The 72089-nt window shown below is 42.8% G+C and overlaps 1 protein-coding gene across 2 annotated transcripts; it reads left to right on the top strand.

The window, feature by feature from the left end:
- Positions 1 to 19536: 19536 nt before the first annotated feature.
- LOC147435990 (ABC transporter F family member 2-like) lies at positions 19537 to 52214 on the top strand. 2 transcript variants are annotated; one of them, XM_086488892.1, is made up of 10 exons: positions 19537 to 20096; positions 21149 to 21747; positions 21900 to 22241; positions 22327 to 22467; positions 22548 to 22727; positions 50071 to 50226; positions 50836 to 50937; positions 51042 to 51170; positions 51424 to 51528; positions 51866 to 52214. In XM_086488892.1, the coding sequence occupies exons 1-10, from the start codon at positions 19799 to 19801 to the stop codon at positions 51959 to 51961; spliced, it is 2148 nt and encodes a 715-aa protein (XP_086345018.1). In that variant the 5' UTR covers positions 19537 to 19798; the 3' UTR covers positions 51962 to 52214. The 2 variants fall into 2 exon arrangements, with proteins under 2 accessions (XP_086345018.1, XP_086345019.1); XM_086488893.1 differs by having other exon boundaries at positions 19540 to 20090.
- Positions 52215 to 72089: the final 19875 nt, after the last annotated feature.

Raw genomic sequence — 72089 nt, forward strand, 5'->3', positions numbered from 1 at the left:
AAGTAAGCTATGAAAACACATTGTTGAACTTGTTCAAGTGAGAACTAACATTACTGCCTTCTTTCATATTCATGCACATCAATTTCTTCATCAAGAAAACCTTGTTCAAGGCGTTGTTGCCATCCCAAGCCTGACATAGAGCATCCCACAAATCTTTGGCATTGGTCTTATCCATTATGGTAAAGTAAATGGATTCACCAAGGTGCAGGCAAATGGTCGTCATAGCATGCTCATTCAAGTCATCCCACTCATCATTAGTGTAGGCATTCTCTCTTCTTTCATGCAAGGGTGTGATCAAGACTTTGTTGATCAAAACATCTTGCATACGCTGCCGCCAAAGGACAAAGTTTGAGCCATCAAACTTTTTGATGTAGTACTCTTCTCTTTTGGAAGCACTACTAATAGCCATGATTAAGAGAATGTAGCCATAAAACTTTATGGCGAATTGCTGAGACAATTTTAGGAGAGTTTTCCCTAGGATAAGAGCAAAAACTCAACCAAAATTTAGTACAATCACTATGTAAGAACAGTTAGAAGTGCCAAGAACGCATAAAATGAAACAAAATTTGGCAAAATCTCCTTTGCCAGAAAAACATTGTGTACCCAATGTAAATAGAATTCAATGTACTCAAGTAGACACCTAAGAGGAAGATCCTTCCATTAGCTCTATGATATGAAGAGAGGGGAATATCCACAGCAAATATCAAATTAGCATCAACCAAAAGATTTTCCACCCAATTTTTCTTAATTATCAAACACGTTCCTCACCCTCTCATACTTTCTTTCTTTTCAGACAAGTGTGAAGACATCACAAGGCTAAGTGAGGGATAGAATTCCCTTACCTTTATATAGGAAGGGGACAGAAATCCAAGACAATATTCCATCTTCCAATTCTCTTATGTAGCATGCTAGGTGATAGGAGTAATCCATTCCATTTCACAAGGTACCTGCAGGTAGACATAGATAGCAATAGCCATGGACAGACAAAGGACTTTTTGTGATGCAATCAAATAGAGCAAAGAGACTCATGTGTACATACCAATATCAATGTAGATGTTGTGAAGATCCAATTGCTTTTAAAGCCTAAGGGACCCTTTGTAGAGGAGAAAGTTGTAAGTGATCCGTACAAGAGTCCCCATCAGCAACTACAGAGGGGAAAGATTACGCAAGCGAGTGCCAATGGAAGGATAAGGGAGGAGGGATCTCCTAGATTCAAATAAGAACGTTGCTCTACTATAGTTTGAGGCAGAGGGGAGAAATTGAATGTGGTAGCTTGATGAGAGTGATAGAAAATGGGACGAATGAGGAGAAGCCTGAGCAAGGCACCGTGTCAAAGAATGTAATAATCACTACCATCCTAAACCCAAAGAAAGTTAGGTGAGATAGTTTTTAGAGGTAGTTCCTACCACAAGCCAACATATCCTCTACACGTTTAGAGAGATTTGATGCCTAGAGTAGGGGCACATCCCACCCAATCCAAAGAAACACAAAAATATCCCATAGGAACTCTACAAAGTTATGGAACAAACCATCAAAAAAAGCATAGCATCAAGCTTAGAGACATCACCCTTTGAAAAAAACTCAATCAAATCTATTAAAATTTGGCATCAATAACCTGCTAGGCATGGGAGTATGCATGAGATGACTTTGTAGCTAGATTAGCAGGTAGAAGAAGCTTCTTAAGAGAGCACAACAAGTAACCCAAGTCTATGTGTGTGAGTGTCAAAACTTCAAGTTGATCCAAGCCAAAGGTAGAAAAAAGATTATTATTGAGCTATGGGCACTATTAGTAGCAGTGTGTGTGTGTGTGTGAGAGAGAGAGAGAGAGAGATAGAGAGAGAGAGAGAGAGCGAGTGAAAATTGAGGTCCCACAGGTCAGAAAACCAAAGAACAATTAAAGAATTGTAGATTCAACTCAAGGGCAAGCTTGTGTAGCAACTCTATTGCAACACTTCAATATTTCATTGAGGGAAGAAGTGATAAAATCACAAGGCCTGTTGCCTCTAAAGCTCCAAATTGATAAAAAGATAATCAATATCATTATCATTTTAATATGTTATAATTTCAAGCTATTGCATCTTTTTTGTCAGTAGCCCTTGAAGAAGGGTTCTCCATTGTGACGTTAAGAACAATTGCAATTTTTTGTTGGCCTATTTTTTGCAATGAAAATGTGGAAGCATGGCAATCACCACATACAAATGTTGTCTAATATTATATAACGGACAATATGTAATTTTCATGAAGGCCAAAATTAACTCTATTGCAAGTAGTGAAACTTTAAGCTTAGATTTTGTGGTAGAAAGCACGCCCTTGGTGCAATGACAAGTGGTCACAATCTACCCTCAACGAGTAAGGCTATTGTATGTTTGAGTATGGCAACCAATTTCCCTTGGTCCAATCAAGAAACTCACAAATTCCTAGACACTCAATACAATTAGGAAACTCGCAAATATTGTGGCTCACTACCTTTCACATTGTCACCACTTCTCTAGATACCTCGATACCTATAGCAAATTTGGACATACCACGCACCCCTCAATGAATGCTTGGGGTCATTCTTGTTGATGTTTGGGCTTATTGTGGAGAGGCTAATGATGGAGGCAAATAAGTAATAAATGCATTGAAAGCCAATCCCAATTCCACCGCACATAAGTTATTTGTTAGTACCACAAAAAGTTTGTATGTTATCATTGAGGGCTTCGGCTTCATGCCAATAGGGCTGCTCCTCACTATTATTCTTTTGGCTACTATAGCCACAAGGCTTGGCCCATCTCACCAGCTCTAAGATGAGTGTCCACATCCACAGGCTTTGTGCAACATGCGCTCATCTTGGCCGATGACATTGTTCCACCTCACTCTTTCCTATCTTTCCTTGGACTCAATTGAATCCAACCTCATGTGAGCTTGCATATTGTTCTCCTCCAATTTTTGGCTTGCATTGGTAAATCTTACCATTCATGGGGTACACGAACTCTCTCTGTGCAGTCAATGAGGCCACAAGATCTTTATTCAACGCCATGCAAAACCTTGATTTCAATGCACATCCAACCGAAGGGATATCAATCAAGTTGTGGCATGTGCGTGTATGTTGCACGTGTCAATGCAAGGAACTTGCCAATACACTCTGTACGAGCCACAAATGGCTCCAAGCATGCAACTAGCCTAAACTGGTAAGCTCAAAGATGGCGATGGTGTGTCACTCACCGCTCTACGCTTGCTGTCGTGGAGGATTCCTCGCCGCAAAGAAGAAGGAGCCGCCGCTGCGCTTCGCTCTACCGCTTCGCCACCGCCGTGCCATCGTCGCAATGCTCGATTGCACTCTCTCTCTCTCTCTCTCTCTCTCTCTCTCTCTCTCTCTCTCTCTCTCTCTCTCTCTCTCTCTCTCTCTCTCTCTCTCTCATACGCACACACAAGGAGATGAAGAAGAAGAAGACGGAGATGGAGCAAGAGCACTCTTCAATTGCACAAATGAGAGAATGAGTGAATTTTAGGTTTAGTTGACTTTTATATGAGCTCGCCCCATTCACACTTGGGTGCCCATGCTTAGCCAATTAATCCCTTGAATGTTCCAGTTAGAGTGCGCCTCTCATCGGTGATCACTCTTACCCTTTTCCTATTGGACCGACAAGCCCGGTACCTGACTCTACCAAATAAATAATACGGCGTCCATCTTAGGTGATAGGAATGTGCGTGAGGGTTAACATGCCCCCCTTCCTGATGTAGATTCCGTCCTCAAAAGCTATTAAGCTGAAACTTGTTCGTTGAGGTGGAAGAGCATTTGAGATGAATGTCCTTAGACTTCTTCAATCACTGCAAAATCAAACAACATTGGCACAGTAATTGCATTCTCATATACAATTCGAAAGCATATGCAGTTGTAGGCAGACAATTTGATTGGGAACAGAATTTAAACCATTTGTCAGCAATAAACGTTAAATTGCAATACAATCAAACGCATAAACAGTTGTAAGGTAAAAAAATTAAACAAGTCTGGGGTCGCTAATTTAACGGTCGAAAGGCACTAAAGATCGATTATTAAGACCATGGGCAAGTTTCTCAATTTTCTTTGGTTAATTAAGTTGTTTAATCGCGAGAGCCAAGTATTTCATGTCCGAGGGCTGACTAGAGGCTATACCTAGAAGACCTTGTAGTTAGCCACGATAAAAGGAATTTCTCATGAAATCATTGCCTGACTGATTACCTTTTCTTTGACCCCCCAAAGTCTTTTCACGGTGATTCAATTTTGATGTGTGTGCTTATTTTGTATGCCTTGGGTTTTTTGCTTTTCAAGGAAAAGCGCCCACACTGGGAATGTCTAGGGCTCTAGTACTATAGGTGATACATGTGAGTGAAGTACCCAATCAAGCTGAGATTTCTCTTCCAGCTTAAGATTTTACGTTGTGGCACTTTGATTTTATTTATTTTGTTCATTTTCAGCATTTTAATTTTGTAACTTTGGGGGGTCATATAACACTGTTATACCTCCCCAAGCTCATCACACTAGTAAACTCCCTTTATAATACTTAAGCTAAAGGTCAATAGGGACTAAGCCCACTAGAAAGCCCTAGTACATTTCACACAATGCTGCCTAAATCGGATTAAGAACCTAAGTAACCATTGATTATTAGGAAGGCATTCCCCGTGGTATTAAGAGAAGATCTCTAACACCTAGCTTGGTCGAACTAGCTTAGTCGGACTGCTTGATTTTTAAACCTAGACAAGTGATTATGACAAAAATTACATTGAATTTAATGTTTGATACTAAGCAAATGCATTGAAGATTATGCTACCAATCACAATTAAAGCAGACAAACATGGATGCAAAAAGATAAGGGGCAATGCTAATGGACAAGAAACACGTGTTTGCGTTGATAATTGCACTTGATTTGAAGAGTGAGTCGAGATAAAGATTCCATGAAGGTCCAAATCCTAACAACAGCAACACGTTCCTATACACACTAGGAAACACAAAGAATACCTCTAGGAGGCACATCAGTGCGAAAAGGTACCAACACTTATTGAACACAAAAAAAAAAACATAAAGAACCCTAACCTAATTATTTGCACTCCCCCTAGAGAGTCAAGGGAATATGATGTTGTAGAGATTGGGGGGAAACCCTAGGGCTAAATCCCTATCCTCGTCGACGAGAAAAACAAAGTCATCATCCGTTAGACCATATGTGCCATCCATATAATCATGTAAATCTTCTTCATCATCAGAGGCACCAATGTTTACTAAGAAGGTCACTAGACGCCTATATCATCTTGGTCAAAGGATAGGCTTGTGCAATGGGAGATACATTTTCTACTAAGTATGGATCAGTCGTGGTCAAGAGACGTATCAACCATTCTAACTCCTCGAAATTCCTCTCACATGCTAGCGTACCTACAAAATCCCATTCACAGGCAAGCACTGGAAAGACCATGTGAAACATTTGCGAAAAGTAACGAGGGTACCTCTCACCCAAGGCAGGAGTGGATGAGTCTAGCGTACTAACCATATCTGTACACGCAAATAGATGATGGTTAGAGTGCAAATATTACAAGGGTTGTGTTCTTGTGCATAATGTGTTTTTATGATTTTATGTTATGGCTCTTTCTCTTTTACTTTTTTAACTTGTTTTTGTGAGTATAAGGCTATATACATTCCCTAAGATTGAAGATTGAGAGGTCAGGGAGGAAGGTTGAGAGGGAAGCAAGTGAATGATGGATGTCAGCAAACACTCCCCCCTTCCTTGGGTAGATCATACCTTTTGAAATGTGCTTGTCACCCTTTGAAACCAATTGTTCCAGTTGGTAATAGGTGAGGATTTTTGCCATTAGTTTTCTATTACCTTAGGTGCCTCGTCGAGTTGCAAGGGTGGTAAGGTACTCTCCCAGCATCGAACTTGAAGTAGTTCATCAGGTGATTCTTGAACACTGGGAGCTGTGGATTCCTTTGTAGCTTCATGGAGTTCCACTATTATAGGTGGAGGTTGTGGAGAAGCTTTTACCTCTATGGATGCATTACATGAGGAGCTAGAAGATTCATGGGACTTCCCCCTTCCTGAGCTAGGTGAAACAAATCGTTCTTTCTTCAGTACCCAAACTAGCTCTGGAATGGGTGTGTAGCATTCTGTGATTTTTTTCTTTTCACGATCGTCAATTCGTTTTGGGGCTACAGGATTGGGCGCACATGGGTCAAGTGACAGGTAAGAACACAATCTATGTTTTGACACCCAGATTTGATCATTTCCTTCATAGTAGCTTGGGCTTCCAATAGATTTTTAGGAATCCAACGCAACTTTTCTTTACATTTCTTGGGGCGATTAGGACACTTCTTACAAGGCTTCTATTTTTTAGCACTAGCTATGGTAGCTAAAGAAGCTTTAGAGACCCACTTGTATGTTTTCTTCGTTATATTGGGATGCGTCTTGTGAGAAGCTATATGCATTTGCTTCTAGCATATTTAAGGGTACGAGTGGTGGCATTTCATCCCCCTCAGGTGTTACCTAGGTCGTCCCCCTGTTTCCCCAAGTGTCTATGGTTGCTGCTAGGTGGACCCAATCCACATTGTCCGACTCAGTCATCCCAGGTAGTACATCCATATAAGGAGAATCTTCCCCAGCATCAGTGTCCGCTTTACACGTGTAACAATACCGCAATGGGGCCGAGTGAACTGTGGTGTCAGATCTATGATCAATTATAAACCTGTTTCTTAGAGGATGTGCTCGACCAGTCACAAGATCCACTCGAATGACAGAATCTTGGAACTGCAAGTAGACATGGTTTTTAGACCAATCATGCACCATTTTTGCTTCCCTCATGAAAGGACGTCCTAAGATCATCTCCGATGCCATAGTGTGTTTAGAGGAATCCATAACAATGAAGGTAATCATTATTTTATGTCCAAAGACCTTGATCTTGAGATCTTCTAGCATCCCAATAGGTTTAACGATAGACCCATTGGCCATCTTCACTACAATGGTTGTGGTCGCAAGGTGAGGTCTTCCCATAGTTTCCCATCAATTTTTAGTCACAGTGCTAATCCTAGCGCCACCATCAAGGATTCCCTTCACATTTAATCCCTTAGTAGTGATTGGTATGGTCGCGTGGGATTCATCACCCTCAAAGTATTGTCCCAGCTTGTTAACAGGTATTTCTATAACAAGGTTCTCATCTAGGTTGGGTTGTGGATCTAAGTGCTCCTCCTCTATTGGCATCTCCCCAGCTCCATCCATCTGTGCAAATTGTGGTAGCCTAAACTTTAGTTCTCCATTGAGGAAGGCTCGAAGAGCTGAGACTAGCTCAGGGTCTTTATATAGTTTGGACATGATGGTGGTTCTAACTTCTGAAGACATGAAATCCATCAATTTGGCAATGTTTAACGACACCTTTTGGGATTTAGTCCCTTGACGTGGAGAAGATGGGATCTCCATTTCTTCGATAGGATCAAGTAGTCCCTCTGTAAACATTCTTTCCATCAAGAAGTGAGTACGCCCACTTTCCCATGACTTTAAGTCACTTTCTTCTTGGATGACACTAGGTATGGCTAAGGGTCTATGGACTTGGTGAGGTTGTTGTTGCGTAGTGAACACGGTGTCTGTAATCTGGATCTACCTAGGTGCTGGTTCTAGATCCCTTTGGGTATCTCCTACCAAACTCCTTAATTGCTTGACTCGCTCAATCTCCCCTGTAGGGTTTGGATAAGTTCCTATCTTCTTCTTGGATCCTGGCCATTGTGGCTCATGAAGATCTTCCTTGTTGGTTTCTATCTTAGTGGTCGTTTTGGTCTCCATGGTTTCACCTGAATCCGAATCCTCTTCAGCGTCGTTCATATATACAGGGTCATCACTAGTCCCTATGTTGGTCTTTGAACTGGGGTCTGACTTCGCTGCTTTTTGCAATCTCTTCCTTCGTGTTTTCTTCTTTTTTTGAGATTGGGCAATTGATGCCATGTCTCTTTCCTCAAGAATTATAATTTTGTTTTTGGAGCATCGATCGTGTGAGTACGTTTACTGGTACCACAGGTGTACTTTGTGATGGCTCCTCTATAACTTCAATCAAGTTTAATGGTGTGATCTTTGGTGCATTTGGATTTTGGACATTGGGCAATCGAATGATCTATGCCACATCGATTACACATGAGTATCGGCATTAGTGTGGCGTTCTTTTGTAGCCTAATAGGACACTCGGCTACACGATGTGGACCTCCACACTCATAGCATTGAAGAGGTGGTCTCTTATCATTGTAATTGATATTTTGGCCTCTTGCCACAAGAGCAGCTACTTGATATACATGTTTGACTTGTCCCCAATAGTCCTCCATGTAGTATTGTGGACTTTCTTCAAGCACATCCATCCCATAGGCAATATTAGGATCTATATCTTCCTCACAGCCTTCCAAACAAGCAACAGATGACTCACAACCTACTTGATTCACAGAAGTGATTCTCGGATGTGGTGGTTGCGGTCCTAGCACTGGAGGTGGTAAGGGTGTTGTTTGAACAACATTTTGGGCCCTAAGGACCATGTGTTGTGCTGTTTGTTCAAGAGGTGGGGCTGACATCAATGCAGGCACTCGAGGTGTGTCTGTCCATGCTAAGGTTGGTCTATTGGCCATCGCGCCCTTAAATACTATGCAATCCTTAGCTTGATGACCATACCTTCCACAGGCATTGCAACTCCCATTGAATTTTACTCTAAAAGAAGGGAATTCATTGGTACTATGCGGTCCATGGCATACTGAGCACCATTGTTGCTCCCTTCTTGGATACATATGAGTGTTTTGCGGAGCACGATTGTCTCTAAGACTCTCTTGAATAGCCTTGGTGAGATATGCTAAAGTCATCTCATATATCTTTGGCTCCTTAGCAATAGGCTTTAGGGTCATTGGCTGATGCCCTGATGCTTGCGAGCTAATAGATTTAGTCTCAACAGACACTCTTTCTCCTTGAATCATTAAATTATCCTCCAATTGGATCGTATTGGTGGTGATTGCTTCCCAAGTGGTGATACCTCTAATGACTAGGCCATTGTAGATATCCTCATGTCGTAATCCCCTAATGAATCTATCAAGCAATTGATTATTATTGAAGCGTTCATTTGGATTACAACGAGAATTCAAATGCTTCAAGCAACTAATAAAGTCTCTCACCGACTCTCCTTCCTCACGTTGGGCTTTCTGGAGCTGAGAGGCTACACCCCAAAGCACTTCCTCTCGTATTTATTCTTTCAGAACAGTCTCCTAAGAGTAGGGTAAATCATTTTTTCTTCCACCCTTAGGGTTCTATACCAATCCCCTGCCTTCCCACTTAAGGTTAGGCTTAAAGCATTACTCTTATGTAGGTCATTGTTCTCCTAGAGAATCGCATATTTGTTCAAACACTTCGATATGCTTTCTCACATCCCCGTCTCCACTAAATTTTTTTGTGAGCTTGGCTATTTGTATTGCCTTACCTCTAGGCTCTCTATCAGGCGTGTTACGCATATTCTCAGCAATAGATCGACCAATAGCTTGAGCAAATGTTGCCAAGTCACCTAAGTGAGCAGGCACCGTGGGTGAAGGTGCTCCAGAGACTACATGTGGAGTAGGTATTGGCATTGGGCTTGGCACATAGGAAGCCCTTGGGTTCCACATTTGATACGGTGTTGTGCCATGTGGCGGTCCAAAGTTCATATGTGTGGCCCTAGGCATAGCAGACGTCGGATATGACATGCTAATGCTAGCCGGTATGGTCCCATGGAAATAAGAGCTTGGGTGTTGGGGTTGTGGAGAATAGGTAGTTGAAATAATGGGAGGGGTAGGGACTACATGACTGCGATGACCCATAGGTGCATACGATTGGTACACACTTGTAGGTACTGTTGCAGGCATTGAGCTACCATTTAGCGGTGCTTTACTAACAAATGAGGTCCATGGTGTGTTTCTTGGCATGCCCATCATTGGGGTAGGCATGGTAGCCATGGTGTCGTCAAGGGAAAGATGAGGTAGACTTGGAAAGGTAAAGCTATCACTTGTGGGCTCAGATTGCACTCAGACCCCTGGCGAAACAACATATGGAGGATTTATCGGACTTACTAAGGGAGTCTCCATTTGTGATAAGGTCGGTTGTTTAGCCTTTCCTGTATCCAAGAATCTCATGAGACCCGTTGAAGGCATGTTGATCCCCTTGTTATGTCTCTTTAACTCAATGACCCTATGGATGACCTCACAAACTCTTTGTTGTTGATCCTCCACACTAGTAGCACCCATTGTGGATTGTAGGACATCTAACCAACCCATGTGATAGGTGTGACAAGTGTATAGGTCGGTTAGAGTTTCCGTTTGTAGTTCATACTCCCAGTTCTCATTTAGGAACGCTCCATCTAGGATTGAGGTGCTAGGGGTGTCCTTTGAGCTAGATGCAATGTTGCTTTCTAGGGGTTGGCCCTTAGAGGTTGCTAAGTCAGGAGCACTCAATTGTTCTCTTAGCAAGGATATTGACATAGGGGCTTTCGCTTTTACCTCTCTTCGTTGATCCGCCTTGCGTAAGCTCTCAATTTCCTTTTCCCTTGCTGCAAGGATATACCGCTCGACCTCTTGCACTTCGCCAAGGCTTCTACCATCAGGTAATATAACCTCATAGGGGAATAGCTCTCAAGAGTCAGGAGGTGTAGTGAATGAAGTATTCATGTGCACATTCTCTAAGGGCATAGGGTCTACGTTGGTCATGAATGGAGAATTTACTTCCCCACCCCCCTCATTTACATCATTAGCTCCATGTTCGGAGCGAGTGGCTCTACTAAAGGTTTCCTTCAAGCGGCTAAGCACGCTCGGCTCGGACCGCGGGCCCATGGCATGCATGTATAATCTTGAGCTGTCGGGATTAGGCATTGGGAAAACCTCCATGACATCGTAGTCAGAGGAAGATCACTAGCCGCTATGTTCGGGTCTTGGTTTGTACTACCTTGGATCCCTGCCGAGGGCCCGGAACCTAAGGTAGATGGATAATGAGAACTCGCGTAAGTCGAAATTCTCTCTAGTTGCTCCGTCTCTAGCACATGACTAGAGCGCAGATGCATGTGCCTGTGACACCCTACACGCGTCGGCGAATAACCTCGAAGGTTAACCGCTTACTTTTTTAGGCGTTCATTTTTACTCGTTTTTTAATGTTTTTTAATGATCGGTTTTTTGATTAAAATGTGTGATAGCTCAAAATAAGCGTATCACTTAGAGAGTCGCGGTGTGCTTTACAGCACAACGTTCGGTCACCTGAAGCTCCGTTGGTCCTCAAAAAAGTCGATTTTTAGCTACGTGTGAAGCTAAAGTACGTAATTTTAAAGGGTGACTGAGGCTTGAGCATGAGCTTGAGCTTGGGCTTGGGTATGGGAGATATTCCCAATCCCGGTCCTACCTCATTTATTTTTTTTATTTTTTTATTTTTGGGATAAGGTCGCCGCGGCCTGTGCGCGAGCACACACACACTCTACCTACCTGCTTACAATTAATACACCCACTGTTACACACTAACACACTTCATTAGCTCTCATAGATCTACTTCCTACTTACTGTACTTTGCATTACACATAACTAACAACCTTAATACTAAGACCTTATCATAGAGAAAACACGGTAACCTTTCAAAACTTCATTAACAGAGAAATACACAGTAGTAACACAAAATCCTTCTTCTCAACGCACACCCCTTCCTTCCCTACCTTTCCTACAATTGAAATTGCACCACAAAAGAAGCACAGAGAGTGCCAGTCAAGCTTGGTGTATGGCATTCCCCGGCAGCGATGCCAAAAATGTGCACGTATGTTGCACGTGTCAATGCAAGGAACTTGCCGATACACTGTGTACGAGCCACAAATGGCTCCAAGCACGCAACTAGCCTAAACTAGTAAGCTTAAAGATGGCGATGGTGTGTCACTCACCGCTCTACGCTTGCTGTTGTGGAGGATTCCTCGTCGCTAAGAAGAAGGAGCCACAGCTACGCCGCGCTCAACCGCTTCGTTGTCGCCGTGCCGTCGTCGCAATGCTCAATCGCTCTCTCTCTCTCTCTCACGCATACACACACACACACAAGGAGATGAAGAAGAAGAAGATGGAGATGGAGCAAGAGCACTCTTTAATTGCACAAATGAGAGAATGAGTGAATTTTAGGTTTAGTTGACTTTTATATGAGCTCGCCCTATTCACACTTGGGCACCCATGCTTAGCCAACTAATCCCTTAAATGTTCAAGTTAGAGTGCGCCTCTCATCGGCGATCACTCTTACCCTTTTCCTATTGGACCGACAAGCCCGGTACCTGACTCTACCAAATAAATAATACGATGTCCGTCTTAGGTGATAGGAATGTGCGTGAAGGTTAACATGGCACTAGCCAACAATGCAAATATGGTTTGGGGGGAACATGGTTTTCGCACCCCACAAGAGTGTGCATCCTTCAAACGACACGTGAAGGCTTGGATAGAAGTGCGGATGTCATACATTGCTGGGCATGGAATAGCCAATGGAGCCAACAATAACAACAACAACAACAACTAGATCTCACCTTTACTTGCTAATATTGGAGAAATAAGGGCTTGACACCATATTAGCATATTGTACTATTGTTTTTCTCCATATCTATCTTATTATAGTTGTTGTTTTAAGTTGTGTACTCTAAACCCTTTTAATAACAGTCTGTGGTGTTTTTATTGCAATCCTTAAATGTTGTTCAAAATTGATTTCCATTATTATGAAGTGTAAACCGTTGAAAATAATTTTTTGCATGTGTACGAGTGCTCGCAAGTGTGGCACTTGTCACGTTGCATGTGTACGAGTGCGTACGCGTGCTCGCAAGGACACTTGTCACGTTGGTGGTTTATCTTGTTGCCCAACATATGTCACAACATTTGAGAAGACAAGTCGCATGTTTGAGTAACAGGATATTGAGACAGAGAGAATTATAAATTATGAATGTTTGATCGAATGAGAGAGAGAGAGAGAGAGAGAGAGAGAGAGAGAGAGGAAGATGACGATGGAGAAGAAGAAGCTTGGGTGGTATAGTGATAGAACCATTTACCAAATTTTTTGTAACACACATACAACCATCGTCAAAGCACACACACGTGTGTGTGTGTGTGTGTGTGTGTGTGTGTGTGTGTGTGTGTGTGTGAGAGAGAGAGAGAGAGAGAGAGAGAGAGAGAGAGAGAGAGGAAGATGACGATGGAGAAGAAGAAGCTTAGGTGGTATAGTGATAGAACCATTTACCACTTTTTTTTAAACACACATACAACCATCGTCAAAGCACACACATATCTGAGAGAGAGAGAGAGAGAGAGAGGAAGGTGACGATGGAGAAGAAGAAGCTTGGGTGGTATAATGATAGAACCATTTATCACTTTTTTTTTAGCACACATACAACATCGTCAAAGCACACACATATCTGAGAGAGAGAGAGAGAGAGAGAGAGAGAGAGAGAGAGAGAGAGAGAGAGAGAGAGAGAGATTGAATTATCGTCCATGGAGGTCAAATATGACCTATGGGACCAAAAACAAACATTACAACGGGTGCATTTTGTGGCAAATCACACTTATACATATCAGTTAAGGACTGAGGGTCCATGGGAAGATGGAAAAGAAAAAAGGGGGAAAACAAAAACCTAGGGGGAGCCGATTTGGGATTTTGAAACTCTGGATGATAGCTTTATCACCTCGGTAGACTGCCCGTTTACCTTGTTTGCGGGCTTTGTGTACCTTCTTGAGCTCTTCACTTTTGCGTTTGAGTTGTATCGGAGTGAGTTCTTCTGCAATCCAAAACTTGGTACCTTTGAGAAGACGTGATTGTCGGAGAAGCTTGAGCCGACCTTCCCTACTTCTGAATTCCAAGATGGCATGCCCATGTGGTATAGGCTTGTCAGGGCCTCTCGAGGTGGTACAATCTATTGCATTGTAGTCGAGCTTGATCAGCGTGAGATTCTCGTTGAGGAAATTCGTGCGCTCCGAGAAGTCATTCTTGGTTGTTTCCCATGCTTGGGGTAGCTCGCCAATGCGGATCTTGAGGTTTTTTTTTTTTTGAAGTCATTGTTCTCGAAGCTCTACTGTCACACATGTCTTCATCTTCGCAAGTGTTTCCGAGTGGGTTTCAATGGCCTTGGCTTCGACTTCTTTCACTTTGTTGGTTGCAAGATCGGCCATGGACTCAAATCGTGCCTCAAAATTGCTAAGGCGAGCTTTGAGATCGCGATTCTCTTCAATGACCCAATCGAGATCTGCTTGGAGGCGCTTGATTTGATCGGATTTTATGGTGCCGCTAAGACGGAAGCAAAGCTTGGTCGTGTTCACCCAACGGTCTTCCAGGTTTCTTCTCTGGTCGTCATGCTTCCAAAGGGAAGCTTCTTTTCGTTGAGTGCCCACACAAAACTGAGATTTTATTGAAATGTGGGAACCTCTTGTGGGAACTCCTGCTTATGTTAGGGTTTTATGATGAGGTGTGAAACGAGCTTACTCGGGCGCGGCTGTAGGGGGAGACGCGGGCGTTGAGAGTGCCGACAGCAAGGAGGCGGCTGCTGCAGGGGCCGACAGTCGACGAGCTGGCAGTGAGCACGACGAACCGACAGCGCTGAGCATCGTACAATGAGTAAGCTTGCGGGGGAGGACGAAGTTGAGCCCTAACACCCCCCATAGGGCTGCCCTCGCCTGGGGGGGCTGTCGAAGCACAGAGAAAGTCTAAAGCTAGGGCTATCGAGAAAGCGAGAGAGAGAGAGAGAGAGAGAGAGAGAGAGAGAGAGAGAGAGAGAGAGAGAGAGAGAGAGAGGCTGAGAAGGGAGAAAGAATCTTTTTGGAATCTACTCATCGGATTCCAAAAAGCGCTCGTTGAAAAATGCTCGCCAAAAAATTACGTCCCATGTGGCCAGTTAGGCCAGGTGCCCACCCAGTATACTTATTCATTATGTACATAATAGAATAAGGGGGCTCACATGTTGAGAGTGAGTTTTAGCTGTTGGGTTTCAGGCCCGTGGCCCATTATGGCCAGGCGGGCGACCGCCCACGTTTTATCTTGTGTATAATGAACAATAAGGAGGTGAGAGGATTACTCTCACAAGCTCCACCAAAGACCTCTGCGTACTGTTCTTCCCTTCCCCTATTCTCATTCACTCCCGTGCACTCATCGCCTCTGCTCCATCAAGTGGTATCAGAGCACATCCGCTCTCTCGGGCCCGACGACGACGTGTGCACAAGATCTGAAACAAGCTAAGGCTTTGAGCATTATAGTAGTATGCATAGAATTCAGGAGCTCGACGTTTTGTGGCTGCAAGCACAACGTTAAAAGCTTCTGAAGGTTTTTTGAAGAAAATCAAGCAGAGCTTGCGAACTCGAAAAAACAGTGCAGTAGCATTTAAATTTCAAACGCTGTGGCAGCTTGACAGGTTGTGCTACACAAGCAAATACAGTAGCTTTTTTTAAATCTCTGGAGTAGCTAAATATTCAACGCTGGAGGACCTCTTACAATGGTAGCACTACAGTAAAAGAATTTGCATAGTGAACTTTCTCTACGAGTGCTACAGAGAACAAAGCACCAAATAACGTTATTTTAAACTCTGGTGTTGGCTCTATTGAAGGCAAAGTATTGCGTTAATCTTTCAGAAATGCTAAGGTAGCTTCATGAAGTTTTCGTCCGGCGAGACGGAAGGCGACATCAACATTGTCATCACCATCACTCTTCGAGAGAGAGAGAGAGAGAGAGAGAGAGAGAGAGAGAGAGAGAGAGAGAGAGAGAGAGAGAGAGAGAGAGAGAGCTCCGGCCCCGACATCGGCACCACTTCCTCGACATCAGTGACACCATTCTCCAATATTGAGAGAGAGAGAGAGAGAGAGAGAGAGAGAGAGCATCAACGGCGGCTTTGAGCATCGACGACCTCGACCCCGACCTCGGCGCGTCTACAGCTATTCGGCTAGCCACTCTTGTTTGGCGGCGGGACACAACATTGACATCCGCGATTAGAGCTGTTTCAATACCGACTCTCACATTTTGGCATCGGCTCGACATTACTCCCATTACAGAGGATTTTCAACATCCAACACGACACTGGTTTCACGTAGATGACATTTTTCCGTGATTGACATCTGTACTTGCCACACGCACGGGTGAGGTGCCTCTACCATAGAGGAGTGACACCCGACATTGGTATTGAGCGCACCCATCGCGCTCTACAGCATGGTTTTCGGCTACGAAACATTTGGCAGCTATTCGACTAACACATTTTTGCCCGACTATAGAAATCGGCACATAGCAACACCGACATGCAGGTTACAGGTTACAAGGGGCTTTTTAGCCGGTTTACACACAGATTCTCTAGGTTTCCAGACACAACGCTTTTATATGCGATTTGGAAGTCATTTCGACAACAATTTCTCTGCGGACAGATGCATTTTTGTGTGAGCACACCTAGTGCTACTGAGCTCTTTTGAGAGCAGATATCCCCGCAGGGATTACTTTCACTGCATGCAGCAGTCCTTGGCGCATGTTTGAGCGCGGTTTACTCATGTACGTTGAGTTGCGGACACAACCCACTGTATGACATGTGGAGCCATTTTTTGCTAGTTTCCCAGTTTTTTCCGACCGTTTTTGAGACTCGGATCAAAAGAGCCCTTTCTGAGACTATGGCTAGTCCACTTGTGTTTGCATTAGCCTTTGGAGGTTCAATAGCATGAGGTTTTCTTTGAGTTGGGGTATTCTCGAATGTTGAGATACCTTCAGTGATACAGGTAGCTGGAGTTCCCCTTTACAGTACCCTCGCCATAGGACATGTATCTGGATGCACCGAGTTGGCGGTCACACAGCAGTGATTTTTGTGCACTATATGCCCAATGATTGTTCGTTTGAGTAGTTTATGTGTGTTTTGAGTTGAGTTCTAACTCCTCATACAAAGGAGACTCTGCCAAATTTTTCTCCCGAGTCCGTCTTATGTGTTCTAGTTGTTCTTACATAGTGATTGTATTACTTTTTGGTTTGAGTTTTCGCTCCTATTCTAGGGGAAACTCTGTTGAAATTACCCCAGGCAACTCGCCATTAGTTTTTGGCTACTTTCTCTTAATCATGGCTATGAGTAGTGCTTCCAAAAGAGAAGAATACTACATCAAAAAGTTTGATGGCTCAAACTTTGTCACTTGGTGGTAGCGTATGCAATATGTTTTGATCAACAAAGGCTTGATCGCACCCTTGCGTGAAAGAAGAGAAAATGTCTACACTAATGATGAGTGGGATGATTTGAATGAGCGTGCTATAGCGACCATTCGCCTGCACCTTGGTGAATCCATTTACTTTACCATAATGGATAAGACCAACGCCAAAGATTTGTGGGATGCTTTATGTCAGGGTTGGGATGGCAACAATGCTTCGAACAAGGTTTTCTTGATGAAGAAATTGATGCGCATGAACATGAAAGAAGGCAGTAATGTTAGTTCTCATTTGAATGAGTTCAACAACGTGTTTTCACAGCTTATTTCAAAAGGCCTCAATTTCGATGATGAAATGAGGCTATTTTCTTGCTATGTTCGCTACCATCGTTATAGGATAGTTTCAACACAGCCATACGTAATCTGCACCCAGTGGCAAGCTAGATTTCAGTAGTGTTCCTGATGTGTTGCTCACTAAGGAGATTCGACGTCAATCTCTTGATGCAAGTGGGCATGGTGATGCATATGTGGCTATTGGAAATCGTGACAAAAGGGAATTTCAAAGGCAGTGTGGTCGTAGCCGCGGTTGTTCACAGGATCGTAGACAAGGTGGTAGCAAGAGTCGCGGCAAAGACATGCAAAATGTAGAGTGTTACCACTGCCATAAAAAGGGACATTTGAAGAAAGATTTCCGCACAATGCAGCGTGATAAGGACAAAGAGAAAGCAAAGTTTGACAAACCTAAAAGCAACGTGAAAATTGAAGAGCACATCTTGAGATATGTAAAGGGCTCAGCTGGCAAGTGCTTATGCCTTGGGAACAGTGATGCATCTATAGATGGATACACTGATTCGGATTATGAGAGTTGTGTGGAAACTAGGCGATCCACATCTAGCTACATTTTTCTTGTTCGCTGGACCTGCATTTCTTGGAGGTCATGTATCTAGAATTGCACTTCGTCTTCCACCACCAAGACAGAGTATGTTGCAGTTTCTAGTTCTAAGGAAGCTATGTGGTTATCTCGTCTATTGGGAGATTTTGGTATCCACCAAACTCCAGTGCTACATTGCGACAATCAGAGTGCGATTGTGTTAGCAAAGAACCCCATGTTTCACTCCAAGTCGAAACACATAGAGGTCATGTATCATATGGTATGGGATATTTTGGCTAACAAACGCATTGAGTTAGTCAAAGTTCACATGGATGAAAACCCAACGGATGTTCTAACAAAGAGCCTAGCCTCAGAGCAGTTCACACATTGCATAGAGATGATGAGCGTATGGTGAAGCTATAGTCACGCTTCACGATTTTGTACATTTGTACATAGTAGCCACTACATTCTTTAGCCACTTGGGCCACGATGGCCTTCAAGTGGGAGATTGTTGGGTTTTAGGCCCGTAGCCCATTATGGCTGCGGGCCGCCCACTTATTGTCTCGTGTGTAACGAACAATAAGGAGGTGAGAGGATTACTCTCACAAGCTCCACCAAAGAACTTTGCGTACTGTTCTTCCCTTCCCCTATTCTCATGCCTTCCCTTGCACTCACGCCTCCACTCTATCACTAGCCCCTGCAAACACAAGGTCTCCTCTTCTCCTCTCTTCTCCATTGCTACACACACTATACTAGCACCACGAACGCTCTCACCCTTTGAACTTGAGCGTGCTATGTTGTGTAGCCTTGACGTTCAATCAAGCTCCCATAGGCTCCTATGGGCTTGCATCCTTATAGGATACAAGACAAGTTTTGCATGACGTAACGTGGAATTTGACCCTTAGGGTAGCTTCCTTGGAACTACCCCATTGGTATTGCATAATGTCTAGTGCATCATGAGCTAAATTGTGTGAGGCATTTTTGATTACTGTAGTGCCTTTAGCAGAAGGGAGTGTAGAAGACTTGGGAAGAACATGGTAATAACTATGTCGTACCTAAGGTTCATGCCTAACAAACTTCCCATTACTTCAAGGCCTTCAGAGCCACTTTTACCCCTATTAGTACCGCTTGCCGACTACGACATCCTCTCTCTCTCTCTCTCTTCGCATACGGACACCCTGTGTGTGTGTGTGTGTGACGCTCGAGCTGCAACCACACTAACTGGATTGGCCTGGTGTTGACACATGTTTGGGGGGGAGCGGGTGGAATCCCTTCCCCCATTATAATAGTATAGATATAGAGATATAGATAGATGAATGGCCAATTTTTGGAGGCTTTGGGGCCACCTTTTACACTTGGGGGAAGAGTGAAAATATCACCCTTTCACATACAAGCCTTGTTCCTCACCCAATTTTATAGTGAGGAACTTGATCCAATCAAATTGCTTGATGGAAAAAGGCAATGTGGGATATTTTTGAGCCTCAACACTCAAAGCTCCCTTTAAAATATTTTTTTTGTGGTGGAGAAGGGTTGCCTTATAAGCTGCCCTCCGCAAGCAGCTGTCTGCGAACAACACTCTTATTCGCAACTGGGAAGCTCCATCTATTCAGACTCGACCTTCCAAAGAGCTCACTCTGACGCAGGCCGCCCACCTGGCTTACAAAGCCCGTGGGGTTTTCTCATCGTGCAGCTCCTCGTCGCACAACCTGTTTGGGGTGGGTTGCATGCGCTTGGAGTGAAATTTCGCTTCGTTGCTCGTCCCCTTTGCTTTCCTTTCTTCCTTGAAGCTACCCCTCAAAATGGACCTGGGGTCATTGAGCTTCTCTCACTCAGCTTTTCGAGGTCAACAGGTTTCTCCATGCCATCGAAGGCAGGAGGCTGCCTTTCATGTGCCCAAAAAACTCAGCAGAAGGCCCCTCTTCAAGCAGCTGTTTTGGGTGTTGGCATCCCATTCCAATAGTACAAGGAGGAACCTCAGCTCTTGTGTCTTTCAATCTGGTGATCCGGCCACGCTAAGATCAAAGAAGAACAGATGGACCTGTGCTTTTGCTGTTGCTCTTGAAACTAAAGTGGACACTGTGGTGTCTACAGGTGAAGGTATTTTCCGCGACGCTTTAGATGATTTAGTGGCGTTTGAGAACGCATATTTTGCAATTAATTGTGGTTGTTCTAGGTCTAATGGCCAAAGCCCAGTCACCCTTTGATGCGTGATGCAAGGCAGGTTAATAGGCTATGCCCTTCACCGGTTTCCATGCCCATGTTGAAGAATCAAGGAGGTTTTTGAATTACCTAGGTGAGCCTGATGTTGGCAGTTCACAGATTTCTAGTTGATGACATCAAAATGACAAGGCACACTTCCTGCTCTAATTTACTTTTACATGCTGGACATTGACTGCCTTGGGAAGAGGTGATGTGGGTTCATTCTCACTCTCTGCCTAGCTCGACGTATAGACTAGGGGCGAACTCACAGACTGACAGTTTATGGTAGTGTTGCAGGCTGTAGCACTAGAGATGGTGTATGGAAACATATACAAGCCCCTTGGGTTCTTGCTATTTCAGTTGTGCATGTTCAATATATAAATAAATTACCACCCAAATGTGCTCAATTGGAAGGTTTCAGTAAATGGTCATTATATTGGGAGAAGTATACTTGTGGCAGATGCTGTCAACAGTCAAATCTTTTGATCAGCTTGGCATGTTATGATTTTCATCTATTAACTTTGGGACCATGGTTCTCTCGCGCTGGTTATGCTTCTCTTGCGGAGCCAAGGTTTTGGCTTATTTGGGAGTGCCTTGTTATAATTCATGCATGAGCAACCTCTGCTAAGCACATCAAGATCCACAACTTGTGGGAAGTTCTTTCATAGTGAACTAGTGTCAAGACTATATAGGAATAGGTCTCGATCCTCTATTTTTCAGTGAATTGACTTTGTTAGATGTTGTCTGGCATTCTGTTTTCTTTGTAGCTTCAGTTTTTTCCCAGCTCCCTTTGTTGATTCATCCTTATCAGCATGCCTCACCTTGCAATTTTCTTGTACCTAAGATTCTTGTATGCTGCACGAGATGGCGTTTGCTTGCGCTTTTGAATTATGCATAAATTTTGGCCTGTCTATTCTGAGTTGTCTGATAAATGTGATTTTTGTCCAAAGGTGTAAGCCAAGAAAAAACATCGAAGAGGAGTTCCAGTGGAGCCTCAAGTATCTCATCTGGTGTCAAGTTGGAACATATCAGCAAGTCCTTCAAAGGGGCAACTATTCTCAAAGATGTAAGCTGGGAAGTCAAAAAAGGTGAAAGAGTAGGTCTAGTGGGTGTAAATGGTGCTGGAAAGACCACACAGCTAAAGATTATTGTTGGTGAGGAAGAAGCAGACTCTGGGAATCTAATAAAGGCCAGGGACAATATGAAGATTGCATTTCTTACCCAGGAATTTGAGGTTGTACCCAGCCGTACTGTAAGAGAAGAATTTATGAGTGCTTTTGCTGAGCAAATGATTGTTGCTCAAAGACTTGAGGAAGTGCAGAAAGCCTTGGAGTCTTCGACAGAAGACCTGAAATTGATGGGCAAGCTTCTTGATGACTTGGATGAATTGCAGAAAAAAGCACAATCTTTAGATTTGTATGACATTGATATTAAGATTAACAAGATGATGCCTGAGCTTGGATTTACACAAGAAGATGGCGAACGGCTCGTGGCTTCCTTCAGTGGTGGATGGCAGATGAGAATGTCTCTAGGCAAAATTCTCCTCCAGGTTGTTAATTGGTTTACATTGGTTTTACACTTTGCCTTGACACGTTTTTGATGTACATGCACATGTCTGCCTGCACCGCTAGACTGCTAGGTTACAGTAGCATGAATGCTGGAAGGGCTTTCTAAATTCTCACCTTGTCATTGCTTGACTAGGAGCCGGATCTGTTATTACTGGATGAGCCTACAAACCACTTAGACCTTGCTACCATTGAGTGGCTTGAAGGCTATCTCAGGTCACAAGATGTACCAATGGTGATTGTTTCACACGATCGAGCCTTTTTGGATCAGCTATGCACCAAAATAGTAGAAACCGACCTTGGAGTTTCACAGACATATGAAGGAAATTACAGCGCTTATGTCCTGGCGAAGGCAGAAAGAGCAGAGGCACAGCGTATGGCTTGGGAGAAGCAACAGAAAGAAATTGCAAGAACAAAGGATATTATTCAACGTCTCAGTGGTGGAGCCAATACTGGGCGTGCAGCTACAGCTGGAAAGGTTTTTTTTGTGATCTTATGTTATTATGAGCCTGTGAGGCAATTGCCCAACTCTTACCACATCTGGCTGGTCCTTGGTATTTTAGCAACTGGAGAAGATCCAAAATGAGGATCAAATTGAAAGACCTTTTGAACATAAATCTATCAAGTTTCGCTTCCCCGAGATGGAGCGCAGTGGCCTTATTGTGGCCGAAATAAAGAAGCTGCGGATGGAGTATGATGAAATGGTATTCAGCTCTGATTCAAGCAGCATCATGGTTGTTTATTGTGGCACAGTTGGTGATACAGGATATTGGTTGTGCAACAGGTTTTGTTTGATGCTGCGGATCTTTTGATTGAAAGAGGTGAGAAACTAGCAATTATTGGACCAAATGGTTGTGGTAAAAGTACCCTACTTCGTTTATTGATGGGCATGGAAGAGCCTACATCTGGTGAAGTCCAGCTTGGTGAGCATCGTGTCGTTCCCAACTATTTTGAGCAGAATCAGGTGTGTCATTCTGCAGCGTGCTATTCATGTTGAGATTCTGGTTTGTGGATAAATTTGAGTTGTTCGAGCTGGGTGTTCATCTAAAAGGATATACATGTTATAGATAGAAATAGTTCAGCACTTGGTCCACGTAGGGGTTCCAAGACCTTACTGTCGACGGGTATCAGAGACAATGCATTATTTAGGGTGAATTAGAGGAGTTGAATCTTGAGAAGTTGATATAAATGCTCCAGACTGATAGTTTGAGTTGCTCTGTTGGGCTGAGAAGTATTAGTTGAAATTATGGAATGAAGCGTAGTTGAGTTGAGTATATGTGGAAGACAGCAATTGCATTTAAGGTCTTGGGGTCTATGTTCCATGTCAATAGAGTCTGTTGCGAAGAAGTTGCCACTATCTATCACCTTCTGATTTTTAAGACTCGCGTTTTGCGAGCTTCTCAAATGAAGTAAGAACAAATGTTACTCTCTTCGTTACTCAGAGGCTTGATCTGGGTTCTCTCTCTGCCCACTTTTTGCAGATGCTCGGTTCAACTGTGAGCTGCAGAGCTGGAGGCCAAGACTGCAGTGTATTTAGACTGCACGCACTAGGGCGGTATCAATCTACTTATGGGCAGTTTGTGCCACCGTCGTTGCGAACTGCATGGAGGTTGCCATCCCTATCTACGAGTGAGGGCTGGCACAAGGCCTTAACTAGCATAGGTGCTCCCCCCATCTTTGCTCCAATGATTTCTTGTGGAACTGGGGCCTTTGCCCTTTTCGTAGGTCATATTGTCATGATCAATGGTCTCTCCATCTATACTCATTGATCATATATTGACATACTTGGTGGCCTATCATGCTTTACTAGCATCATAGGTATGATCAATGGTCTCTCCATCTATATTCATTGATCATATACTGACATACTTGGTGGCCTATCATGCTTTACTAGCAGCTCTCCTTTCTTATGGTGAAGGCATCCTCAAATGGGGTGGTGCGGGTAATTAATTTTAGTATAAGAAAACCAGAGTATGATGTGGCCATAGAGCTATACGCACACAGTCTCTCCGCTGCACCCAGTGCTGCATATGCTATACGAGTGGAATCTTTGATGTCTCTGCTAAAGAGGACTAATTCATTCAATGGTAATCCTTAGTTCTTGCCAAGGAACATTCTAGGCAGATAAAAGACACAAGCCAGACACATGCATAAACAATGGAAGGGACAGATATCCCATGCACCTCCTAGCCGTAAAGCCTAACTGGCTTACCGAGTGCCTAGGAGCCTACAGGGATGCATCTACTTCGGCCATATGCATCCTCTCAAGGACTGGCATTCTATACTGCTAGCCTACACCCTAGCTTGAGCCTTGGGTGTCTAAGCAATCACTACCAAGCGTCGTTTGGTGATTCCACGAGACAGCTCACAAATGAGGCAAGGTCCTATTTATAAGGCTTCATAATCGCCCTAACCTAAGGCCTTAGTTTATACTTGCGGGACATGGCTCAAGCGCCAACTTGATGTCTAGGTACATAACACTTTGCCCCTTATATCTAATCGCTATCTTTGGCATTTACCTTGATAATGACTTTGGAGAACCGACTCTTTAACAACCTCAATGGATTCCAAGTTGCAATTGACTCATGTTGATGTTTCGATGCAATTAGATATGTTGAGTTACCGAGGTTTGACAAGGCCCCTCTATCCTTTTGGTCAAGGACCAACTTGGGCTTAAGTGAAACATGACGGATAGTATCCTCTTCTAGTAGAGTATGACTTGTCCATCGTCCATCGTGCCATGTATGTTATATTAAATAGTTAATGTGGAATATTGGATGATCGCTAAGATGTTAGGTTAGATCCTACTTGTAGATACCATTGTGATCTGTGTAAGTATTTATAATGGTCCACAAATACCAAGATAGATAATTGAGAGCACGGTTAGGAGTCCTTGAATATTTTAAATCATACTCACTTAGGGGGTATAAGTTATACTTTCCTTTGCAATTGCAAGCATTTCTTGCATATCTTGTGGAAAATCCTCCGTAAACTGCAACTTGCCTCCCTTGAGTGGAGTAGCAAGAGGTGGCTTTGGTTTATAACAATACATAAGCATATATGGACTTTGTATAATGATTGCATGCTTAGAATCCCTTTAAGGGAGTATAATATGTGAGATACTTTTTCAATCACTTTGATGATAAGAGACACAATTCTTCTTGCATCATACTTTAAATAGCTTTGGCACCAACCATTATAGGCCAATAGTTGTTTACAATGATTACATCTCCTTCTCGATGTAGTGGCCTGATCCAATTAGGGGTCCAATCATGAGGCATGCCATGTCGAAGAGCAAGGTTAAACATGTCACAAGTCCAACGTATATTTTCTTTCCGGTCCGTTCGAGCATTTCTAGCTTCATACCTTACAAATCCTCTTCCTTGCGAGTAGCCAATTTTGTGGCCTCCCACATATGCCCTTTATGGAAAAGAGAGATGTACATGAAAGAGAACCGTATTGCGACATCTCACCTGCACTTGGTTGAGCATGTAGTTTTAAACAATGCATATACATGTCCATGGGCCATGAGTGTCACATTACCAACCCACTCCAAAAGGGTTTTTCAAAATTTATGATGTGGATGTGCTTTTGCATGAGCTTGAGAAAATTGTACGTTTACTTCCCATTGTCTTGGCTCTTTTTGGGAATGCTCATTGTATGCATTTACATGCTTATATATATTTATTGATCATTTTCGGGTCCCATCCTCTTGGCTGCATTTGAGAGAGAGAGAGAGAGAGAGAGAGAGAGAGAGAGAGAGAGAGAGAGAGAGAGATCCTTATTTGAAGTTATCGGCCTCCATTGGTAGAGTGCCAATGGTTAGCTTGCAAGGCTAGGAGTGCGCGAGTTCAACGCGAGTAGGTGAGGCAGGGTGGTATGGGATGCGGGGTCCTAGAGGTGCATGCCTACATCCTCGGACATTGGTTGTAGTGAGGGGGTGCTGCTTGATGGTGGCTATGTTCGGGTAGTTTGTTCGACGCGTGTCCATAGACGGTCCGTGTAGTCGTGGGATCCTCAGTCTAGTATGTTTCATTTAGTTGTTAGACGATTGTTGCGTCGAGGCTCTGAAACTGGCTCGTAGGGTGGTAGACTTTAGCTTTCACCCAATCTTTAAACTGTTAACTTTACGACACAAAGGAACTTCACGAATAAGCCTGTGACTGGAAATTACACTTCAATCAAAACACGGCCTGGTAGTCGAGTGCTTCCAAGCAGACAATAACATCGTGTTGGCCCCAAAGATTGGCGTCCCTTTCTGTATTTCTTTACTCTTGTTGCACTTGGGAAAAACGAGTAAACTTCTTGTCACGTGCACATGGCTCTGTGTGCCACGTGGACATGATTTATCGACATCCAGAGCCAATTTTCTTCTTCTTCCTAGATAGGGATGTCTAGAATCCTAGGAGGATTAGTATCGGCAATTTTGTGAGCCCGTTTGCATGACTTGCATGTTCGGACAAGTCCATTGGATTAGGTTTTCCAGTTTTGGAACCCTCTTGCATAATGCTTTGTACACATGTTTTGACAGACGTTAATACACCGCGGTGGGCATCTGGCATGATGGAGGAATCCCATTCCCCGCGTCGATCGGATTTACTGGGTGGGCGGATGTGCGATCGTTGCACCCAGATTTGGACTTTTTGACTTCTTTTTCAATAAATCATTTTTATGATTTATTGTTGTGAAGTCTGATGGACAACTGTCCTACCTAGACCTTAAAAGGTTTATCCCATGCAGAGAGGGCCTATAAAGGAACATCAAATGTTGGCGTTTTTGGCAGATTGTAATCTAGCGCCAAGAAGCATAGCTCAGCCAGCGTTTCCTTCAGCAATCAGCCGGCGGTTTCAGTTAGTAGATCCGCCAAGGTTTGCAAGTCAAATCAGCCTTGGCGTTTTGGTTAGCAGCAGATCAACAACGTTTTTTATGTTTTCAGCCTTTGCGCTAGCAAACAGCGTGTCCCATGGCGGTCCGGTACTTCGGCAACCCATCGAGCCTCCCCTTGTGTATACATTCCATTTATGCAATCTAAAGCAAATACCTTACCGCATCGACAACGGTGTGGGGGGCCCTTGAGAGGGTTGGTTGGAACCCCATCGGGTGTTGCTCTTCTCTTTTCTCTCCCCCTCGCCCTCTACACATCTCTATTGCATTCTCTCAACCCCTCTCTTCAAGGGAAAGTAGAAAGAACAATCATTCAAGCACAAAGCATTCACTAACACAAGGAAAGAAGGAAAGGACTTTGTGGAAGTGTAAAACTAGATCTTCACCATTTCAATTCCGCTGTACCTAACATTGGTATTAGAGCTTTGAAGATTTTGCACTAATCTGCTAATCCCCAAAAAGTTTTTTTCTCTCTCGTGTTTTTTGTTGTGTTGGCATCCCTTAGGTGTATACTCCTCCCATTCTTGGAACAGCAGGCCTGCCATTGCATGTAGAGCCGTGTCCCTTGAGTGTCGGAAAATAGCAACCAATTGTATACCGGGTTTTGCATGCGGGGTGCGCCGACGAGGAGGTAGATAAGTCTCCCAAAGATTAGTCTGCGACTTTCCTTGAACCAAGAGGAGAAATCCTTGCATGGTCAAAACTCGCAGCGGTATGGAGACCTCCACCAATCAAGAAGGCGAGCAAGTGCCACCTACGGATCCTCTAGCCCTCCCCCAACCCCTCCCTTTTTTGCCACCAAATCCCATGGATGCTATGATGAAGATGATGATGGAGATGATGATGCGGCAAGAAGAGATAGGTCGTTTAGAGTGGCTGGAAGCGGCGGAGTGTAAGGAGCACCGATTGGCGGCCGAAGCCGAGGCTCGTAGATGGAGCGCGAGGAAGCGGCGAAACGAGAAGAACGTCGCTTAAGGATTCTAGTTACTAATCCTTAATTAAGTACTTAAATTAATGATTAAGACTTGAGAAACTTAAACTTGACTCATAGATAAATCCACGTACATTATTGAAAAAAGATCAGTTGTATATGAATTTTTTGAGTGTAGTTTCACCACTGGAAAGTCGCGGCGACGTAGTTTCATTTGGAAAATATGCTCTTCAAGCCCTTGAACCTGCTTGGATTACGGCTAGACAGATAGTAGCTGTGTTTGATTGATTGAAATGTGTTACAAAAAGACATGACCATAGGTCAAGAGACATGACTCTAGGCCAATAGTCGTGTCCTTTTCCTGTAGAGTCGTGATCCTTCGACGTACAGGTGCAGCCATTCGTCGAAGAGGCATGGCTATTCGTCGAACAGGTGCGACTCTTGGGCGAAGAGAGACATTCTTTTGAGAAGTGGGGTCTCTGCTTTGGTACGTTTTTGTATCTGCAAAATAATCAAGTGAAGAAGGTAATACAAAGACAAAGAATACATCACAATCGTGGCATCCCTCCCATTTAAAGTAAAACCCAGGGTAGTAGTAGAAACTCCGAGAGAAGGTATTGTTGTAGTGCTTCTGCATCCAAAGCTCTTTCTGTTAAGTCCCACGTCATGGCATTGTTTTTGACTATAACTATTTTACCAAATTGAAAATTGATCATATCTACAACTTGTCGTATTTTTGTCAAAAGTAACAGTATCACATCTGCAACTTGATTATTGCTTTTGTCAAAGGCATTCGTAACTTCGAGCTTTGTCCAAGAAAAGATTGAATCTTTATCTGATTCAAGTGAAACGATTGGTAAACTGACTTGAGTTTTTTGTTGAGTGATGACCATCGGTTGGAAATCTGCAGGTATTCCATTGGTTTGTCTGGAATAGAAAAATCCTCCTGAAGGGATGTCGTAGACTGGGACATAGTAGTGTTTGAAGGTATATCCATTTGTAAAGGTTTATCATTCGAACAAGTTGTGTCGAAAGATTCAATTGCAGCGACTAAAGTCGTGTTGCAAAAGTTTGCATCTGTTTTATCCTTTGCATCAATGAAGGTAAGGATTGGAGTCTTCAAGTTTGAAGGATTATCATTCACCATTGCAATTGGTATTTGTTCAGAGACAAAGACTTTATTTTGCAAGGGTAGTGACAAGGCGAATTTTTTGCCTGGATCGCGGCCAAAGAATGGGTCATGTGCTTATTGGTTGTCACACAAGAACCAAAATCTTCTGAATCTTCAGCCTTCTCAGTGGGTATTAAGGCTTCCAGTTGAGGAGGGAGAGGTTGAGGGCGCTGTTGCCTCTTAGACCTCTGAAGAATCCTCTTGCACAAGGAAAGGATCAATAAATCTTCAACTTTACCATCATCAGACAAGAAAGACTTAAATGTAGGGCATGGCTTGCGGGGGGGACTTGTCTAGCGTCGCGAAATTCACGACCGAGTACTTGATTAGGGTCGGATATATGTGCTACTAAGTAAGCCCATCCTGATATGGCTGATTGCTTTTTAAGACGAGATCCTTTGGAAGCTTCATGTTGTTGCTTTTGTTGCCGATGATTCCAATAAGAAGTAGGTTGCTTAGAATTGTAACATTTCCAAGAATATTCATGCTGAGACTTTTGCTGCTCGCACGAAGGTACTTTGTGTCTAGTTGTCTCTGAGAAACCATACTTTGGGTGAGAAAATTTGGGTTGGAAAACCTCTGGTTTAAGCCGTTCTTTCTGGTCGGCCATTGAAGCCGTTGATGAGGAAATTGACTCTATAGGCCTCGGGAAGTGCGAAGAAGTATAACCCTGAAGCACGTCCAAATGTGATGCCATTGATGTAGTAACAGAGATAGCTTGTTGAATCTGCTCTTTTAGAATTGCTATCGGATCTTCGGGTATAATATGGTTGTCACCTTCTCCGGGCATATTGACAACTCAGAGGGAATATCGTCCACGTAACTCAGTTACGTGATGAATGCGAAGCCTTCGAACCCATCTAGAGAATTGGCCATGGCACAATCACAGGAGTTGCATGGACCAACGATTACAAGAGCGGGAGCACCAAATGCTGCAAATTAGCGTTGGCTGAAAACTGCAATTCCATCGTCGGCTGCTGAAATTTGATCGCCAAGGGAAAGGGGGGGGGGGGTGTCCACATGAGCGGGCAGTACCCGGGAAATGTCCTGCAGAGGGGGGCGATCAAATTTGGGTCAACAAGGGGCTGCTGTAAATGTGTTACCCGCTGAATTTTTGCTTACGCTGCCCTGTTTTATGCAAGCGCTGGCTGAATTTTTTACGATGCTTGCTAAGAGACTTTGTTTTTTAATCAATTTTGCCACATCATCATATTTTGCCACATCAGCACTGCACAAAAATCAGCGTTAATTTTTTTTGAAGCTGTCCAGCGTGAGCTTTCAGCAACGGGCCCTCTTGTGCGCTGCTTGTGTGCTTTGCTGCCGGCTGAAAATTGATTTGTCAACTTTTTACGCTGAAGAGGTGCAATTCTTCACGCTGAAGAGGCACGGGAGGAGGAGGCACGGCAATTGCGAAAGGGTACGAGTGCCGGCTGAAAAGGCATGCCGGTGTGGAGCCTTGGAAATTCCATCGTTGCGAAGGAGAAAGGGCTCCAGAATAAGGACATGCTACTTTTGTCTCTGAGCGGGCACTTGGGCCCCATCGGATGGGGTCCCGTAAGTTGGTGGGAACTCTTTAAAAATAGGCCACTCGTCAAGACTTTGTAAGTCTGTAAAACTTCTTCTTCTTCTTTTGCTGCTTCTTCGTAGGGTTTTGGCTTCTCGGCCGGAATCTGCAGGTTGGCTCCGTTCTTCAGTGGCTTTGACACGTCAGCAATTTGTTACATCTCCCCTTCTTGAAAGAGAGTAATCGTCCGCGATTACAACATATTTGCAAAACAACTCAAGTTAGCTGGAATTTTTTTTTTTCCGAGGGTCATTCCGAGGGACATTCAGATTGCTCTTTTTGTAAAGGAGTTAGCTTCTCCTTTCGGCTCTTTTGATCAAGGAGTTAGCTTCTTTCGGCTGTTTTGATCAAGGAGTTAGCTTCTCCTTTTGTTCAGATCGGAACTCTTGATATTTCGGTGTATTAAAATTAGCCATCACACCCAAACCGTACTGATCTTCCACGGGTGTCTTGATGCACTAAAATTACACACCCATGCAATCTCATCCAATCAGGAATATGCAGTAGTTGGCACATCACAATGCAACACAAATGCTCACATATGCATGTTACAGGACATAGAAACATAAAGTCGCAGATGAACACGCCTCCCGCATAACCTAACAAGGTCCGGGCCGGGAGATATTCAACGACTCCCTCATCACTCCTCCCGCATAACCTAAAAAGGTTCGGGCCGAGAGATATAGAGGCCTTTTACAACCAAACGCCTCCCAGACCGCAGCTTGCATCGTTTGAAGGTGCTGAGAGTAACCACTGCTCAGACTTCTTAATACTCCTCCCGCATAACCATCCAGGTCCGGGCCGGGAGTCACAACAACAATACTCCCCTCGTAAATAAACACAAGGGCCCGGGCCATGAGTAAAAAAACAACACTTTTCAATCATTCAATACTCCCCCCGCAAATAACCACAAGGGTCCGGGCTATGAGTATGAACAAACATTCTCAAACATAATTTCTCACTACTCCACCCGGGAGTAAAATCACCAATCATTGAAACCACTATTAAAACCAGAGTCAAACAATTCAAATCGGCACCAAGACATGTTCAAAACAAATACCATCCATTTCAAAACAAATTCCAAACAGGATCACCAAACAAGTTCTCAAACAGATTTCAAACTTTAAAAAGCAATCTCGATATCAGTCGATTTTTTGACCTGAAACCTGCACCAAAAAATTAGGGTTAGGTTTATTCCATAGGGTCGTAGCCGAGCACAACATGGTCCATCAGCTCTTGTACAAACAATGTTTCTCTGGCGGTGATAGAAGTCTCAAGATAGCAATCGTACTCGACCTCCAAGGTCATCTGATCGTGAAGAGACATCTACTGGGAGATGTCGTGAAATTTCAAGATATAATCTGCTAGGGTTTCCATGACAAGCATTTTTTGAATAGAACCAGTTTGTATTCATAGGACCAAGCAGGGTCCATATTACCAAATTATGTACATTGCCTTGCAAAATATATCTCAAGAGCAATGGCTTTTTAGCTTTCTTGCGTCAGTGCGAACAATTCACGGCATCATTGCATCCTTAAAACATCAGACAAACATAGCGACTCAACTGCAACCCTGAGCTTCGCTAGACACACACGTCGAGAACACAAATAAACTTACATCGATTCTTTAAAGCTATTTTGTACACTGCTCTTTCGTTATGGGATGTCCCATCAACGTATATACTCTTATCATTTCAGGATACCCCACTCTGTGAGAAGTTGCACTCCGAAGAAAGATGTCAGAAACCATATAACTTCGGGCAAAATTTGCTTGCCAAGTACTTGGAGTATGCTGCTTGGTAGCTATCAACATCTGCATGGCCCTGCCTCTGAGAAAAGCAGTGACTCGAAACAAATCTTGGATCCTTCTTTTACAAGTGATCTTAATGGCTTATGCCTTGTAAGACATGAGCAGTTTGCTCTGTCCGCTATTTCGTAGGACCGGTATGCTTTTAGAAAAGTACACGACTGATGCTCTGATACCACTGTCACAAGACGGGCACCACGTGCCAATAGAAAAGAAAAGACTGAACAAACTTTTAACACTTATAACAACTGTTTAATAACAACTGAACAGAGAGAGAGAGAGAGAGAGAGAGAGAGAGAGAGAGAGAGAGAGAGAGAGAGAGAGAGAGAGAGAGAGAGAGAGAGAGAGACGACACGCGACATAGAGTGGCGGAATTCCACCCCAGAGAGTATTGGCCCCAAACCTTGGCGCCCCTTTCGGTATTTCTTTATATTATTGCATATTCACAAAGTACAACAGTCGGGGAGCACCTCCTTTGCAATCTGCGCACTGAAGAGTGCTAGAGAGGGCCCCTAAGGCTCATATTTAAAGGCCTAAAGCTTAAAAGCATCAAATATGAAAAGCTGACCCCAAAAAATCACTTTCCTAAAATTTCGGGATTTCCCTAAAAATCCGTCGCGAATTCCGAAACGTCCGTACAGGTGCAACATCATCATATTTTGATGTGCAAAGTCTTTTGAGTGTGTTCTGCTTTATTTTTAATGCCTTTATGTCACTTGGGCCCCATTGGATGGGGTCCCGTAAGTTGGTGGGAACTCTTCTTTAAAAATAGGCCACTCATCAAGACTTTGTAAGTCTGTAAATCTTCTTCTTCTTCTTATTCTGCTGCTTCTTTTTAGGGTTTTGGCTTCTCGACCGGAATCTGTAGGTTGGCTCCGTTCTTTAGTGGCTTTGACATGTCAGCGATTTGTTACAGACTAATCATGCGCACACATAATACTTCCTGTGGGGGTTCTTGGGACCTCGACTTGAGAGCCAAGATCGATTCTTCGTGACTGATTGAATCTGCAATGAGGCTAGCTTCACTAGATAAAGTATCAACTAAAACATCATCCTTGTGAACAATCACATCTTTATCATGCAATTCATCATGCTCGTGAATAATCACATCTTGATCATATAAATCATGTGTGTCGTGCTTCGGAGAAGAAAGAACTGAGAGAGTCTCCTTCTCTTGATTCTTTTCAATCTGCGCCTGCACATTAGAAAATAGTAGGATTAACTCTTGCATGTGTTGGTCTCTATGTGATTCACGCTCTAACTCCAAGGCCGCTTGTCTATCTTCGGCCGCCAAGCGCGCTTGCTCGCGCTCACGCTCCAAGGCTACCCTTTTGGCTTCGGCCGCCAAGCGCGCTTGCTCGCGCTCACGCTCACGCTCCAAGGCTACCCTTCTGGCTTCGGCCGCCAAGTGCGCTTGCTCGCGCTCACGCTCTAAGGCTGCCATTCTTTCTTTGTGTTTACGAACCAATTCTACCCTTCTTTCTTCGCGCCACGCTTCTTGTTGTCTCATGATGTCCATCATCGTCTTGACCAAAGCCTCCATAGGATTTGGTGCAATCCTTGGCGTAGATGGGGAGGGTTAGGAAAACCTCCTGGTGGGGAAAATTCTTCTTCGCCACTTCCATGCTCATCACCTCCATGCGAAGTATCCATTCCGCTTAGGGTAATGACCATACTCTGAAGTCTTGGGTTCTTAAGCTCACGAGGAACTTGGGTTCTTGTGGTTTTTGGGTTCTTGAGGGTCTTGAGTTCTTGAGGTTCTTCTTTAGCTTGCAATTTGTGTTAGAGAAGGATCTTCTCTTACCCGAGCTTTACACTTCCTTGCGGGCGCATCCCTTCGCGGCCTTGCACTCACACCAAGGTTGCTTTTTCCCGCCTCATGTCGATCGGTCGACTGCTAAGTGCACGGTCTGCTCTCAATGAGTGAAAAGAGAAACAAGGGGAGTGTTAGCTGCAGCGGAATGAATGTTGTATTTTCTCAAGATTAGTGATCTTTATTGCTCAAGGTTCCTTTTAGTTCTTAGGGAAAGAGAGAGCTTTCCGTCTTGTAGAGTATTGTGATCACGAACAAAGTGAGTGGATTGTGCGTGCAAGTGAATGAGACCGAGAGAAGGAGAGAGAAGAGATACGAAACCCGAGAGGTTGTAAAACCCTCCTCCGAAGGCCCCACTCTCGTCGGCGAGGGTGGTCTATTCTTTGATTGCAGAAAGGTGTACAATGTGTATGCAATGGACTATGCAACTTGGTCTATGCCGATGACGACGACGACGATGGCTGAAATTTGAGATCTTCTAATCGCTGAATTTCGGGACTGTTTCGGTGGCTGAAAATGACTGTTTTGGCTGCGTTTTGTCGGGCTAAACTTGGGGGTTCATCTGCAACAGAATGGGGGAAATCTGCTAATGTTCTGCTGCTGAAAACCTGCGTTTTCCAATGGCTGAAAACTGCAGATCTGCTGGCGTTTTTGATGGGCTGAAAAACGCTGAAAAAGGCTGAAGTTGCTGTAAAAATGCTGAGGCTGCAGATGTTCTCCTTGCCAAAAAAATGCTACAAACTTCTGAATTCCTGCTTGCTTCCCTAGTGTTAGTGTTTGATGAAAAACGTTGAGAGTTGCTGATGTCTTGTTGATGCTTAACGATCCCAAAACGCTTAGGTTGAGGGTGGTTGTCGCGGGAACATGCCAGGCCAATGGACTTGATGGCGTTGATGTTGCTATGGGAGAAAAACGCCAAGGGAGGTATGGTGATGGGTCATAAGGGGGGGTACTGCTGAGAAGTTGCCTGTTGAGCGGGAAGCTCCTGCTGCCTCTTCTGCCAGAAAGTGTGAACTTTGGTTTGCTTATATATTAACTTAGCAAAATTGCCCTACCTACTTTTATAGGAAAGTCACTTAAAAATAATAAGTGAAAATACCAATAAATAGGAAAATAGGCTAAATGCACTGGAAAATTCCCCTAACTGATGCTAATGGATTGTGATGGGAATTTCGATGATTATGCTGTGTGCAACCGGAGGAAATGCATCTATGCTAAGTGACTGGGCATGCACGGTCTATGAATAGACTCACAAAAGTGCCAGATCACTGCTAATCTAACTTGATCGGACTGACTGAACCCTGTTGTGGTATAGCTTGTCCACGGACACATAGGGTTGGGATGTGTCACGTGACATCCCCTCCTTTTCAAAGTGAGGTACTGGTACTGAACTGTATGGCGTCGAGGGAGATCGCCAATAGCATCAAGAATCCTGAAAGGGACTCTTCGTCGGCCCACTATGATGTGTGGGTCGCGTGGTACTTGAACTTCATAAAGGTCTGCAACGCTTGCTTCTTTGGGCCGCGTTGAAAGCAACTCAAAGTCTTCTGTGGCTCCTTTGATGCTTCAACTTCGTCTAGAATCCTGCTTCTTTCGTCTTCAAGAATCTCCATGGCTGAAAATTCCTGAAACAATCTCCAACACAAAACCATGAACATACCCATTCCATGTAAAGTGAAGGAAAAAAATCTTGTCTTCTCTAAAGACTGTGGATGCAATGTAGATGAACAAATAGACGGAGTGACAACCCGTTCATCAAACATATGCAAACAATGAGATCGAATCTTTTTTGTTTGATCAAAATCAATCAACTGTGGCAAATCACAATGGAAATGCCTATGCTTGGTGCTCATACAATCATGTGATCTTTCGGAAACTGTGTCATGCCACGGAAGAAACATGCAGTGCGACTTCCTTACTTACAAACTTTTCAACTTTTCATGAACAATCCGCATACATTCGTGCTCATCCATGAGAGAAATGTGCTCAACATACAACATGTCATGCCTAGGAAAAGGGATCACATAACGATGCTGACTAAAATACAGGAAACCTTCACGAATGAAACACTCGAACAATGCGTGCTTATCAATCATGCGAACACATAATACTTCCTGTAAGGGTTCTTTGGACCAACGCTCGAGAGCCAAGATCGCTTCTTCGGGATCTATCGAATCTTCTTGTGGGGGATCTGTGGACCTCGACTCGAAAGCCAAGATCGATTCTTGGTGCTTGATCGAATCTACAAGAGGTTAGCTTCGCTAGAAAAAGCATCAACTAACACATCATCCTTGTGAACAATCACATCTTCTTCGTGCAACTCATCATACTTGTGAGAAATCACATCTTGATCATGCAAATCATCATGCTTGTCATTGTCATCCAAATCATTATGCAAATCATTGGCATCCAAATCATCATGCTTCTCATCATCATGCAAATCATTATCAATCAAATCATCATCATGCTTCACATAATCATGCAAATCCTGTGTATCCTGCTTTGGAGAAGAAGAGACGGAGATAGTCTCCTTTCCGTAACTCTGTGCAAAGTACGCCTGTACTTGAGAAAAAAGTCGCAAGAACTCTTTGTTTTGTTGGGCGCACCCCTTGGCGGCCTTGTGGAACACCAAGGGAAACATCCATGAGAGAAACGTGCTCAACATCCATGAGAGTAACGTGAGAGAAACGTCCTTTTCTGCGGGCGCACCCCTTGGCGGCCTTGCGCTCACACCAAGGTTGCTTTTTCCCACCTCACGTCGATTGGCCGGACGCTAAGTGCACGGTCCACTCTCAATGAGTGAATAGAGACACAAGGGGAGGCTGGACAAGCCCTTCTTTCTTGGGATTCCTTTCACTCTTCAACAAAACACGATTAGGAATCGCCACGCCCAAGTAAACTTGGGTTCGTGCGATCACAACAAGCAAATTTTTTTTTTTTGTGTGGTTCTTGTGGTTCTTTCCTTGAGTAATGCAGAACACTTCCAAAGCTCTGATACCAATGTTAGGTGCAACGGAATGAATGTTGTATTTTCTCAAGATTAGTGATCTTTATTGCTCAAGGTTCCTTTTAGTTCTTAGGGAAAGAGAGAGCTTTCCGTCTTGTAGAGTACTGTGATCACGAACAAAGTGAGTGGATTGTGCGTGCAAGTGAATGAGACCGAGAGAAGGAGAGAGAAGAGATACGAAACCCGAGAGGTTGTAAAACCCTCCTCCGAAGGCCCCACTCTCGTCGGCGAGAGTGGTCTATTCTTTGATTGCAGAAAGGTGTACAATGCGTATGCAATGGACTATGCAACTTGGCCTATGCCGATGACGACGACGACGATGGCTGAAATCTGAGATCTTCTAATCGTTGAATTTCGGGACTGTTTCGGTGGCTGAAAATGACTGTTTTGGCTGCGTTTTGTTGGGCTAAACTTGGGGGTTCATCTGCAACTGAATGGGGGAAATCTGCTAATGTTCTGCTGCTGAAAACCTGCGTTTTCCAGTGGCTGAAAACTGCCGAGCTGCTGGCGTTTTTGATGGGCTGAAAAACGCTGAAAAAGGCTGAAGTTGCTGTAAAAATGCTGAGGCTGCAGATGTTCTCCTTGCCAAAAAAACGCTACAAACTGCTGAATTCCTGCTTGCTTCCCTAGCGTTAGTGTTTGATGAAAAACGTTGAGAGTTGCTGATGTCTTGTTGATGCTTAACGATCCCAAAACGCTTAGGTTGAGGGTGGTTGTCGCGGGAACATGCCAGGCCAATGGACTTGATGGCGCTGATGTTGCTATGGGAGAAAAACGCCAAGGGAGGTATGGCGATGGGTCATAACGGGGGGTATTGCTGAGAAGTTGCCTGTTGAGCGGGAAGCTCTTGCTGCCTCTTCTGCCAGAAAGTGTGAACTTTGGTTTGCTTATATATTAACTTAGCAAAATTGCCCTACCTACTTTTGTAGGAAAGTCACTTAAAAATAATAAGTGAAAATACCAATAAATAGGAAAATAGGCTAAATGCACTGGAAAATTCCCCTAACTGATGCTAATGGATTGTGATGGGAATTCCGATGATCATGCTGTGTGCAACCGGAGGATATGCATCTATGCTAAGTGACTGGGCATGCACGGTCTATGAATAGACTCACAAAAGTGCCAGATCACTGCTAATCTAACTTGATCGGACTGACTGAACCCTGTTGTGGTATAGCTTGTCCACGGACACATAGGGCTGGGATGTGTCACGTGACAGGGAGGTAGGACAAGCCCTTCTTTCTTGGGTTTATTGTCACTCTTCAAAAACACGATTAGGAATCGACATGCCCAAGTGGACTTGGGTTACGTGCGACTGTAACAAGCCAAAAAAAAATGTGGTTCTTTCCTTGAGTGACACAGAACAGTGCCAAAGCTCTGATACCAATGTAAGGTGTAGCGGATGTGAATGTTGAACTTTGCTCAAGATGAGTGCTCCGAACCGTGCTCAGGGTTCCTTTTACTTACGGAAGGGAGAGCCTTTTGTTCCTTTAATGAGAGTGCAGATGATCACAAACAAAGTGGATGAACACTGTGAATGAAGGTACTGAGACTGAGAGATAGAGAGAAGAATACGACACCAGAATGTTGTCAAACCCTCCTCCGAAGGCCCCACTCTCTATGGCGAGAGCGGTCTACTATTGATTGCACAAATCTCTACAATGCAATGGACTTGCTGACGATGAGGTCGACGACGATGAGGACGACGACGAGACGGATTGAAATCTGAAAACGCTAATGGCTGAAATCTGCAAATCTTGTATCCGCTGAATTCTGACTCTAGGTCGATGATGACGACAACACGATGACGACGCGTTGAAAACGCCAATGCTGAAATCTGCGTTTTCCGGGCTGAATCTGCAAACTTTGGCTGATCTAATTAAACGGTGAGGATGTGCTGCGGGAAGGTGACTCGTTAGATCTGCGAGGTTTGGGGGACTGTTCTACGGTGTCTATATGTAGAAAATTGGAAACGCTGATGCTAATGGTACTTTTGCTCGCAGAGAATTTGCAACACGTTGGTGTAGGTCTGCAAATGCAAAAACGCTAGGCCTGATCTGTTGTATCTGCTAACGCTAGGGCTGATTTGTCGCGGGGGAAACGATGCGGTGAAGATCTGCTGTTGCAAGGTCCATGTCCCGATGTCGTAAGGCTGAAATCTGCAAAATGCTAGAGCTTGAGGCTGATCCAAAAACGCTAGGGCAGATTTGGCGTCTGTTGGGGGGTCTTGCTGAGAAGGTGCATTGTCGGACGCTGGATCCCTGTTGCCTCTTCTTCCAAAAAGTGCTAGCGCTACGTTTTCTTATATATTGACTTACAAAGTTTGCCCTACCCAGTTTCCCAACAAAGTCACTTATTAATAATAAGTGAAAAATGGCTAAAATAGGTGTGTGCACTGTAAAAATGCTCCTGGTGGGTTCTGATGGTAATCTGATGATCATGCTGTGTGCAACCAGAGGATATGCATCTACTCTTAAGTGCCTAGACATGCACGGTCTACGAACAGACTCACAAAAGTGCCAGAACACTTCCTAATCTAGGCTAACTGAACTGAACTGAACCCTAGTCATGAAGTAGCTTGTCCATGTACGCATAGGGTTAGATGTGGACGTGACATTGTATTTTTGGATGCGGTCCAAAATGGGGATAGATGGTCAGAAGACTAGTGAGAGCCCAAACGGGAGCATCTCCTAAAAATTAGGGAACTGCTATTTTGGGCCATGAAATCTGTTCGCGTCATTACCTTCGGAATGACAGGGGAAACATTTTAGAAATCTGTCGCAAAGTCAACTGGGCAACTAGTCGGGAGATTTTTAAGCAAAAATCCCAAAACGGGAAAATGCTTGTAAATGTGTCAAGTGGCGCACTTTCCTCATGCAAGAAGAAGTGGCGCTGAATTTCTAGCTGGGAGGCTCATTTGCAACCTCTTGCCACAGGTTAAGAGTTATTGTGTGCAAGCTTTCTTTCTCATGTACAATGTAGTGCAAGAAGTGTGTCCTACACACTCCACTGCTCTCTCTCGCCCCTACATGTAGTAATTGATGCCCCGCAAGAGGGCTCTTCATTTGACTCTTGTACAACTGTGTGGTTATATGCGTTTTTGCTAAGGCAAGAGCCTCTTTGAGCAGTAACAGGAGTAGCTAGGCAATAGCGAGGGTGATAACCTTACCGTACAGGTGCGTTTTTAGCACTGGTTATGCGTTGTATTTTGACTGTTTTTCAGCCATACGAACGCCAGAACCATTGGGAACAGTGCCCCACTGATAGAGGACTGTTCGGGAGACTGTTTAGGGCTGAAAACATGGCAAAAACCAGTAATACAGCGATCTGAATTTACTGTTTTTGGACAGAAATCAGAGGGTTTATGTCAGTGGAAGCGAGTTCCAGCAGGGGAATTGGTTTCGGGCAAGTTTTGGGGCTGTTATGTTACAGAAATTTTGCCAGAAGAGGTGGTATCTAGCTGGATACAGGCAAAGAATTCAGAGGGCTCTTCTTTGTAATTACCCTCTTAAATAATAAAGAAATACAAAAAGGGGCGCCAATTTTGGGGCCTACAAGTGGTCGGCGTCTGCTCGGGGCATTCTAGCTTTCGAGCCGTGTGTGTGCTTAAGTGTTAATTCCCGTCGCAGGTTACCTTTGTAAAGTACTGTGTATGTGTCTAAAGTAAAGAATTTCAGGTGAAAGCCAAAGCCTACCGTCCCACGGACCGGTTTCAAGGTTGCGTTGCCACAATCACTTTTTCCTCAAGAAGTGAGTCTTGGTTGTTTTGGGCAAAGACAGAGTATAGGAATGCAGGATTACACTATGGCCGACAAAGGGAAGGGCATTATGGAAGAGGGCTCCTCTTCGAAGGACAAACAGGAAGTTCCTATGGTGTTTGAGATTGGCGAGAGTTCACGGCCACGCTCGTGTATACCTCCTGTTGATGTAAATGTCCCTCCAGTACAAGGCTTTATGACTGGGCAACTTGAGGATGATGCGTTCAGGACTCGGTTAGTTGCCGTGGTGAATGTGTTTTCGCAACTGGTGCAGAGCCCAGGTTTATTGAGTTCTTGTAAGCGCCACTAGTGCTACAACAAAATAGGCAACCTACACTGCGAACTGAGCTTGTTGAAGATCAAGCCCAAGTACTTCATGCGTCTTAGCAGGATAGGGGACACTCGCATGTTGCGGAGTCAGGGGCTCCAAAACAGGTTCCTCCTGTCCTTGAATAGGTGGTTAGGACGCCTATTTCATAGGCTATGCCAGTTCAGCCCGCCACCTTTCAGAGCTCACATGCTGTCTTGAATGGACAGGGAACTGGTTACCAGGCTATGCATCCAGTTTTTCCACCACCCACGGTACATCCTGGGTATTTCGGGGGTGGATCTGTGTTCTAGAGTATGACTGGTTATGCGCCTAGAAGCCAGCCGTATATGCCAGGAACAATGTTGGGTTGTATTCAAGGCATGATGCCAAACCCCATGTATGGTAGCATCGGCATGTAGCAAGGTTTTCAGAGCAACTAGGGCCAGTTTGGGGTGCCACAGGGTCATTTTGGCATGGCTGGTTTTTTTGGACATCAGCCAGAGATGGCACCTCTAATGCAAAATGTTAATGGCCAAGATGTGCTGAAGATGCCTACTACAATGCCCATGTTGCAGACAATTCCTTATGACAATTTGGGGGCACTGGAAAAGCCGAAAGCTTACAAAGAAGGTGGTGCAGCTGTAAAGTTCAGCACTTTTAGTGGCTTCAAGGATAAAGCAAAGGCTCTCACTTTCCTCCAACAGTTTGATACAACTTATGGAGAAGATAATTTTACAGAGGCCTCTAAGGTCAGGAAAGCTGCCACTTTCTTGAAAGACAATGTGCTTACATGGTGGATGACATTGTTAATGCAAGGATAGGCACCCGCCACTCAAGGTGGTACCAAACGTATTGTACGTGGCGTATATGTACGTACTGTACGTTGTTCCATACAGGAAAAGTTCTTATGTACGTAAAAATACGTACTCTTGTAAAAAAAATGCAAAGTACTAAATTTTCTAGGACATTTCCAATAAAAAACAAGGGAGAAGCCAACAACTTATAGAGACATTCAAACAAGACAACCACATAATGTGTAATTATTGCAAGAGACTTGGATTTTTATTTTAAATCAGCACCGTACGGGCTTCCACCCTCCCTCCCCCAAAAAAAAAAAAAAAAAAAAACCGGCGTACGGATCGTTCCGTACGATACTGATCCGTACAGAACGTCCGTACGGTACGGAACCGATCTGTACGTACGTTTTGATCCAACCTTACCGCCACTTGGGTCTACTTCAAGCAAATGTTTGCATCTACTTGGCTGTCAAATGAATTTGAAGTCAACGTCATGACAGATTGGCACCAGCTTACTTTGGCCACATGCAAGAGCTTGCTGGAGTACAATCGGAGGTTGTAAAGCATTCACCTCAGTGATCTCCTACAGAATTGTGCCATTGACAGAGCAGATAGAGAAGTACTGTTGTGGGTTGCCTAAAGGGCTTCGGGCTACCCTCACCTAGCTCATGGAAGTTGCTAATACTGGTCTTGCCTTGTTGAAAGGAGAGGACAATGGGTTTCCGAGCAACGAGGAAGGAGGGTAGCAAAAGAAAATTTCAGCGAAGAAGCCCTTTGTGAAAACGGCTCTTGATGCGTCAAAGAGGTCAGAAAAGGCCACCAAAGATAAGGATTCAACCGGGACTTTTGGAGCGCAGGCAAAGAAATAGAAAAGGAAGCCTTTTGTGCGTAAGTCGCTCGAGGAAAAGAAGGTCTTAATGGCTGAAAATAAATGCTTTATATGCGAGCAGCCTGGTTACTTTGCTACCAATTGTCCACAAAGAAAAATACCAGCTTACTCAGATGATAAAGAGGACGAGAAAGGCAAGAAGCCTAAACCCACGGCAGGTTTGGTGCCAGATATGGTGGGTGACAAGCCTAATACAGATGCCAGCGAGTGATGCAGAGCATGGGGTAAGTTAGAGATCAGACGGCACTCATCTTCTTTGATGCAGGTGCCAAAGCAAACTTTATCTCACCAGAGTTAGCTAGGAAGCTGGGCATCAGAGCTGAAGAGATGGGGTACACAGCACAGGCAGGGTTGGCATGTCTTGGCCACTCAGAGTGTGTTACTCCCATTATTGGAAAGATGCGTCTGCATATTCAGTCATATGTAGACAAAAGAATTTTATATCATGCCATTGGAAGGGTGTGATGCGCTACTTGTAAATCCGTGGATGTTCAGAGTACATGGCGTGCTGGATGCCTTCGGCAAGACGATCACCCTTCAGTATAGGGGCAAAACCCATGTTTTGGATGTAAAGCCAAAGGGGAGTTTGGCCCTATTGTATCTGCTTCGGTTAATCTTTCTGTGTACTTGATTTTTGCACGTGATGTCTCAAATAATTGTCAGTCAAATTTATCTGTGTTAGATAAAGAAAGGTCAGCATTTTTGCAAGAGTTCAGTGACTGTTTTTCTGATTCATTACCGTCGCAATTGCCCCAGAGAGACCTGAGAATCATCGGATAGATTTGGTGCCAGGGTGTAGCCCACCAAATAGACCGCCCTAAAGGGTTAGTGGGGCGCAACAGAAAGAGATTATGGGCAAGGTTGAGGAGTTATTAGAGAAGGGACTGATTCAGCCTAGTTCTTCACCCTTTTGCTCCCTAGAGCTCCTAGTGCAGAAAAAGGATGGCTCATAGTGCATGTGTATTGATTACCGTGCGTTGAATAAGAATACCATCAAGAATAGGTCTCCTATTCCTAGGATTGATGATATTCTCGATCGTTTAGAGGGTGCTGCAATTTTCAGCAAGATAGACCTTAAGAGTGGGTACCATCAGATTCGTATAAGGCCAGAGGATGTGCACAAGACTGCGTTTAGAACGACATTTGGTCTTTATGAGTTCTTAGTGATACCGTTTGGTCTAACAAATGCTCCTGCCACATTCAACAGGATGATGGACCGGATTCTCCGCTCGCATGAACAGTTGTTGGGACATTCTTCGATGACATGATAGTCTATTCAAAGAATGAAGAGGAGCATAGGCATCACTTGACCATTGTGTTCGAAGAGGTACGCAGTCACAGGCTACTTGTCAATCCTAAGAAAAGTGGATTCTTCCTGGAAGAGATCCACTTTCTTGGCCCCATAGTCTCAAAGAATGGTGTCAGAATGGATCTTGCAAAGGTCGAAGCTATCAAGACATGGCCAGACTTGAAGACTGTGCACCATGTCAAAAGCTTCTTGGGATTGTGTTCCTACTATAGAAGGTTTATCAGGAATTTTGCAAAGATAGCATCACCTCTTCATGCTTTGCAAAAGAAAGAGGTCACTTTCTACTATAGAAGGTTTATCAGGAATTTTGCAAAGATAGCATCACCTCTTCATGCTTTGCAAAAGAAAGAGGTCACTTTCAGATGGACTCAAAAAGAGATTTCAGCTTTTAGTCTCTTGAAGGAAAAGTTGACTTCAGATCCGGTTATTGTTTTGCCAGATCTCAGGAAGTCATTTGTGGTCCAGTGTGACGCGTGTGGCAGTAGCATCGGAGCAGTGCTAATGCAAGACGGACGGGTAGTAGCTTATGAAAGCCGAATTTTGCAAGGGCCAGAGAGGACTATGCAAGTCTATGAGAAAGAGCCCTTGGCCGTGATTCATGCGCTTTCTAGTTGGAAGCACTACCTTTCAGGTGTTGATTTTGTTGTCCAAACATACCATCAGACTTTGCGATACTTCTTGACACAGTCAAAGCTATCCGAAAAGCATATGCGATGGACAAACATTCTTTCTATGTTCCACTTCCAGATTATGCATGTGGAAGGTAAGAAGAATGTTGTGGTTGATGCGTTATCAAGGAAGCCACAAATTTCAGCTGTGTCAATTCCTTATCATCATGAATTGGATGACATGAAGGAACAATAGGCTACTGATGAAGATTTTGCAAGGATCTTTGAACAGTTGCAAGAGGGGCAACATCATGTGCACTACTTCCTTAGAGATGATTTCATGATGATGCATGGCAGACTTTGTGTCACTAGGCCATTGCGACATAAGGTCATGGAAGAGAGTCATGTCCCACCGCATGCAGGGCATCGTTGTATTGATGTGACAGTTAAAGCGGTAGAGACATTCTTCTATTGGCCTACCTTGAGGAGAGATGTGGATGCCTTTGTGCGAGCATGCATGATTTGCCAAAAGGTCAAGTTTGACAGGCAAAAAGCACCAGGGTTGTTATAACCATTACCGATTCCGGATAAGCCATGGGAAAGCATTGCTATGGACTTTATCTTTGATCTTCCACGAACGCCAACAGGGAATGATGGTATATGGACCATTATTTGCAGGTTCAGCAAGCAGACCCATTTTATCCCTGTTAGGAAGAAGATAAAATCTGATAAGATGGCATGCTTGTTCATGTACAATGTGTTTAAGTACCATGGTATGCCACAATCGATTGTCAGTGATTGTGATCCTCGCATGACAAGTTTGTTCTGGAGAGAATTGTTTGAGAACATGGACACTACGTTCAAGTTCTTGTCTTCGTTTTATCCACAAACTGATGGGCAGTCAGAAGAGTTGATTCTACTATCTTAGATCTGCTGAAATGCTATGTGTCAGATAATAAGGGCAAGTGGGAATAGTATTTGCCTATGCTTGAGTATGCGTACAACAATACGGTGCATTTGTCCACAAGCAAGGCACCTTTTGAGATTGTTGAAGGCGGCACAAAGGTTCCTCCCATTTTACATACAAAGGACAAGATCTTTGAGGTAGATCGATATGTTGAGAACATGGATGAAATGTATAAGAAAATTAAAGTTGCCTTGGAGAAGACTCAGGCAAAGCACAAAAAGCAGGGTTACCAGGAACGGGAAACCGGAACGGGAACGGGGAATGGGAACGCGGAACAAAATGCCATTTCCTGTTACGAGTACTCACGTTTGAAACACGGAACGGGGATTCGGAACGGGAACTTGGAATGGGAATGGGGAACGGAGACCTGAAAACGGCCATTCCCTGTTACTACGACAAAAAGGCTGTTGATCGTCAGCGTCGTGAATTGTTGTTATCACCTAGTGATTGGGTTCTGTTAAGGTTCGAGAAGGCAAGGTTAAGAAAATGAAGGGCAAGGAACGGCTCCGAGTCCATACAACATTTGATGGGACATGCTAAGCAAGGATTTACTATAAGTTGGCTTTCCCCACTGATCAAGTTTCGACACCAAGGACTGGATATAGTTCGACAAATAGTAAGAGAAGAAGAAGGAAGTTTCAAGAAGGATGCATGACCCTCGTTGATCGAGGATTAGAGATTAAACTACCTTAAGGAGGGGAAGTGTTTTAATTGCGGAGAACAAGGACACATCGTTGCAAGGTGCCCCAGAAAGGCACAGCGAGGACAATCAGAAGACAAGCCAGAGAGTTCTAGAGCAGCTCTAATTGAAGAACGTGGCAGAAAAGAAAAGATGAAAGTAAGACTGGTACCGGATTGTACGGGGACTGACGCGAATCAGATGGACGAAAGCAGAGAAATTTGCCACGCATGGGGCAAAGCACGAGATCAAGAAGCCCTCATCTTCTTTCACGGAGGAGACAAGGCCAACTTCATTTCACCTGAATTGGCGGCACGACTTGGAATTACGCCCGACTAAATGGGACCACAGGTGAAGGCAGTTCTAGCGGCACCCGAACAAGATGTTGCCATTACACCTTTCATTGACAAACTTCGTTTGCATTGTCAGGGGTATTTAGGGCACGAGGACTTTCACATCATACCTTTCGAAGGGTGTGACGTCCTCCTAAGAATCCCTTGGTACCACAAGAACTACGCTGTGGTTGATTATTGAGCTAAGAAAGCTACTTTGACGAATGAGAAGGGCAAGAAAATTCTGCTTGATGTAAAATTGAAGGGCGAGTCCGTCTTTGTTGTATCGGCTTCGGCCATTTCCAAGTTAATGAAATCCAGTCTTTTCGGCTACTCGATCTACTTGAAAGAATTGAATGATGAACAACGAACCAATATGTCTGAACTGGATAAGGTATGTCAAGGATTTTTGCGCACACAGGCTGATTGCTTCTTTGAAGGCCTATTAGGCAAGCTACCTCCATCTTGTCCTGAGGACCATACGATTGATTTGATTCTTGGAAGTACACTACCGAACCAGCCACCTTATTGAGTTAGCCGAGCCTAGAATGAAGAAATAATGAACCAAGTAAAAGAACTCCTAGAAAAGGGTCTCAATCAATTTAGCATGTCACCTTTTTGTTCTCTGGTTTTGCTAGTACTAAAGAAAGACGGATCTTGGAGAATGTGCATTGATTATAGAATTCTCAATAAAATCACCATCAAGAACCGATTCCCTATCCGAAGGATCGATGATATTCTCGACAGACTTTAGGGATCCTCTTGTTTTAGCACAATTGATCTAAAGAGTGGTTATCATCACATCCGAATTGCTTCGAGGGATGTCTACAAGACAACTTTTTCGACAACTTTGGTTTATACGAATATTTGGTGATGCCTTTCGGATTCACGAATGCTCCAACAACATTTAATCAAATGATGGATAGGATTTTCCAAGAGTATCGATCTTTTGTGGGTACTTTCTTTGACAACATTATAGTTTTCTCTGAGAATGAAGCAGAGCACATACATCATCTGCTACAAGTCTTTCAGGCATTGCGAAAGCATAGATTGGTTATCAATGCCAAAAAGAGTGAGTTTTTCTTGTCTGAGATACATTTCTTGGGGAACATCGTCTTAGCAAAAGTGCAGATGGACCCTACCAAAATTGAGACTATCCGCGATTGGCCTAGCGTAAAGAATGTTCACAAAGTTCGAAGCTTTTTGGGCTTGTGCTCTTACTATCGACGGTTCATTCGGAAGTTTGCAGAGATAGCTTCACCTTTGCACGTGGGGACCGATAGAGGCGACTGCTTTTCAAACGTTGAAAGAGAAATTGACTACGGGACCAGTGTTAGCTTTGCCAGACTTGCAAAGGCCATCCGAAGTTTATTGTGATGCTTGTGGTCGTAGTCTGGGAGGAGTTTCGATGCAAGAAGGCCATGTCATCGCTTACGAGAGTAGGATGTTCTCACAGCCAGAGTTGGTAGCACAAATTTATGAGAAAGAGCTATTGGCAGTGATCCATGCTTTTACACAGTGGAAACACTATTTACTCGGAGCTGATTTCATTGTCTTTACAGACCATCAGAGTTTATACTACTTTTTGTCATAGAAGCAGCTTTCGGAAAAGCAGATGTAATGGGATAACATCCTGTCACAGTTTGTCTTCCAGATTGTCCATGCTCAGGGACAAAAGAACTTAGTGGTATATACGTTGTCTCGGAAGCCCCTTGGTTCTGGCTATTTCTGCGATTCATTACTGAAGCTTCAAGGATATGATTGACCTGTATGCCAGAGATCGTAACTTTACCGACATTTTCACCCGAATACAAAATGGGGAGACAGTTTCAGGCTATTCCATACAGGACGGCTATTTGATACGGAAAATGATGTTGTGTGTTACCCAGCCTTTGAGCGAAAAGGTCTTGATAGAGTGCCATTGTCCACCTTTTACCGGCCACCGTAGCATAGATACCACCTTGAAGAGTGTAGAGCGTTATTTCTATTGGTCGAGGCTCAAAAAGGATGTAGATGACTTTGTTTGCAGTTGTTTAGTTTGCCAAAAGGTCAAGTTTGACAAGCATAAGACATAAGGACTTCTACAGTCTTTACCCATCTCCACCCGCCCCTGGGAAAGCATTGCTATGGATTTCATCTTTTACCTCCCCAAGGCACGATGGCATTTGGACAGTCATTGACAGATTTAGCAAGCAAGCTCACTTTATTCCAGTAAAGAAGACGGTCAAGCCTGATCATTTAGCAAGACTGTTCATTGCTCAGATTTTTCGGTTACATGGCATGTCTGAGACGATAGTGTCGGACAGAGATCCCCAATTCATGAGTTTGTTTTGGAGGGCAAGTTGGGAGAACGTTGGCACGGGGTTGCAGTTATTATCATCATTCCACCCGCAGATAGATGGGCAAATTGAGATAGCCAAATCAGTCGTTTTGGATTTATTGAAGTCTTACATCTCCGATCAAAAGACTCGATGGGAAAAATATTTTCCTTTGGTGGAATTTGCCTACAATAATACGGTTCACTCTTCGACTGGGAAGGTGCCATTTGAAGTAATCGAAGGTGCTAGGAAGATCCTTCCATTTTCGAAGCACCAAGGACAAGATTTTTGAAGCCGATCAGCACACGAGGGATTTGGACTCTGCTTTTGCCAAGGTTCACGAGGCTCTAGAGAAGTCTCAAGCACGGCACAAGAAGGCAGCAGATAGACATAGACGCGACTTGAAGTTGTCACAGATTACCTCGATAGAATAAAATCACTAATTCCCGTTTGGATTTTAGGGATACCGTTGTGCTGACGGTTTTATGCTGTATGACTTTACGAATAAGGAATGTGAAAATGGGAATTCACGAACTTGAATCTGATTGATGTGTACTCTCTCATGTGATTTTGTTTGAGTGCAAGATCGAAAGACGAAGTGACTGCAACATTTTGGTCTTGAGAATCTTTAGACACGATCGCAATAAGAATTAGCTAATCCAACATCAATGAGGTTCGATGTGGATTTAGATGTGATTGCTAAATACGTTGCCAGGAATCATGGTCTCAGATATGGAATCAATTTTTATGTGATTGATATGATGTGAATGTGCACTAACTGAGTCGTCTTTGTGCAATTGCTAGATTTGTGTTTGTCGAGTGGGTCGGTACTTAGAGTCAGTGTCTACTGAACTGGTTTATGGCCTTTGTCTGTTTTGATGATGTGGCATGCCCATAAGTTGCTGTCTGTTTTGATGATGTGGCATGCCCATAAGTTGTTCCAACTTATAGGGTACCTCCCGACAGGACCCTAGGGACTTTAGAGCACTTAAAAAGACAGAAGGATGCCTGTACGGAAACCCGCAAATCATGCTGGAATGCTGACGTGGCTGGCCGTACGGATTTCCACAAAACGCGCTGGCTGTGCTGACGTGGAGAGAGAGAGAGAGAGAGAGAGAGAGAGAGAGAGAGAGAGAGAGAGAGAGAGTTCTACATGTTTCACAGGCAGAAGTGCTTGATTTGGATAAAACTGTACTACAAATTGTTGTTGAGGCTGCTGAAGACTGGAACCTGAATGAAATCAAGGGGCTTCTTGGTCGTTGCAACTTCAAAGCTGAAGTGCTAGATAGGAAAGTTGCTTTTCTAAGTGGCGGAGAAAAGGTAATAGCGTCAATTTTTAAAATTTCAATTGTTGTGTTTAAGGTGTGGGTGGGAGCATATAGTGATACCTAGTTCCACATCCACTTTTAAGCGTAGGTGACTTCGCTGGGGGTCTATTCAGTCAATGCTATGCATGATGGACCTGGCAGTTGTATTGTGTTGTTTGTGGCTTCCATGAGCATACGAGCTGCTTTTTCCTTTATAGATGACTCTTGGGTGTGTTCCTGGATCGATTCAGGAATATAACACTTATGCTGAGTCTGCTCTGCATCTCTGGAGTGATGAACTTTTTATTGAGCAGGCTTATATTTGTGTGTGTCTGTGGTGTGTATGGTGTTGGGAGCATATATTGGTACATAGTTCTATCCCCTCTATTGGGCACTAATGACGTTAGTCCGATGTGGTAGTATTCAGTCAATACGACTCATGATGGTTGTATTGTCTAATGGTTGACTGCCATGAGTCTCGAACTTGCTCTTTTTTAAGGGGAATCTGGACTTTTCCCGGATTCATCTATGAATAATGTGTAAGCTATGAGTTGAGAGATTGCTGGAGGTTCATGGGTGTAGAAATTAATTTAAGCATATTTTTTTGGATGAATCATTGCAGGCTCGTCTAGCTTTTTGTAAATTTATGGTCACTCCATCGACTTTACTCGTTTTGGATGAACCTACAAACCATTTGGATATTCCCTCTAAGGAAATGCTTGAGGTAAGGTGAACAAGGAATATCTAGTCTCTTTCATTCAGTAGCGCCTTACATCTCTATGAAATTATTCGACTCAGATGGTAAATAATTACGTGCTGGACTTGTAGGAGGCCATCCGAGAGTATAAGGGCACGGTGGTGGCAGTTTCTCACGATCGGTACTTTCTAAAGCAGATTGTGAATCGAGTTGTGGAGGTCAAGGACAAGAAGCTTCAAAACTATGATGGAGATTATAATGTACGTTACTTGCTGAATTCATTTCAAGTATCTAGGGATGCTTTTGTTCTTGTCCAGGGTATCTTTTAAGTTAAATGATACTAAACCATAATGCTTAAGTTAGTCCTTCTTCACCTCTTAGTTTTTGGTAGTGCTTCAGTATGTAGTTAACTTTATGTATATGGCGTCAAGGTGAGCTCTTTAATAATTCTCTTCTCTAGTTTCCGCGAATGGTTTTGAGTAACGAGGTGTGAATTTTAATTCCTTGATGCAGTACTACCTAAAGCAGAATCTGGAAGCACGAAAATTAGAGTTGGAGAGAAATAAGGAACTGGATGCAAAGATGCCCGTTGTGAAGGCTAAATCGAAGATGTCCAAGGTTAGCTGCAAGCTTACTTTGACATGAAAAACGCAGAGTCCCTTGAACCTGGTTTTACGCACCGTATTCCGGAAAGAAAAGCATATAGAGCCTTGCATCAATCAAGGCTTGTATTAGGCATTCTGCTTGCCCTTCTTCCATGCACCTTGCACTTGCATGCACCTTTTAATGGTGTCGGCTGTTAAAAGCTTTGGATGTGTAAGACGTGTTTTATATTATTTGTGAATATGTACTGTATATAGTTCATTTCCAGCTCTCTTTAGTGTTTCGATTGGATGAAGTGTTTCATTTCTAAAAGAGGAATTTGTATTTATGCTTCCTTCCCGGTGCTATGCAGGCGGAGAAAGAGCTCCAGAAAAAGCAAAAGGCCCAGGCGTTCCAAGCAGGAAAAGCTAAGGGCAAGATTACAAAGAATGCCAAGAGATGGAACTGATTGACGCCTACATCCAATTCAAGCTTAGGCTTTGTAATCTACATCCTGTTGGTCATCTATATCTCGTCTTTTTTGTACATAATTCTTTTAGAGAGCACTTTTTAGAGGCAACACCCTTACTGAAGGCGAAGTATTTGTACTCGCCAGGCGACGGGTAGCGAAGTCCACAGGCAGTCTCATGTATTTCACTTGTATAAAAGATGCAATATGGTCTACCTAATGTAAGAAAAGGGTAGTAAAAATGGTTGAACAAGTGTCTACCTCATTTTGACGGGTTTGTGGGAGCTGTTTTAGTATGTCAGTTTTTGTAGCAGAGAAGGGCAAGAATGGTGTCTAATATGCCTTGCTCAATGCCAAGCAACTAGTGTAAATACAAGCCTTTTGGCTTGCTGGAAATGTAGGCTTGTCGATAGTGATCTATGATATTATCTACCCCAATAGGGTAGTGTCTGCCACAAAGTCCAATGTGCCCAAAATCGGACCCACATTAAGAAGAACGCAAATTGTCGTAAGGAAGGTGGGAGAATGCCAAAAGCCCAAAACCATTTGTGGAAGGCTATAGAGGGGGAACGAAGCTGCGTACAAGTTGATATGTGGCATAGAAGAGCACAGTTATGAGCATTCCCAAAGCAGTCTACCAAAGTTGAGCAACGGACACAATCAGAAGAGTAGGTACGATGTCCACTCAGAAAGGTGCGCATTGGGAGAACTCCAAGTAAGCATCATCAAAGAAACAATCGCTCCTTCCAAGGCAAATGACTTTTCCAGAAGGTAGAGGCAGACTTTCTCCACCAGCTACCAAACTTGTTCAGAGACCTTAAAGCATTACAATGGTTAGCAAGCCATGGCCGTGGTGAAAGATGGGCATACGTCTGATAGGTAGAAATGGCCTTAAACGACGTATCCTCCAGAATCCAATCCGACATTTGGGTACCATCCGCCAGAGATGGAATGAGTAGCAGGTCGACCAACATGTGTTGAAGTTCATGCCAGACCTGATGGTAATGCATACCCAATCCAAAATGGGGAGCAACCGATTACATCACCAACCACATGAAGGCTATGACGAGGAAAAGTTTGCTTGACGAGGCGAATGGTCTACCAAAGTAAGAGAAGATGGCTGACTCGAATGAAGACTCTCCAAACGAGTCAAATCCCCTTCCCGTTGTTGCCGACCGTGCAATGACAAAAGACTTGAAACATCTTTTTGAGAGTCATCAATCTAGAAGTGAGGACATTCAGGAATATGCTTGCCAAACACGTAGTCTTAGAAAGGATTGCCAATGACCAAAGAAAGAACTAACCACATGCTCTCATAAGTAAGTAATCATAAGAGTCCAAGGTTAGTTTGTTGCACAAGAGTAGGCAACGACATGGCTTTTCTAGCAATAACATGTCCTTTCTCGAAACACACTTACTCTCTTTGGTCTAGAGCATTTGAACTAAATGAAACAAACCCCAAACGATGTTTGCTCTAAGTCCAAAATATTTAAACCACCAAAATGCTTTTGACTGCAAAGTTTCCCAATCATCATCAAATGCAAGCCTTTTTGGTGAGCATGGGTGTGTCACAAATAAGACATAATAAATGACGTAAGAAAAGTGAGACAATGACGAGGCCAATGTAACAATGACAATTAGTTTTGAACACAAGCCATCAAGACACTTTGAAGGATTCACAATCAAACATGCAACGGTCGTGTGGATAATTTGACCATGAGGTGCTGCATAACCCAAACCACTTTTGGAATGTTCTAGGCAATTGGATACCCCAAATGCTTGACAATCACATTCGGAGGAACAATCGCACCTATCGTCACATTCAAAGGAACAATCGCACTTGGCCACAAATAAATTGTGCCAATCACACGAATTAATCGTCAACGACGATTTGTGAAAATTGACTCAAGCCCATACATTTCAAAGTGTCCATAATCACTTCATTATCGACCCGGTGATTGCGAGGTAGAAACAATGAGTCATATGTAGAAGCTTGTCCAATGAAGATCTGACCCGAGGGTAACTGCAAGCCATGAGGACGACTAACAAAAGTTAAATGATCGAGATGTATTGAGATAAAGGGAGAAACCCTTACAAATTGAACATGCCAAGGTTCTGTCAATTCACCTTCAAGAATCTTCGAGGACATACTGCGAACATACATGAAATAAACGATATTGACTAACTTAGGACCAAACCCAAGACACCTCATTGTATAAACAATGTAGTCACTCACTTGAGAGAGCTAGTATGCATCTGATAGCATAAGGTGATGCATCTATGTGGACATAAAAAATCTATTCAATTACCTTTCAAAAATTGGAGTAGAAATTAAAAAGTTCTTCAGATGTTTGGAAGGCTTCTCACATTCTTCTGTCCAATCGAAGCTTGTAATAATTGATAAAGAGGTTTTACAAATGTTGTATACATGTAAATGATTTATTTATCATATCCGCAATGGCCCATAAAGACTTGTACCTCTTTTACTGTGATAAGTTTAGACAATTCTATCCCTAACCTTTTTTAAATCTATGGATATGCCATTCTTAGTGATAATGTGACCAAGAATCTTGCCTTATCTTATCATGAAGATACATTTCTCAAGGTTTTGGCATATATTGTAAGTTTTTCACTTCTCAAATACTTTTAAGTGCTCTATATGATCCTTTTCAGTAATGAATGAATACACATGCCATCCATGCAGATTTCTAAGAATATCTATAGATATTCTTTAAATGCATGACTCATCAATCTTTAGAAAGTAGCATGTACATTGGTTAGGCTATGCCACCAAATTTCATTTTTGCTCTACTAAAATGATTCTCTCTTGAGAATTGGCCATTCTAATGAGAGAATAAAAATAATAAAAAGACTAATGATATACAATGGGTAGTAAAGTGTAATCTAGGACATAGAGTGCGAAAAGGTGACTACATTTTGCAAAAGTGCCATATGTTATTATTTATGAATACGTATGGATTCCTCTTTTCCAAATTGAGTTATTATTTATCCGTAGATTTTATCATCCACAAGGTGTTTAAGGCCTTGATTAAGTCCTATGTGTTAATTGGCAAATCAAGTCTATTCACAGGATGCTGTAAAATTATAGTCTCCATCTCTCTAATTTGATAAGCGAGAAGTGTGATTAGCATTGCAAATAATCAAATGCTCTTCGATGAAGAGAACTGTTAATACAAGTCCTTTTGGGAGAGGGGATCGGCTCCAAAAAGTCTGGCCCTTAATCCCTATCAAATTCTCTCTCTCTGTCTCTCTCTCTCTCTCTCTCTCTCTCTCTCTCTCTCTCTCTCTCTTTGATTGTTTTTGAGTTCATACATGCAGTCTTAGAGCAATGTAAAGTTATTGTTTCTTTTTGAAGAAAGGACAGTTCTTGGGTTGAGCATGAAAGGTGGAGCCTGTTAATTAGCCAGGATAAGGGAAACAAGGATCTATTAACCTGTACATTGTAGATGCTTACACACCTTGGGAGCTATAATCTTGATAGTGGACCCTCTAGGATACCTAAGGTTCTTGGGTTGAGCATGTTGATTAGCCAGGATAAGGAAAACAAGGATCTATTAACACGTACATTGTAGATGCTTAAACACCTTGGGAGCTATAATCTTAATAGTGGACCCTATTGTTAGGTAAAGGCGGTGTGCCTCACTGTGCTTTGCCTGTGTTCGTTGATCAATGTCCGACTGCTCACATTTATCTCCTTATTCTTTATACATACAAAGAATAAGGAGCTCTCATTCATTCTCACAGTGTTCTTATTTAGTGAGATTTGGGAGCTCCACCCCACATCTCTCTCTCTCTCTCTCTCTCTCTCTCTCTCTCTCTCTCTCTCTCTCTCTCTCTCTCCATCTTTGCTGCACACACGCACGCCTTCGATTCATTCCTTCAGAATTGGTATTAGAGCTTTGGCTTTGCGACTGATGGAGTGCTATAGAAAAGTGAGCTTTCAACTATGTGAGCTCGCTTTCGGTGGAAGCTTAAGATCGGTAAGCAACCACCAGATTTGTGCTCATGGAAGCTTGAGGGACATTCCCAAGCTTGAGAGGAGGGTGTATTGCAAGTGTGTATGCTTTTTTGCAGCCATACTTGATGGAAGAATGCAGATTTTCATTTCCCTAGGTCATTTTTCAGGCTTCAAAACAATGTTTTTTGCGTAAATTTTGCATACGAAATGCGATTTATGCAAGGTTAGGATATAACTTGGGGTGTTGGCACGCTCCGGACGCAATGGTGATGTACATTTGGACCGATTTTGATCTCTAAAATTTTTGCAGCGGAAGCTGTTTATTGTGTGTCAAGGATTCCACACATGATTTGCTCTCGAATATGAAAATGGTATTGGCTGCAAGTTTGCTCACCAGTGTGGCAGGATATGATGTATGATCTGTGAGGTTTGATGATCAAGAAGACTCATGTGATTGCAGTTTGAGCTCGACAATGTATACCTCAAGCATGTTTTTTGGCAGTCACAGGTAGAGCAGGTATTTGTATACTAGATTTGTAGGTGTTTGCAATGATATATGTAGAGTGTGGAGATTGGTGCATGTATTTGGAGTGCAGTTTGATGCGCTTTGGTTGCTCATGGTTTTGAGCGTGCAGTCACTTTGGTTATTAGTTTTGTAGCCGTTTTGTGACGAAACTCTGATGACATTTTCCTAGCAGTTTTATGTGCATTGTTGGTGCGATCGAGATTGCGATAGCTTGTAGTACTCAGGATTTGTGTGCAGTGTTTTTCCTTTTGGGTGGTGCATCGCGGGTGTGTTTCGCTCTGTATTTTTGGTCTTGACCTGTGAGTGTTCAATCATTTGGAGCTTCCAATTATGACTCCCAGCTCTACAGGTTGAGTCTAGTACTCCCACAGGTGTTGCCATTTGCAGTTGAAGACATCTTCTGCAGTGTTTTGGCTTGCATACCGATTTCGACACAATAGGTGTCTTGAGCTTTTTCTTTGTGTATGCTTTTATGAGATAGTGGTTGGTGTTTACTCGCCATAGTTTGTGATCGAGCTTAACTCTCACATTGACAGGTTACAGGTAGGTTTGAGGGTCATTTGTGAGCTGAATTTTTTAGCCATCATTCCCTCTTTGCATGTGCTATGTATAGCTCAATTGTAAGCTAATTTGCAGCATAGTTGTCCTGTTTCTTCAGCTATTTGAGAGCCGAATTTGGGGTTGTTTTGAGACTGATTTGCAGCCATACTTTTCAGCCATACAAGAACTTATGCTACTCTGTACAAGTATAGTTCTTGTTACTATTGATAGTGGTTGAATTTTGACTCCCATTTTTACACTAGTTGTGTATGCTACGATTTTCTGGCACATTGTTCATTCACTTATGCGGTTGGTGCATTTGTAGTGGGAGTTGTTAGTTGTGTGATGACTGACACTGGCATTGTGCATTGTGGAGCCATGCAGGTCGTCACTCGATACCTGCATCAGGATTGTCATCCTGGCTCTAGCCCTAGTGGTATGCATGTTTCATTTACACTAGAGCGGTTACAGATGCACTCACGTGTCTGAAGTGAGCCAATGGGTATAGGTTGAGAGCCGTCTTCTCTCACCTCTTGTATATACTAGTTGTAGGCTAGTCTTCTCACCACTTATAGGCACATAGCCTATAGTGGGAGAATGTTAGGTAAAGGTGGTGTGCCTCACCGTGCTTTGCCTGTGTTTGCCGGCCAATATCCGGCCACCCACATTTATCTCATTATTCTTTGTATATACAAAGAATAAGGAGCTCTCACTTATTTTCACATTGTTCTCACACAAAGAGATTTAGGAGCTCCACCCCACATCCCCGTGTCGTGCTCTCTCTCTCTCTCTCTCTCTCCCTCTCTCCCTCTCTTCTCTCTCCATCTTCGTTGCACACATGCACACCTTTGATCCATTCCTTCACACCTATAGGATACCTAAGGTTCTACCACTATCGAGCTATTAGAAAGCCTGGAAGGATTTTGCTCACTCAAAGTGGGCAATGTTATGACTTTCCTCTTTGTTGTGATTGACATAGGTTAAGCCAAGGGTGTGTCAAATCCATATGAGCTTCTCCTTGATCCTCAAGGGAGAAATAGCTAGAACTTTTACACTAAGTAATCACTCTTTACAAATAAATTCTTGATTCACAAAGCATCATCTCCATGGGGGAAATTCCACATGTAGAGGAGAGAGAAATTGATCTCACTAATCTTGACTTAATAAATGACAATTCTACTTTTGATGGAGTATGGGCAGTTCATTATTTTTTTGGTAGGTCACAAGAAGATATTTCTAATCCTATTTTGCAAATTTTTATGCAATTGAAGCTTCATAATTTGATTGCTCACGTTCCCAAAGAGAATTATCCAACTAAGTCTCTCAAAGAGACTTCCCAAAGAAGAACTTGTAATGAGCGAGAGAAACATTCAACTGAAAAAAGAGGAAGAAGCCCTCAAAGCAACACAAATGGAAGGAAGAAGACCAAGGTTATATGAGAGAAATCTCTTATTAATGATATAGACAATTATTTGTCATTTAAAGAAGATGTTCACCCTAGGAGACGTCGTCTTAAAATATCACCTTCTTCCTTTTCTAAAAGGGATCTTCAAGCTTGTGAGCCTCTCTTTGTTTAAAGAAGAGTGAAAAGAAACCTGGGAAGAAGCAAAGAAAGAAGATAGTATCAACCTCTTCTTTGTCACCATCAAGCTTGTTTGAATCAAAAAGTTCTTCCAATTCAGATAGTAGTTATTCCAAAAGGACCAAGTGAATAGGTATCCACGTTCTCATGTAGCTTGGAAGAGAACTAGTCGCTTGCAAAAGTTCAAGGAGGGAGGCAAAAGGGTTACCTTCTTTTCTTTTGATAGAACTTTTGGAAATATTGACGAAGTACTGATGTTTATCCAACAATTCGATGTGACTTTTGGAGACGAGTTTCTCTGAGTCTTCCAAACTCCGATACGTTGCTAGATTGCTGTCATGAAGCAAATCCAATCAAGTGGGGTTCCGGATCAAGTTTTGAAAGCACGGAGGACAATACATCGAGAAATTTTGGGATCTCCATCTCAAATCAAAAGTATATAAGTGTATCAATTTTCCCGAGTAAAAGCAACCATTCTATGTTGGGCTCCCAAAGGATTGGAGAGATTATATCAATACTCAAAGACCTTGCACTATATCGGAGGTTATCCATCATTCAATGATAGCCTTCAACCTCAAGTTTCAAAATGTGGACAAGGCATCCAAGACAAAGAATAGGGAGACAAGCCAGAAGAGAAAACAAGGAATCAAAATACTTTTTCCAAAAGTGGTAAGCTCAAAGAAAAATTTGATGACCAAGGTAAAATTGATTATCTCTTGAAGCTATAGAGTGCAATTGTAAAGATAACTGATGTTTGAAATGCAGTCAACAAGGCCACTCTTATTGTGCCTGCTCTCAAAAGTATGCAAAGAATAAAATTCTAGGACTCCAATGGAAACTGCTCAAGAAAAGGGAGATTTACCACCTAGAAGCCTGAATGTTATGCATGGGGCAAAGTGCATGAGCATGACTTACTAATCCTATTTGATTTTGGTTCCACATACAACTATATGTGTATGGGATTATCATCCCAAAACTGGGAATACATGCTCATGAGATGGGACAATCCTATCCAACAGAAGGCCTAGAGACTCAAGTCACCCCATTGATTGGGAAGCTAAGGATACATCTGCAAGGTTATTGGATCATGAGGATTTTCTAATCTCTCTATTAAAGAATGAGGACCACTAATGAGAAAGGGTATACTATTCCCATTGTAGCTCATGACTCTTTTGACAAATCAATAAAGAATTTCTTTTCTACTTACATGATATTTGTCAAAGATTCTCTAATGAATAATTCTGTCTCTTCACATGTTCATTTTACAAGTAGAAAGTGACCTTAATTTATTTCTAAATGAGCATGTTGAATTGTTCATAGATGACATCCCAAGAGAGTTACCTCCTGAATGGGGAGATGACTATCACAAGATTGATCTAATTTCATGGAGCTCAGCTCCTAATAGGCCTCCTTATCGAGTCTCACCAACTCAACAAGAGTAATGCAAGTTAATAAGCATGTACAAAAAGGAACGGTAAGACCTAACTCTTCACAATTTTGTTCTCCTATTTTATTAGTGCACCAAAAGTATGGTACATACAGTGTGTGTGGAATATCGTGCATTATTTACATAAATTAACAATAAAGAATAGATTTTCCCTCCCAAGGATTGAGGAATTTTTTGATGAGCTATAAGGTTCTACTTACTTTAGTAGAATAGACCTCAAAGTGGCTATCACCAAATACAAATCATACTAGAAGATATTCACAAGATAGCCTCATGACACTTTTTGAGCAATATGAATATCTTGTCATGCCTTTTGGACTAACAAATGCTCCAGCCACATTCATGATGGAATGTATCTTTCATCTACATAGGGCTTATTTTGGAATATATTTTGATGATATCATAGTCTACTCTAAATCCTTGAAGGAACACAAAGAGCATCTTAAGGCAATGTATCACGCATCACAAAAAAAAGTGAATTCTTCTTACAAGAGATTCATTATCTATGTAATATTATTTCCAAGGATGGAATATGAATGGATCCACAAAAGCTTGAGCTCATCCTATAGAAGATTCATAGAAAATTTCTCTACTATTGTAGGACCATTACATGATTTGAACAAGAAGTACATCAAATATGTATGGACAAATAAAGACAGAGAAGCATTCATTGAACTTAAAAGGAGACTTCCATCTCAACATGTTTTATTAGTGTTACCTGGCCTCTCTAAACTATTTGAGGTTCATTATGATGCTCGTGGTAATTTCCTTGGAGCGGTTCTTCTCCAATAAGGGCATGCCATATCATATGAGAGTCGTTGATTGATCTCTGCAGTTCAGATGCATTAGAAACAAGGCACTCCTGTTCCAAGAATGAGCTAAGGCGCTTCCTCCACCACGAACGCACTCCTTGGCTGAAATCTACACCTCTACTCTATCTCTCTCTTACTTAGAGGCATTACAAAATTGTTCCATCCAACTCCCACCCTTTGCAACTTTAGCCTCAAAGCTCTAATTTTGGCAATGGACCTGATCCACAACCGCTTCACAATGGACCGCCACTCGACAGGGCTACCACCTCTTTAAGCGATGCAAACTGCAAGTTTCTCTACATGATGACACAACCAAAACCACTTGAGCCCATGTACAAACCTTCATATGAAGTACCATGTAATGTGCATTGGAAGTGATTTATGGTGAATGCTTGGGATTAGTGCTCAATGTGTACTCAAGGTCTTTTTTACTTCGTGAGAGGGTTCCTTTTACCTAATGAGAGAACTTTGCAATAGACTAGAGAGTAAAGAGAGAATGATACTATGAGTGAAGGTTCTCTGAGAGTGATAGAAGAAGGTAACACCGGATGGGATCCCAAAACCCCCTCCACGGGCCCCCCTCTCTATCACTAGAGAGGTATTTGCTTTAGATCGCACAAATGCTCATACAATGGTCCTAGATCCTAGGATACTGATGGGATCTTGCTGTGCTTGGATCTGAGAGGCTAAGGGCTTAAATGCTAGTGAAACTGACGAGATCTGCAACGTGACGAGGCTATGGCCGATCAACTATGGTTGACAATTGAGGGTAGGCTGAAAAAAGAAAAATGATGGTTGAATCTGAAAACACTGAAAATGCTGGCTGAATCTGCAAACCTTGATGAGGCTATGGCCGATCAACTATGGTCGACAATTGAGGGTCGGCCGAAAAAAGAAAAATGCTGGCTGAATCTAGAAACATTGGAGTGTCTACTGGATCTACAACAATACAACAAGATACTAGCTGAAAACTGCTAACTCTAGGGATGATATGGTATTTGGGTTGAAAGCTACAACTTTATCTGGATGGGTACTGAGGGATGATGGTATTGCATGGCTAATGCTAGGCCAAAACACTAGGGTTGTTGGAGGTGATGGTGAAACGCTAGCATGCTGAGGTACTGTATGCACTTGGTGCTTGTACTGAGTGTACTGAGTTATTATTGAGACGCGACCCCTAGAGTCACTTATACATGGAATTAAAGCTGGATTGGGAAATGCCAATAAAAAATCCACGATTTTAATTGAAAATCTAAAATGTCACTTATTACTAAGTTAATGAACTTACTTATAAGAGGCGCTTCACATGCAGGTAAATACGTAGGCTGTGTACTAATGCAACCGTATGGGAAGTGCCTAAACTTGGTAGACTATAATTGTGCTTATGTGCAATCAAAGGGTATGCGACTTATCTAAGTTCCTGGACATACACATTTTGTAAAGGCGCCGTGCCTTTGCTGTGGGACGGATGTCCAGTGTCCTCCCGCCCGCATGCCCACCGTGTGTACGTACCCTTATTCACTATATACATATGAATAAGGAGCTCCTCATTCATCCACTTCTTGAGGTTGCTCCACCCACACTCTTGTGCTTCTCTCCTTCCCCTCAGGCACCGCACCACATTGCGCACACACGCATCTGCGCACACACGTCCTAACAAGTGGTATTAGAGCTATGGCTTGGCAGCAACGGCGGTCCCTCAGGGACGACGAAGCTCGGACGCTTGGCAATGTCGGATCGGCACAGATCCGGTGAGGTTTGGCTGCAACCAGAGGAGCAGGCGGATCTCGGAACCCCAACGCATGCAGCACCTCTTGGGGAAGCTTTTGGAAGCGATGAGCATCTCTGCAGAAATCGTGATCTATAGGTTGAAGTGGGACCTTGGGGGTTGCAAGGAGAATAGTGGGGCTGATTGGAAGTGACGCTTGCAAAAGGTCAAGCAAGAACATGGCATTTGCCTTGTAGCTTCAGAGCTGAAACCTTTGCAGCAGCCCCTGACATTGAGCAAGAATCGGGGCAACAGCTCGACATTGAGCAAGAGATCAAAGGCTTGCAGTCGGGCAGTAAGCAGGAAATCGAGCTGCAGTAGTGGGATTCGAGCAATCGGATCTAATCGGGGAAGCAACCTGAATTTGGGGGAAATCCGCCATTGTGCAGGCACTCAAGCTCGAGGTAGGAAATTGAAAGGCTTCAAGGGAAATCAACCCTACAAGTATTGAGCAGCAGAGCCATAATCGATTGCAAAGTCTGCATAGTAAAGAAGGAATCGGGAAAAGCAAGCAGTAAGAAGCACTACCGAAGCCAAAAATCTGCAGGGGAAATCGGGCAATGGAGCAATTGAAGCTTAGCACCTAGTAGAGCTGTCCGAGCAGCTCATTTTTCAGCTAGCTAGAACATGAGAAGGGGCTCAAGAGCAGAGGCCAAGGGGGCTTAAGGTGATCGGGGCCTTCTCCCTGCAGCGTTGGAGTCACACACACACACACACACTCACCATCTGCAAAATCGACAGGCTTTGCAGGTTTGACAGAGGCATCAGAATTTGATTTTTCTTTATTTCAAACTACACACAGTAACCCTTACTTTGTGTGCAAGGGCTTTCTCCCACCCGACTCTTGACCATCCGGCCTTCGTTCACACACACCGAGCCTGAGGAAGCTTGAGAGTTGTGTGAGAGAGAGATGATAGTGTGTTCGGCCACATGGGCGAGTAAGCCTGGGTACCCTCCGACATCGAGCGCCCCACTACAAGAGGTTATGTGCACTTGTGAGGCTTTTAGCGACCGAAATACATTGGGTTTTTTTACTCCCCGGCGTCGTTACGGGAACGTCGCTATAGGCGTCACCATATAGCGACGCATATAGTGACGGCTATAGCGACGATTGCAGTTCTTCTGTAGCGACGCTCATAGCGACGTTGTAGAACCTTATATAGAGACGCTTATAACGACGTCCGAGGGTAAATTTTTTTGGGTGGCAGAGCACCATTAACCATATTGAATGTTTCTAGAATAAAGTATACCTAAATGAATCCAAGATAAGCATAGATTCACCTTTGAAAGAAAGTGCAAGGTATAGACCCAAAGTAGTCACCCACAAGAAAATGTAACCATTAACTCTATCATGCATAGTATTGTTTATAGAATAAAGATACAAAACTGACAAAAGTAATTGGACGAAAGTGAATTGATGAAAGTAAATCAATGACAAAATTATACCTTTGAAAGAAAGTGCAAGGTATAGACCCAAAGTAGTCACCCACAAGAAAATGTAACCATTAACTCTATCATGCATAGTATTGTTTATAGAATAAAGATACAAAACTGACAAAAGTAATTGGACGAAAGTGAATTGATGAAAGTAAATCAATGACAAAATTATACACATCATAGGCAAAATCACTTGATTGTTAAGCTTTGCAAATGTAATAGTTATAACACAATTGTCATTGATCTGAGAAAATACATCGTTTTTCAATAGTTACAAAAAGACATATACACATCATCTCATTGTACATGCTATGACAAAAGAAAACTATCTAGCTACAGCTAGACTGACGATGACACTTTGTGGAGCTTTGTAGACCATACAGAGTTGTCTGCGGGATTTACATGAAGGCTCTAGCGTGGATATGCACGCTTGCCTACCACTAGAGCTGATATAGCTACATGTAGATCGATAGAGTGAGCCACTGGGCAAAGGTTGAGAGAGACTCTTACCTAGTTTCTTGTACATACTAGTAGTTTAGCTAGTAGGTCTCACTTATTGGTCCATCGCCTTTAAGTGAGAGTTTGTTGGGGTAAAGGCACTACACCTTTGCTTGGGACCAGACATCCGGTCTCCGGCTGCCCGTCCACCGTGTGGGGGTAGTTGCTCCACCCACACTCTTGTGCTTCTCCCCTTCCCTGCACGCACTGCACCGCACCACGCATGCACGCATCCGTGTACACGTGCCCTTACACTATGTACTACCTCAAAAAGGTGCCTGATCACTTCCTAGGTTGTCCTAAACCCTAGAAATAGGAGTTAGCTTGCCCACATACACATAGGGTTAGATGTGCACATGATAAACTATCTATTATTGAGGCACTCAACGACCTGATGTTGACAAATTGAAGGAAGCAATTGACTCCAAACTTAGCTCCCTACTTTAAAAACAACTTGATAGACCTTCCTCCTGGTCAAAAACCCGTCACTTGCAAATGGCTATTATGAAAGAAGTACAATGCAAATAGATCAGTGGCATGCTTCAAAGCTTCTTGTGGCTCGAGGATTCTCTCAGGCTCTTGGCTTGGATTACTTTGAAACCTTCTCACTAATACTTTGAATGTCCTCACTTTGCATATTCCTTCCCCTTGTAACATACTTTGGTTTTTGTGTACATCACATGGATGTGAAGAACGCATTTCTAAATGGCAACCTTGATGAGGAGATATACATGTAGCAACCACCCTTGTACGAATCTAGGCCTGTACACGTTTAAAGTTTGTAGAGTAGTTAAAGCTCCGAGAGAGAGAGAGAGAGAGAGAGAGAGAGAGAGAGAGAGAGAGAGGAATGCGTGCCAACCTCCCTCTTCTTATATCATTGCCACCTGCCAGTCAGCTTTGACCACCACTCGAGTCTCCTTTAGATTTTTTAGGAGCCTCTTCTACATATATGCCTTTTCAAGCACTTTTAAAAAATTGTGCACACTTACACGCCTAATTGGGCACCACAATCGGGCACAACAATGGCTAATCCTCCACAAGTACGTGTGAAAACTCCTCCAAATCAAAGAAAAAGCATCCCATTGCGTGCAACAACTCTCAAGACACTCATAGATGTGTTTTCTCCGCTCAAAATGATCAAAATAGAGAATTTCAGCTTGCTACGTTTATTTGCCAGTTTAGGGTTTCACACCTAAAGTGCAAGATAACACCCATAGGGTTTCACACCTAACTATAAGATAATACCTAGGAAGCTTTGGGGGAGCCTTGGATCGGTTTATACAGGAGTCGCGTATCATTGACCAAAGCAAGAAATAACAACATGTTGAAGTTTACTTATAGCTCACCGGAAAGCTTCTAAACTGCAAGGGAATCCTTTTTGGACTTTTACTTTCGACCTAGAGAAATTTTGGCATCGTCATGCTATGGAAATTGGATCAAAGACCTGTAATTTGATAGGTTTGGACAGCTTGGTGGGAGTTTATTCTAAGTGTTCGAATGGGTTTTTTTTTTCCAATTGAATAAAGATATATTGAAAGGCGTGCCAATCCTTGGGGCCTACAAGGTGTCAATATTCATGTGCGCAATGACATTCTAGTTACTGGATGCGTCTGTGTTCTCTCTTCTTCTCAATCCTCTATGTGAGATTAATAGGTAATATAATTATTACCGCCCTCTACTATGTGTTGGCCTATTTTAGAGTCCCTTCGTTCTCTGGAATGGAAAGGCAAGGAAAATCCTTGGATGAGCAATGGGGTCTTTGTCTGACATGCCATGAGAAAAATTGGCCAAGAAACAAAAATGTTTGCAATGGAGGAATAGCAGGCATGCAAGGCCCTATTCACAACTCCAGATTTGGAGGATAGTCTACAGATTTAGAGGTATTGCACCTACATTTTGTTCAACCTTTGTAGGAACTGATCACACCTTCTACGACCCACGCAGCCCACCCTTACATCAACTTACAGAATGGGGTGCTTAGAAAGACTACAAGGAAGAAGCCTGTCAAGTTTGACACCTTTCAAGGTCCTCAAGATGAGGAGAGGGATTTATCCTTTAGATAGCAATTTGATGCAGCTTTCTCTGAAGGGTATTTCACAGAAGCATCCAAAGTCTGAAAATCTTCCTCTTTCTTGAAGGAAAATGCTGTATGATGGTGATCTACTCATTTGTTGCACGGCTAAGCTCCTAGAACGTGGCTAGAATTTAAACAATCCTTTGCCTTTATGGTTAACCTTGTCCTTTGAAGTAGATGTCCTCTCAGATTGGAGATGATTGCATTTTGAAGCAGAAACTCTTCAAGGCTATAATCAAAAGTTTAGGAATTCTTATCTTCATGTTGCTTCTTTCTGACTAACTACTGTGGAAGGAAAAATGAAGAAGTATTTGTTCTAGGCTTCCTCAAGAGCTCAAATGTTATTTCCTAAAGCAAAAGCCACAAACATTCAGCAACAGATGATGACCCATGCACAGGATGGGTACAATCTCGTTGTAAGGAAGCTGAGGTAGAATGAACAAGACCAAGAATGAGTCTCGACAACAAGACAACAAGGGGACGTTTGAGCAAAGGACCTGCAACTACTGAAGAAAGATGGAGAGGTTCAAGCAAGGAAAATTCTTCACATACAGAGAAGTGGGACATAGGTCAGTTAAATGCCCTGATAAACCTTTTGACAATAATCCAAAGTCTTCTAAATCTATGGAGGAGTGTAAGGGAAAGTGTGAAAATCAATGGTTGAAGGATAAAGTGAAAGACCTTTCATTAAAGGCTAATTTCAAAGGACTAGTCAGCCCTACTTGTACCTATATAAGCAGTTTCAAAGCTAATAAAGAAGATTTTGCTGATGAAAGCAACACTTGAATAAAAGTTGAAAGTTTTCTCAATTTGTTCTGAATGAAGGATCACAATAGATCTAGTTACTCATCTTTGGATACCTAGTGATGATACCTAGTGATGATACACTTTGAAGTATTTACAGGATCAAGAAAGGTAAAAGGGTAATCTTTTTGAATTATTTGGAGATGGGTGAAGTATGCACCCTAATGATGCCAAATAATTTAGTGTGAATGGTTAGATATTCACAGGTTTGGAATCTATGCCTTGAGACCTTTGGTTTTGAAGCTTCCACAAGAAAAAACTTGGTTAGGTCATTTTATAGTTTATCTTGTGCAATTCCTGTTGCATAGAGGCGAGCACTCCACTTATTTGTCAAATAGATTGATCGATGTGAGAACATAGTAGTCACAACTGTGTTTGTGCCAAAAAATGGGAGCGCAATCAATTCCACTTTGGTGCAATGTTTCTTGCATAGAGGAGAGCACTCCACTCTTTTGTCAAATACATTGACCGACTCTTGATCGATGTGAGAGTCACGTGCACATGGATCTGTGTGCCACGTGGACATCAACTTCCAGAGCCAGATTTCTACCTATCCCTAGATAGGACAACTTAGAATCCTAGGAGAATTAGTATTGACAATTTTGTGAGCTGGACCTGCATGTCTGTATGAGTCCATTACATTAGGTTTTGCAGTTTTCGAACCTTCTTGCATATATGGATTGTACAAGCATTTTGGCAGTTGTTCTTACACTACAGTGGGCATGTGGCATGATGTGCATATAGTTTTAGGTTAGAGGAATCTAAGAGCCATTCCCCATGTCAGTCTGATTTCCACGTGATAGGTGTGGGTAGTTTTACTGTGATATTGAGCTCTCGTCAAACTTATCTATAAATCCTTTTTATGATTTTATTTATAAGAATTTGACAAATGTTTTTGCCTACCTCAACCCAAAGGAGTTTATAGCTTGCAAGAATGTCCTATAAAGGGGGACCTAAAGCTAGAAATTTCTCCAGATTGCAACAATGCCTAGCTTCCTAGTGTTTTTCTCAGATCAATGGTCAAAGGATCATTGTGTTGTTTGATTTTGGAAGTTCTCATGATGTCATAAGTGAATCTCTTGTGAAACATTCACGTCTATCGACTTCTCCTATCCCCACTCTCTCGATGCAGGAGTTCCCTGAAGGCATGGCCACTGGATACGGGTTTTATAGGTCCCAATGTAGTCCTTTTGTTGCTCCAATTCTTTTGTTGCTCGTAAGAAAGATGGCTCATTGTGGTTATGTGTGGATTATAGGGCCCTCAATAAGATGACGATCAAAAACAATTTTCCTATGCCTTGCATCAAGTAAATTTGGAGCATCTTGATGGGGCTATCGTGTTTTCGAAAGTTGATTTGAAGAGTGTCTACCACTAGGTAAGAATTGCAAAGCAAGACAAATCCAAGATCGCCTTTAGGACTAAGTACGAGCATTATAAGTTCATTGCTATGCTGTTTGGTCTGACATTACACCATATATGTTTTATCATATGATGATGCGTATCTTCATTGACTTGGTCGGTAAGTATGTGTTTATTTTTTTCGAGGACATTCTCATTTTCTTCACTTCTTGGTAGCAACATCCTATAAATATAGAGAAAGTTTTGATTTGATTGGATGCTAAAATCTTTATATTACAGAAAAGAAGTCAAATATTTTTCTGACCATTGTGTGCTATTTGAGCTACATCATCTCTCCTAATGGCGTTTGACTCGATCCCACAAAGGTTAGTGAGGTAATAGAGTGGCCTATGCTTGAGACAACATATGGTTAAAAGGTGTCAAGACTCACCGTCAATGCATGGTCGCTATCGATGCTGCTAAGAGTGCTTTTAAAGCTCTCAAAGTAGTAGTCATTGAGGCACCATGCCTTGTCCTTAACTCTTGGGAGGAGCCTTTTGAGGTTTGGACTAACACTAGTAACATTGCAATTGGTGAAATGTTACAGAAAAACAATCATCCAATCGCATTTCTCTCTCATAAACTAAATAGTGATGAGAGAAATTATTTTGATAAGGAACTTCTCTCTGTCATTCATGCAGTAAAACATTGGAAGAATTTTATTGTTGGGCGTGAGTTTGTCATTTGCACAGATTATCAAGCCTTTAAATGGCTTTAATCTATGCCTAGTGCACATTGGAGTGATAGAAAAGCACGATGATCTCAATTTTTTGAGCAATCTGGTGGTATGATTGAGTATGTACATGATAAAGCTAATCCTATTGCTAATGCACTAAATAGAAAAGGTCAAGTTTTCCTATTAGAAACTCACTTTTTTGTCTCTATTTAATGTGTTGGTTTTGATGATCTAAAAGATAATTACATGGGTTCTAAATTTGAAAAGCATTGATTACAAGCACAAAATAATACACAAGATCAATATAGTTATGTCATTTGTGACAATTGGCTTATCTTTAGAAATTGTTTGTGTGTACTATCTTCTCATAGAGCACCAATCTTGCATCACACACGTGATGCATTGACGGGTGGTCATAGAGGTATGAATGCTACATTGAAAAAGGTTGAACAATTTTACTATCGACAAAAAATGCGTAAGGATATGTACAACTATGTTACTAAGTGTACCGTATGTCAAAAAGTTAAAGTCCCTCAAGGTAAGAAACAAGGGCTACTCATGCCATTGCCTATCCTTGACAGACCATTTGAGGACATAAGTATGGATCTTGTAACTAATTTACCTCCTTTCTCATTTGCATGAAACATGCAAATCTCTAACTATTGTTGATAGATTTAGCAAAATTTGCATGTTAATCCCTTGGAAGGCCAATGTTACTGCACAAGATGTTGCACGATTGTTTATAAAGCATTGGTATCCATTGTGTGGTCTACCCAAGTCAATTGTGTTGGATCGTGATACAAAGTTTACATCCCATTTTTGGAGTGCTTTGTTTGAAAAATTTGGCAATAAGCTAAACTTTTCGTCCGTGTTTCATCCACAATTTGATGGGAAAATTGAAATTTACAACCAATACTAGTTGGCATTTAATGTTCTCGAATCGTATATTCATGATAAACAATCTAAGTGGGAATAATATTTGCCGTTAGGTAAGGCTGTCCTCAATGATTCTCTCTCTAGTGCAATTGGCGAACTCCATATGAGATGGTGTTTGGCCGACCTTTGCAATCTTTGTTGACGAGGTCTAATTCCAAATTGAATGATGCTAATTGTGTTAGTCAAACCTATGTGGAGGTACTCGAGAGTGTTAAGCTTTGGCTTAATTAGCAAGGCTCAAGAGTCCTATCCTAGGCGTGCTAATAAGCATCAATAGGATACCTCATTCAAGGAGGTGTCTGTGTGTTTTTAAGGATCATGAAGCAAAGTGTCAAGAAAGTTGGTAAGAGGTGTCCTAAAACTCTCATTCCATTTGTATGGTTTGTTTCTTATTGTCAAAAAGGTAAATTATGTTTCCATGCAATTACATTTGTGATCTTCTGGACAATGCAAAATGTTTTCCATGTCTCTTGGCTTAAATTTTCTTAGGGTGAACCTCCAAGGAGCATTCTAGTCAAGGAGCAACCGGAGATTATTGATGAAGCCAAAGTTATGGAGTCAGAAACAGATCCTTTTGCATCGATTCAAGCACATAATAAAGAAGCAAGCAAGGCAATACTTCCTGAAGTTCAAAGATCGAGAGACGCATGAAGCTGCTTGGGTCGATAATAATTTTTTCATTGCGTATCTAGATTTGCTAGTCTCATACAAGGAGGCCATGCAACTCGGTTCTCGTGCCTCACCTTAAGCAGGAGGGGATGTCACGTGTACATGGCTTTGTGTGCCATGTGGACATGCTTCATCTACTAGAGCCACTTTTTCACCTATCTTTACTAATAGGATTGTTTAGAATCCTAGAAGGATTAGTACTGGTAATATTGTGAGCCTATTCTCAGGACTTGCATGTTCAGACAAGTCCATTAGACTAGGGTTTTTGATTTTGGAATCCTCTCGCATAAATGGATTGTACAAGCGTTTTGACAGCTTTTATTACACTAGGTGGGTATCTGCCATAATGTGCATATAGTTTTAGGTTAGGAAAATCCAACGAGCCGTTCCCATTGGATTTCTGAGTGGGTAGATGTGCGGCAGTTTCACCCAGATACTGAGCTCTCATTGAAATTATTTATAATCACTTTTATGATTTTATTTATAAAAATTTGACATAGGTTTTGCCCTACCTCAAAACAAAGAAGTTTATAACCTGCAAAAATTGCCTATAAAGGGGAACCCAGAGCTAGCGGTTTCTCCAGATTGTAGTTGTGCCTAGCTTTTGATTGTTTTGCCTCTGATCAACCATATCATTTTTTGCAATAAGTGTTTTTGGGTCCCATCAGCCTGTGTTTTCAAATTTCAGCCCTAGTGCTTGCTACACCAACAGATCAACCCTAGCATTTTCAAAATTTCAGTCTTTCCCTTGTTGTGGATCTGCAATTGATAGTCTCTCCAAGGAGGCTTGGTACTTTGTCTTTCCTCGACCATTCCTTTGCCAGCACCGAGTGCTCCCATTGCTGGCTATCATTGGCATCGTCGAGATTTGAGTTTTAAGTCCTTATTCCTCTCACATCAAGAGCACAATTCAACGCTAGATCTACCCTTGGTGGCCATCTGCAATCCCACGTCGAGAAGGATCCAAAGGTGCATCAAATT

This window comes from Adiantum capillus-veneris, chromosome 18 (genome assembly GCF_014529385.1).
Source record: "Adiantum capillus-veneris isolate H3 chromosome 18, ASM1452938v2, whole genome shotgun sequence".
Taxonomy (NCBI): Eukaryota; Viridiplantae; Streptophyta; class Polypodiopsida; order Polypodiales; family Pteridaceae; genus Adiantum; species Adiantum capillus-veneris.

Coding starts and splice junctions, on each gene's coding strand:
- LOC147435990 (XM_086488892.1), top strand. CDS start 19,799: ATGGACCTGGGGTCATTGAGCTTCTCTCACTCAGCTTTTCGAGGTCAA. Junction 21,748..21,899: donor TAGGCAAAATTCTCCTCCAG/GTTGTTAATTGG, acceptor TTGCTTGACTAG/GAGCCGGATCTGTTATTACT. Junction 51,529..51,865: donor CTAAATCGAAGATGTCCAAG/GTTAGCTGCAAG, acceptor GGTGCTATGCAG/GCGGAGAAAGAGCTCCAGAA.